The sequence below is a fragment of the Rhipicephalus microplus genome, chromosome X (genome assembly GCF_043290135.1).
Source record: "Rhipicephalus microplus isolate Deutch F79 chromosome X, USDA_Rmic, whole genome shotgun sequence".
Taxonomy (NCBI): domain Eukaryota; kingdom Metazoa; phylum Arthropoda; class Arachnida; order Ixodida; family Ixodidae; genus Rhipicephalus; species Rhipicephalus microplus.
The window spans coordinates 271,518,969-271,591,057 of record NC_134710.1 but is presented as its reverse complement, the minus strand read 5'-3'; the positions used below and the strand labels follow the sequence as shown (position 1 = coordinate 271,591,057).

General features: G+C 44.9%; 2 protein-coding genes and 1 non-coding gene across 3 annotated transcripts; 1 reads left to right on the top strand and 2 right to left on the bottom strand.

Moving 5' to 3' along the window:
- Positions 1–15,902: 15,902 nt before the first annotated feature.
- Positions 15,903–33,499, bottom strand: LOC119161505 (uncharacterized). Its single transcript, XM_037414023.2, has 4 exons — positions 33,264–33,499; positions 22,253–22,441; positions 18,032–18,124; positions 15,903–16,422 (listed from the first exon to the last, which is right to left on the bottom strand). The coding sequence occupies exons 1-4, from the start codon at positions 33,337–33,339 to the stop codon at positions 16,130–16,132; spliced, it is 651 nt and encodes a 216-aa protein (XP_037269920.1). The 5' UTR covers positions 33,340–33,499; the 3' UTR covers positions 15,903–16,129.
- A 12,590-nt stretch (positions 33,500–46,089) lies between these two features.
- On the bottom strand, positions 46,090–60,921 carry LOC119161506 (uncharacterized). Its single transcript, XM_037414024.1, has 3 exons — positions 60,670–60,921; positions 56,170–56,288; positions 46,090–46,289 (listed from the first exon to the last, which is right to left on the bottom strand). Exons 1-3 carry the CDS (start codon positions 60,791–60,793, stop codon positions 46,149–46,151), a joined length of 384 nt encoding a protein of 127 aa, XP_037269921.1. The 5' UTR covers positions 60,794–60,921; the 3' UTR covers positions 46,090–46,148.
- A 194-nt stretch (positions 60,922–61,115) lies between these two features.
- TRNAK-UUU (transfer RNA lysine (anticodon UUU)) lies at positions 61,116–61,188 on the top strand. Its single transcript has one exon. It is a non-coding gene; the product is annotated as a tRNA-Lys (tRNA).
- Positions 61,189–72,089: the final 10,901 nt, after the last annotated feature.

Genomic DNA, 72,089 nt, shown 5'->3' with positions numbered 1-72,089 from the left:
TTTGGTCCATGAAACTCTTCAGTGGGTTTTTTAATGACCTAAGCGCCCCAACCTTTTTGCGTAATTTATCGACCTCATCAGCCTGCTTATCTTTCTCCTGGAAAACCCTACTGCGAATGCTTACACTGTTTTGATCCTTGCTTTGGCTCCACTTCCTTGACCATGTTTGCGCCGTGTCTCTGGAGCTTGATCTCGCACTGGGTCGGGAACCATAGCGGCTCCGCGTGCGGGAGCTCGAGTGGCCATGCTGCTGCTGCCTTTCAGTGGTCTCCTCTAGCGTCGGGAAAGAGTCCGTTGTAGCGCAAAAGTCTTCGTGACCACGCCTCTCCTTGGAACGATCCCGGGGAGTGCCCTCAGCGATCATCCCAGCTGGCTGCTGTTTCTGCAGTTGCTGCTGTTGTCGCATGTTGATCTAGCGTTCCCACTGCTTCTTCTTCACCTCGTACGGAACCCGATAAAGTTCTCTGCATTTTCTGTCATCGAGCGGATGTGCTTTCCCGCACAGTTGGCACTTGGGGTCACATGAATGGCCTTGTGGCGGTTGCTCTATGCCACAGTCACGACATTGCACTTTCGCGGGGTCCGGGCAAGCGGCATCGCAGTATTCGAGGCGCCCCCAGGTGATGTACTTCTTGTGGGAGATTACGTAGCGTTGCGTCATGGGTTTGAGTCACACCCACCGCAGCTCCTTGCGGTCTTCAAACAATATCAAAACTGTTCTAGATGCTTTTCAGAGCCGTCTTACTGCGAGGGCCGGAGGATTCCCGTAGGTTCACAGCCGCCGCAAGATATCAGCGTCGGAGTAGGTCAAAGGGACTTCATGCGTGACGCCTTTTCCGCAGTCCTGCGGCATAGCGATGTACGTGGTCACTTCGATCTTTTCCCCCGCAAACATGAGGAGCTTCAAGTCGGCATATTTTTTATTCTTTTGTGCTGATGGTGGCGACGAGAATAGTATGCTGTTTAAAATTAATCAAGAAGACGTCCTCTCCAGCCACGTCTGGGCTGCCGCCGACCACGCAGAGTAATTGCGTCAGCCAGGTGCCCACTTCCACATTTCAGCAGACGTACTATAGACTACCGCGAGGTATCATGTTTTTTTCGGCATCAGCTGGAATTCGGGTAGTTTGCCTTTCGACCGACTTCGCCGCTTTCTTGCTTTGCGTTTACAGCTGAGCACTGCCGTTCTATGTGGCGTTCTACCTGGGGTTCCGCATGGCGTTCCATTTGGCGTGCCTCGCTGTTTGCTAGGGGGAAGGGGGGGGGGCTGTTTCTCGCTACGTACCACTGCCCCGGCTCGTTAAATTCTTCCGAATTTATATCCCTACGTTCCATGGTCTCCATCATGGCCAACTCGGTCTCTGCACATAGTAGACGACGGTGGCTGCTCTGTCGATAGGCCAGGCCGCAGGGTTAGGCTTAGCTCCCTATACAGCACGGCGAACACTTCAAAGACCCAAAAGACGTGAAAAACGAGGGCCCACCTCAGAATTGATTATATTCTCGGTGTGTTCGTCCAGGCCTGTTCTTTGTAGCTGGAGTACAACAAACCGGTGAAACCAACTTGCGCTGGAGCCACCATAGTCGACGGAGCCCATCAAGTGCACGTCCGCTCTACGTCGCGTCCCGCGCGAACCCCTTCTCAAGGCCTCGAAGCTCCTCGCGTGAAGTGTCACCAGTGGGTCGACGCTTGACTCGCACGATCTCGATAGTGAATAATCTTTTGTTGATTACAATTCTTGTTACATTAGTGATAAACATTCACATGCTTAAAAGAACTGCGGGTGCTTCAAAACATAAATAATCGTACACACTTCATTCTTCTTTTGTACTTTCTTTTATTCCGAGCACTCGTACACTAATTTATGGGCAAATGTGTCGAGCTTCCTTTTCTCTGAATTCGACTTCTCCCTCTTGTTCCTTGTCATTCAGGTGTTAATGCTGTGGGCATTTAGTATACCAATCCTCTTCATCTGTACATTATCATAATTATCATGCGTTGCTCATGCATCCTCATCGTTGTCACGTAGCATCATCATTTTGGTTCGTTCATCTCAGCCGTCGGCTGCCGGTTCCTCGGGCCTAATAAAGCTCTTCCAAACCAAGGCTTCATACGTGGTGGAGCGTGCTGTTAGATCCCTCGTCATCCTCTCGGCCACTCTACCCCCTGGAGCTACGTTCAGGTCGCCGCTTGGGCCAGGTGTCCGGAAATATGTCGCACCATAAAGAGGTCGGTGCTGCAACCGTTCCCACTCCGCCACCGCGTGCCGCGCCTTTTCACGTCATTAACAGCTTCCAGCGTGAGCCCCATCCCTTCGCTGGTATGCGTGGGGAAGATGTGGAGGAATGGCTGGACGATTTCGAACGTGTCGGCGCTGCTAACCGGTGGGATAACACCTACAAACTCGCTTACGTGTCATTTTACCTCACGGGTGTCGCGAAGACGTGGTTCCTCAACCACTTCATCGACATCCCCGACTGGTCAGCCTTCAAAGATCAGCTTCGCCATGTCTTTGGCACACCGACTGTTTGTTCGGCTCTCGCAAAGGAAGCTCTCGTGGCTCGGAAACAGCACATCGGGGAGTCGTACACATCCTACATCGAAGATGTCCTTTCACTTTGCCGCTGGGTTGAAACCCCAATGACAGAGTCAGACAAGGTACGCCAGCTTCTTAAGGGGATTGCACCCGTCGCATTCAATGCCCTTGCAATCCAGAATCTGGCTACCGTTGCTGACGTTGCGACAACCTGTCAGCGCCTCGAAGAACTCGAGTCTATGCGCCTACAAACGGACAGTGACGCGGCCCGTATTACGGCGGATCCAAACCTACGAGACACAATAAGGGTGATCATATGCCAAGAATTAGAATCAATGGGATTCACACTACCTTCAGTGTGTCCCATTCAGTCTTCTTCAACGTCATTGCGGGATGTCATCAGGAAAGAGCTCGCGTCCATGACCCACATGGCCCACCCGCCGCCCACTGTCGCTCGTACTCTCCCATCTTTCTCGCATGCCGTCGCCGCACCATCAGGCACCATCAGCTCGACGTCGCCGCCACCAACGTACGTGTCGGTTGCTGCCGCACCTCCCAGAAGCTTTCCCACGAGCTGTCCATCACCACCGCCTGAGCCATCATTTGTCCCTCTCACTGCTCTCTCTCCCGGTGCATCTAACACAATCTACTACCCTCCTCATCGATCGACTCGCCCTACGTGCTATTATTGCGGCTATCGTGGTCACATTTCACGCTTTTGCCGCAAGCGCCAGGAAGATGAGCGCCGAGAGTACGACATACGCGAACGAGACTATACCGCAGGAGCCTTGTACCAGGGCCGTCGTTATTCGTCACCGCCACGTCGGTCTCCATCTCCGCCAGCATCCGGTGAACTGCGCAGTAGTCATCGATCAACCAGACGCCGTTCACCATCGCCCTACCGTCGCTCCTCTTCTCCTCTTCAGCCTGCTTTCCTCGCTTCCGATCGGCGTCCGGAAAACTAAGCGATGCAGTTTTTAGAGGACAAACTGCATTCCAACACAGTACTCCAATTCCTCCAGCCCGCCCTTACAATATGATTGCAGTCTCAGTTGAGGGAGTGGACGTTGATGCTTTGGTGGGCACTGGGGCTGGGTTTTCTATTATTCGTGCTGATTTGTGTACCCGTCTTCGAAAAGTCACGACGCCTTATGATGGACCAACACTGGTTACAGCCCAGGGAACAATGATTCGCCCTTCCGCTCTCTGTACGGCCCGTGTGCTAATCGACGACATTCTTCATCATATACAATTCGCTGTGCTATCCCCGTGCTCCCACGAACTCATTTTAGGGTGGGACTTTCTTTCATCTGCTTCCGCGGATATTTGTTGTGCACAACGTGTCGTCCATCTTACTGACACAGACCGCTTGCTTAGTGACGAAACCTACAGGCCACTTCGACTCATCGCTGCTGTAGACATCGAGTTACTCCCAAATGAAGATAAATTAGTCACAGTTTTGTCCAACGACGTTGACTCTGGTGACATTTTGGTCACTCCATCGCTCCGTTGCCTTAATAAAGGCATAGCTCTCGCATCAGGTGTGGCTCGCTTCAACAATGGATCAGCTGTCCTCACTGCTACGAACACCACACCAGATAAAATTTTACTGCCGCGGGGCACTACTGTCGCCTGCATTGCCGATCTGGAGCCTGTGTGCGTCGTGCCTCTTACCCCTGCCTCCCCTAAAGGCCATCCTGGAGATCATGCTGCTTCCTCGGCCTTTACAGCAGCCATCAACAAGGACTTGACAGACTCGCAGAAGCAGCAGCTGCTTGATTTGTTGCAAAAGCATGCAAACTCTTTTGACGTTCATTCATCCAGCCTGGGTCAGACAACTGCTACAGCATATCGTATTCAGACCGACGGAACATCCATCGTGCATCGTTGTCCGTACCGCGTCCCCCTAGCCGAACGAAAAATCATTGAGGAAAACGTAGACGATATGCTGCAACGGGAGATAATCCGACCCTCAACCTGTCCTTGGTCGTCTCCAGTGGTTCTGGTGCGTAAAAAGGACGGTTCCGTATGATTTTGCGTCGATTACCGAGCACTCAATAAGATCACTAGGAAGGACGTATACCCCATGCCACGTATCGACGACGCCCTCGATTCCTTAGAAGGTGCTGAATTCTTTTCAAGCCTCGACTTGCGTTCCGGCTATTGGCAAATCCCCATGCACGAAGATGACAAAGAAAAAACTGCGTTTGCAACCCCGGACGGCCAATACGAATTCAATGTTATGCCGTTTGGTCTATGCAATGCACCCGCAACTTTTGAGCGCTTGATTGACACCGTGCTGCGTGGCCTGAAATGGAAGACTTGCCTATGTTACCTCGATGACATTGTTGTTTTTTCATCGACGTTTCCTCAACATCTGCAACGCTTGGACGAGGTCCTGACTTGCCTTGCGGGCGCTAGTCTTCAAATTAACACCAAGAAGTGCCATTTCACCAGCAAATCTATCAAGGTCCTCGGTCATGTTGTGAGCAAGGACGGAATTCGTCCAGACCCTGAGAAAACTGCTGCGGTGCTTCGCTTCCCTCGCCCTGACAAGCCGAAATATTTGCGAAGTTTCCTTGGTCTCGCCTCTTACTTTCGGCGATTCATACAAAACTTTGCCTTCATAGCCGCACCCCTCCATAAGCTACTTGCTTCTGGTACGCCCTTTCAGTGGTCTCAGGAATGTGAATCGGCTTTCGACAGGTTGAAGAGTGCCCTCACGACCGATCCTGTACTTTCTCATTTTCACGAAGGTGTACCGACCTTCCTCCATACAGACGCTAGCGGCCACGGTTTAGGAGCAGTCCTCCTCCAGCGCGACAACTCAACTCTTCGCGAGAGCGAGTCGTTGCGTACGCCAGCCGCGTCCTTTCCGCAGCCGAGAGGAACTACACGATCACCAAGAAGGAGTGCCTCGCCATCGTTTGGTCAGTGCAGAAGTTTCGTCCCTATCTTCACGGCCGCCATTTCACCATTGTGACCGACCACCACGCTTTATGTTGGCTTTCGACACTCAAGAACTTGTCGGGACGCCTCGGCTACTGGATTCTACGCCTACATGAGTATGATTTTGCCATCGTATACAAGTGTGGCAGAAAGCATAGCGACGCCGATGTTCTTTCTCGCTGCCCACTACCAGCGGCTCCTCTCAGCGTTTCCGCAGTCACATTGCACAACACACCCTCGGAGTCCACGTCTACGGCGGTTTCCTCTCTCGCCTCTATGGACCAGCTGCCTTCGGACGACCCGCACGATTTTTCTTCTCGACAGCTGGCTGACCCATACTGTGGACGTATTATAGGCTACCTCACTGGCAGTTCCCGTCCACCTAATGCGAGGCTCCGTCGCCAACTCTCGCAGTTTAAGCTGGACAACTCGGTGCTGTACCGCAAAATTTACCATCCTGACGGTCAGCGCTGGGTTCTCGTTCTACCCCGATCGCTTCGGTCCGAAGTCCTCAGAGCACTTCATGACCATCCGACTGCTGGTCACCTTGGTTACCACAAAACCTACGATCGCCTTCGAAGTCGGTTTTATGGGCAGGTATTACCACTAGTGTAGCTCGATACGTTGGGTCCTGCACTACCTGCCAATGTAGAAAACTACCCACATCTGCTCCAGCCGGTACACTACAGCCTCTTCCGTGCCCAGTCACACCATTCGAAGTTGTAGGCATTGATCTTTATGGCCCCCTTCCAGTCAGTGCTGCTGGAAACCGATGGATAGTAACAGCCGTTGACCATTTGACGCGCTACGCCGAGACGGCATCCGTCACTACCGGTTCAGCTTCTGAAATTGCCGACTTCATCCTCCGAGCCATTATACTGCGTCATGGTGCTCCACGTGTATTGCTCAGCGACCGTGGAAGGGCCTTCCTTTCACAACTAGTGAACGTACTTCTTCGCGCCTCTGGCACAACTCACAAGACTGCCTCTAGTTATCATCCCCAAACTAACGGCCTCACTGAGCGATTCCACCGCACTCTTGCTGACATGATCGCCGCCTACATTCAACCAGACCACAAGAACTGGGATGTAGTTCTACCATTCGTCACTTTCGGCTACAATACGGCTATTCAGTGGACAGCCGGCTACTCACCATTTTACCTAGTTTATGGACGCTCCCCTACTTCTTTCCTGGACGTCTCTTTCTTTACCTGCCATGCGGATTCATCTCCATCCTCTTCAGAGGAATACGTTTCACGGCTCGCAGAGAGCCGCCAACGTGCTCGTATGAACACGGAAGCCCGACAGCAAGACAGAAAGCTGGTTTATGATGAATCGCATCGTGCTGTATCCTTTCAACCTGGAGACGAAGTGCTCCTTTTGACGCATATTCGCACACCTGGTTTGTGCGACAAATTCCAGCCACAATTTATCGGGCCGTACACAGTTCTTGAAGAAACTTCACCAGTGAATTATCGCGTGACGCCACTTGTAGCCCCAGCAGATCGCCGTTATCGAACAACTGAGGTCGTCCATGTCTCCCGTATGAAGCCCTTCATGCGACGTTCTTTGTCCCCTTGACTTGCCGCGGCCAGGCTGGCCGCTTTCACGTGGGGGGATTCAGTGTGGGCATTTAGTATACCAATCCTCTTCATCTGTACATTATCATCATTGTCATGTGTTGCTCATGCATCCTCATCGTTGTCACGTAGCATCATCATCTTGGTTCGTTCATCTCAGCTGTCGGCTGCCGGTTCCTCAGCAGGCCTGATAAAGGTATTCCAAAGCAAGACTTCATAATACGAATTACTTAGCAAATAATCTTGCTGTCACAGTGAATGTTTTTTTACTTCGCTATCATGCCCATTGTCACAGCAATCAAACTTTGTGATCCAGGAATAATTCTGCGACTATCTGCCACTGACCATGCATTGGTCTCTAAAAACTCTGGCTTTGTTGCAAGTTGTTCTACAAGAAAAAAAAAGTTGTGCGGAAGTGAATTCAGAGCTGACATTGCAATGTAAACAATACCTCCTCTATTTTATTTACGAGGCCGTACAGTGGAAGTGCCGGTGAAATATTTATTGTCCCATTCTCGATTAGTATACGTCTTTGCGATTGTCACATTTTTGCTTCTTGATGGTAACATGCACTGCGTACGCTGTCATGCCAAAACTGGCAAAATTACCTTTAATTTTGATATAGCTCGTGCAGCCATAACGACGTTCCAGACTGCTCACTGTTCTTTTGCTTCCTGTTGAATGTCCTCCCAGTCTTGCTGATTGTCAACTGGGTTTCCAGTGGACGTGCCAGTCGGTGGCAACGTGCTTTGGCGAAGCTTGTTTTCGCGTTCGTGCGCATGCCTGCTAGATACGACACACTGGAACCCAGCCATGCGCCTGACCCTCCCAAAGTGATCGTCAAAAATATTTAGTGAGGAAAGCAAAGTGCATATAGAATTCATCAAAACAACACCTGACAATCTTCATGGCTCCTTGGGTGGCCTGATGAAGATTACGACGGATCTCTTCACTGAGTCAGCAATCGCTAGCAATACACACAGAAGTGTCCGTAAATAGTTGCCACAGCAGAGTCGTAGTGCCCACAACTATGGGGCACACATCCCTTCTTTGGTCGCAACTCACAGGCTGGTCTCACTGTCGAAGCCGCGCACAAACAAAAAGCAGCGCACATCACAAAGCACCAAGGGAGAAATGCAGCATTAGCATTTCTCGTGCAGATTACAACCGCGAAATTACCATGAAATGTCTGCCAGCTTATTAAGAATTCGACACACGTCTAGCGTCGATGACCAGTAATGCTGAATTGACTAAAGTGCCGACGCGAACGCGCCGCTGAGTGCAGGCGTCGGTGAGGAATCGCCAACGAGTACAGCATGCAACTCAACCAGCGTCGCCGCCCATGCAGCAGTGACCACTCTGTGTGCCAGCGTCCGCAGAGTGAAAGCGGCCCACTGAAAAAAATATGGCCTATTACCAATTACGTTACGTGACGTATATATGCAGTAGAGATTCCAGGCCTTGGAAGTTTCTTGACGTAAAACCGTAAATATGAAATCACACCACCATCTTTGGCATGCGGGTGGTAGATTAATAGTGCACACTACAATGGAACATGCACTCGACCCCGAAAACATTGGTCAAGGTTTTCATATGTCTATATCTGGGGTTTTACATCCCAACAACACTATGTCATTGAAAGATGTCGTAGTGGAGGGTTCCGGAAATTCAGGCCATGTGGTGTTCGTTAACGCGCGCTGGCGTCGCACAGTCGGCCAAGCTTTTCGTGCTCTTGTTGTGATGCCAGTGCACGTGAACTGGCTGTGAAGTGAGGCTGATTGAAGTGGGAAACTCTAAGGACGTGCTTGGGCCACCGGCTTCCCTCTGTTAGAGCAAGGTTCCGCGAAGGAATTAACGTGGCATCACGCCATCGAAATGAGAACGTCACTACGGTTGCTGCGCAGCGCCCGTGTCTCCACTGGAGGGCCTCGTGCATAAGACTAAAGAGATACAGAAAGTAGAACTGTAATGACAAGTGATCGTATTGCGATCACATTCATGTGTCATTCTTACTGTAAGCTGAGCTTATCAAGCGAGAAAATATATAGCGAAATAAAACTGCCTCATATCACCACTACAACTTCATCATAGTGGTCCCAAACGCAGCTCAGCTACGATTCGTCGATAGCTACCCATCGTGATATCCGCCTCATTCGATTATGTTCTGCTTCTGCCGATGAACGCGGTGGTAATAACGGCAGCCAGGTGTAGTTTGAACCCAGTGATGTTGACTTCGTAACGAGCGAGCTTCGCACCTATTCTGCGTCGGGTTTCACACGTGTTCAGCCGCTGTGCTGCAGAGAGCATTTCGATGGTTTTGATAACATGGCCCATTTCTCCTCACTTACACCTCCCGCCCGCTCTCCGACGGGCGGATTGCGTGGTCGTGGTCTCACTGCTCTGCTTCGCTTCTCCACACTGCACGGAACCTCCCCTCCAGCCAAAGGAAATCGTTATTAATAAAAACACCACGTGAAATAAGTGCGTATACATAAACAGTATTCGGCGAAGTGAAGCCGATCGCAAGTTTTTTACAAAAACGAGGCCTCGCTTTCCATCGGTTGCTGCCAGACACGCAGAAAGAGCTGCCACGAAAGCACGGGGGATCATTTCAGACTCGTTGAAATGCAACCCTGCTTCTGTAGCAAGATCTCCACTGCGAGGTTCTAAAGTGTACAACCACATTCATCGCGGCAATCTGGAAAACCGTGGCTATGCAGCGGCCTTTTGTACACGTGCATCATGACGCATTTTAATTGGCTGAGAGCAAAGAGATTGGTGGTGACATCGCTTCAGCACCAAGTCTGGGGCGAGAGAAATTGAGTAAGAGTGAGAAGTTGAGTAAAGCGCCTTAAGATTTCGCGTTTAATGTCATTCGTAAACGTGTTATGGTGGCTTAATGAGATGACATCAGCGCCATCTGTTCAGTGTGGCCCAAAATACAAAAAAAAGGGGCCGAGGGTGCTGTGAGCGAACTTGATAAGGATCGAGTGTCTATATATTTTCCCAGCAGCTGAAAAGAACTATAGATTTCACCAGGCAGTCACGTCATATTAGTAATCGGACACCTTCATTCGTGATGAATTTCCCCACAAAGCATGGGTCGCTTCTTAAAGTTGCACACACACACACACACACACACACACACACACCGGCCTTATATATATATATATATATATATATATATATATATATATATATATATATATATATATATATATATATATATACAAACACGCCCAGAGAGGTCGCCGCAGTGTTGTAGTGTATTGGTGTACTGAGGTACTCGGCTGCTGACCTGCAGGTCGCGGGATTGAAAGGCTGCGGCGGCTGCACTTTCGATGGAGGCGAAAATGCTGTAGACCCGTGTGCTCAGATTTGGGTGCGCGGTAAAGAAACCCAGGTGGCCGAAATTTACGGAGTCCTCCACTACGACGTCTCTCATAATCATGTGGTGGTTTTGGGACGTTAAACCGCCATATCAATCGACATGAGCGCAGAGACGTCGCCCCCTTCCACATTAGATATACTTCAGCAGCCCTGGCCATGACAACATATGCATGGCTGTCATCAGATTTTTTAGAGAAATCTGCATCGCCCCTCCCTAAAAACATCCCCCACAATTCATATTATACGTCATTGTTACGTTTTCATGTTGAATGTCTAGCATGAACGATTTACGTTTCATGCTTGCTGTTCGTCGTATACGTGTAACCGTAAGTGTTTTTCTGTCTACAGAAAATTTTTATGAAGAAGCTATTTTTTGTAATTTGTGTGATCATTATTGTTTCCAACCTGAAGTGTAGGCAAGAGCATTAAAAAGGTCTACATTTATTTCGTTAACAATTAAGTGGACCCTCTCGGCTGGGTTTTGCCGCCGGCGTCGCTCACCGTATTCACCTAAACTCTTTTTGGCATTATTGTCTGTTAGATATCATTAATAATGTGTCAAATAATGGAAAACCGAGCCCTTAAGTACACACTTATTTCCCGTATTCATCAACGAGGGTCTCGTACTGGCAGACTTGGTGCCTTTGGTTGCATACGAGAGACTATTGGTCAGCTGCCAGCTCGTAATAAGTTCACGTGCTATATGACGCCATACAGGCTCATAAAGAGTGTGCCACACTCGCCGCCATGGCTACAGATGGCGCTGACTGACACTCCCGCGCTTAAGTTCACGTAAACCCAATAAAGTGGCTTGGAGGATAGCCGCCGTGGTAGCTCAGTGGTAGAGCATCGAACGCGTTATTCGAAGTTCGCAGGTTCAGTTCCTGCTCACGGCAAGTTATCTTCTCACCCACTTTTTTTCTTCATATTTACACTACAATTCGGTCTAATAACTTCCCCTACACTTCTGTTAGATCGCAATAATATTCTGTCAAACCACGGAAAAATGAGCCCTGAAGCATGCACTTATTTTCCGCACACACACACACACACACACACACACACACACACATATATATATATATATATATATATATATATATATATATATATATATGTGTGTGTGTGTGTGTGTGTGTATATATATATATATATATATATATATATATATATATGTGTGTGTGTGTGTGTGTGTGTGTGTGTGTGTGTGTGTGTGTGAGTGTGTGAAAACGAAAGAAAGAAAAATAATTCAGAAAAAGACTCCGGCGCGCAGAATCGACCTTGGAATCTCTCCATTGTGAGTGCGAGGCGTTAACCTGTGAGCCACAGCGGAGCACGTTCTTCAACGCTCTTACGGCAAGCTATTTATATCTACCACTAACCGCTGGTGACAGACATTTCGGGGGGGGGGGGGGGCTATCGTGTTTTCATCATTACCAGCAAAATGGCTCAATCAGCAGCCACATCGTCACGACGCGGTGGAGCGCGCTTTCATCTTCCATGCGCACTTTGCCCCGCGGAGAACAGGGGTCGACGCTCACTCGCGCGCCCTTATCTAGCGGTGGGGAGGATCGTACGTCTTGGCTGGCATTCGGCTTTCACCGGAATGATTCTGTTGTAGTTACCGGGCGCACAAAGGTCACCGCAATCGTTGCACAGACACCGTTTGCGAAAAGAGCGCGCTTTTGAAACACAGCGACGTAAATGAGACGCTTATTCGCGTTCATCTCTACCTGAGAGTACGTTTCATGTGTCATTTGTGCATGAAAAACACGGGGCGCGTTTCGATCTGCTTGCCCTTCTGCGCATGACCTTCCAATTTGTTGCTATCGCGTTCATTGCTTCGCCTTTGCGGCAAAGCTGTGCTGTTGTACATTTTGTTTCGAAAACATCCTGTTTTGTAGACCTCTCCTTGTTTGTAAACAGTGTGACGTCACTGCGGGCACCCCGCCCCCTCCACCCTCTCTCGGAGCAGTTGCTGGTTGGTAAGAAAGTTCCTCCGGCGGCATCGTTATGCATAGCAGAGCTACGTGTCTGCATTCTTTCGACAGAAATTCCTACATTGCTATGTTCTAAAGCCACAGCTTTCGAAAGAAGGGGGTCGCGGAAGGGTCACTGCTCATAGTGTGGGAATTCGCTCGTCGTAGTTGGATGGATGGAGAAACTGTTTAAGATTACTGAGAGACGCGACTAGCACGCAGTGGGCTTCACCCACGTACATGGCAACCATTAACAAAATCTGATCTTTTTCGAAAGCGAACGTTTTACGATTACTGGCGCTTTGAGAAATATTAGCATGGCATTGATGCAAACTTACTCAATTTCCATCGTGGCATGTGCAATGCAGTTTTAAACGAGGTAAAACATTGGCGGCAGCATGGTTTTGAGCTGCTGTGAGTGAGGTCACGGATAAGATCCTTACTCATTGCCCAAAAGCCTCATCGGTGATGAATGAAAAAAGAAAAAAAAACACTTCTTGCCGTGAGTTATTATTGGGTGAGGTTAACATATCGTCGTGAAAATCAAAGTTCTGCCGCTGCGCTTCTTAATCACCCAGTGAAAATTTATGTGATGTAAAACCCGACATCTTAATAATATATAATATTATATGGTACATTCACCTTGCTGCATTTCATACCCATCACTCTTTTAGGCCTGATGCACAAACTTCTAACGCGCATTGCCACTTCATAAGGATCGAGCCGTAAACATGCAAAGTAGATGAGAAACCAAAGTCTCCGCTGTTTCCATTGACACGTATCAGGTATCTGATATTAACGAGTTATAGCCGTGGTGAAGCATATATGCAGATTCGGCAACGCTACAACATGCTTATAGCTCATGCGTAGTCGTATATATCGCCCGGAGATCATGCACTTTTATTTTTCTGCAAGCCGCGCGTACGTTGAGATCTGCCCACTCGCAGATAATCGCGTCAAATGCATTTTTACCTTGACTAAAATGTCAGATCGTAAAGTTCCATCGACAATCGGTTACTGAAAACGGCCCACAACGAATACCAGTGTTTTCGCAAACAGGACGCATCGTATTATTCACACTGCACACACCACGCACAATATTCCCGATTTCACCGTCCGTAAAGATGAACCAATATTGTCGATGCCTTTTAACGCACACTACACGCCACCGTCAACACTGCACATTTTTAAAGAAGATGCCGCTGTTCCTCGCACAGGTTGCCACGTGTGTTCACTTCTCGTAGATAAACAACCAGCCAGCGTGGCGAACATTTCATCACGCACTTTATCACACACCTATAGATGTTCTCTGACACATGCCACAGCTAATGTCGTCACTGTGAGATGAATATTACGCTTTCAAAAAGAAAAAAAAATTGCCCCAAGCACCGAGTGACTGCACCCCACTCAGGCACCGGCGGGAGTATTTTGCCAACCACCGCTTTGCACGTGCACCGGTGACGTCACGCTGTGACGTACCCCGGTAGAGGTCTATTGCATCAACCTTTTTTTTCTCATGACATTTCAAGTGTGGCATGAGTAAATTGTCGCTACTATTTTCACGTTCTGCGATATTACATGGAGCTGCGGGGTACTAGCAACGAGAATAATTTCAGCCACCTGGAGTTCTTTGGCGCGCACGTAACATCAGTCTTTTTAGATGCGAAGCAGCTTTTGCTCTAGGCTGTATGCGTCCCTCGGCGACCATCCGCTCCCCTACTGCACCTGCACCAACTCCCTTTCTTCTCCTCGCGAGAAAGTGGGAGGAACATCTTCTCGCGTGAGCCAAGCGGTGGCAGAGCACTGCCTCCGCTTCATTTCTCCTCTCCTGTTTTTCTTTGCCGCCGCTGTGCGCTCGTAATTAAGGCGTGCGCGCAGGCTCCGTGGCACTCTCCTAGCAGCACTGGGTGTTCACTTTGCGGCCCCCACACGGTAATGCACACAAAAGGGAGGGTGGGGGTGGGAGTGGGGGGTAACGTAAGCGGTACACAAGATATACACAATTTCACACACAAATGAAACATACACGGAAACATACAATGGCCACCCAAATGAACACCAGCACTGCTTCGCATCTGCACATGGTTCCCTTTAGTGGGAGGTGATGTAACATTTTTTTTCTTTTTTTTCGTAGATTAAGTTATAGGTAGGCATTTAAAAAGCTGTCTATTGCTAAACAATTTCAGATCATAAACAAATTCGTTTACATATCAAGGCACTGCCCATTTCATGGCCGATTTCCCATGAATGGTTGCGCCAGTTTAGTGAGGGTCAACCAATTAAGCAAGTAAACGGATATTTATGCAATTCCCCTATATAGAAGTACGGCCGCCGTGTTCAAAATTCAAACTTAGAAGTTGGTTTTGGCTAGTTGGTATGACATGACGATATATAGTTATGGCGCGAGAACAGAACGACGACAAAGAGACAAGAAGGACACGAGCGGAGAGTTGGAAATTATCGCTCGTGTCCCTCTTGTCTCTTTATCGTCGTTCTGTTCTCGCGCTATAACAATCGTCGAAATTGAAGCCTGCGTCCGAGAGCATAGCAGCGTAGCAGCTTCACTGTTCAAGTTACTACGGCGGATGAAGCAACAGTTCAGTGCATGCACACATAGGCATGCTCAGGGTTCCCTATCAGGGGTGCCTGCGTAATTGTTTTATGAAAAGGCTTCTTTTTATTTGTGTCATCTTTAATGTTCCAGGATGTAGGGGAGACAAGTGAGATAAAGAAGTTTACTTATGTCTTCTTTTTCATGTTAGTTGTACATTTTGTTTAAAAACAACTTTCTTGCAATGTTTTATCTCAGTACGCACTGATTGTATAGATTTTTCATGTGTTGCATAAGTAAACTTACACTAGTATTTTGGTCTTTAGTAGCCGTATTATTGCAAGCCTCGAGGCAGTGTGGACGAGATAACTCTCAGCCACCAGTAGTTCTTTGGCGTGCACTTAACGCAAGTAAACGGATGCTTCTGCATTTTGTCCGCATCGAAATACGGCGTCCGTGGCTGGAAATGAAACTCACATCCAAGAGCAGCTTCACCGTAAGGTTACTAACGCGGATGAAGCAACATTAGTGCATGCGCACATAGGCGTGCACACGGTTTCCTATAAGTGGGGAAGACAAGCCCCCGTGAGCACGTGCTTGTCTTGTGGACACTACTGCTGTCATCGGGTCAGATCGAGGGCGAGTGAGTTAGGCAACCACTCGGCTTCTGAGCACGATGTCTCAGCCTCTGGAACTCATCACCCCCAACGTTTTCATTGTTTATTTCTTTACGAGGTGGACCGTGTTACACGTTGCGGACAATTGAATGGCTGAAAGATATGAATGAGTCGTCGAAGAATGAACACATTAAAGAACTTTTCCTCCCCTGTCTGAAAGGTGTATTAGTTACTTATCAGCCAAAATGAAAGCTATGTTCGATGAGTACAGTCGAACGAAGAAAAAAAAAACACACCAAGTTGTCTTTGAGTAACAACGGGCGTTTATGACACTTCTAGAGTCGTGTTTCGGTGTGGCAATGCACTGTGTAGCCGCTTTTTTTTTCTGCGTTATCCCTGTAATGAAGAGAGATTTCAGGCGGCATGCATTTACATGGTGTACCGGCCAATGTGACAGGTATGCATATGCAGTTCGTGCGGACGAGTGTAAACGTTAGAGAAGTGGATGTATGATAACCAGGAGCACATCATCTCTCTCTCCTGCCGTCAACGTCGTTGACGCCCTCTGGCCAGAGATCCGGGCGCGCACGGCGACGGATTGCGTCGACGAGCAGTCGACGGAGTCCCGAGATGCGCGTTTTGACGGCGTCGTCATCGAGAACGTAGCAGCCGACGTCGTAGCTGACGATCACCTCGTGTGCGACGACGCCCTCGAGCCTCACGCAGCCGTCCACCTCCGCCCGATGATAGGTCATGTTGTAGAAGCGGACGCAGAGCTGCGCCAGCTGCTCGGGCCAGCATATGGGCGGTGGATCGCGGCCTGCATGCATGGCGTCATTTTCGCGTGCGTGAGTGAAGAACACTCGAAACGAAAACTCGAAGAGTGTTTGATTTTCTATTGTTATCTATGCTTCTGATCTCGTTCATGAAAGGACCAATGAAAAAAAGGTCCCGATTCGCTCATTTGGCCGGGCACCACAATTTGAACACTTTTTCTCAGGTCTTCCACTTGCGATCGCTGCAATGTGAGTTTGATGTTGTAAATACGACGTGATTAAATAATACACTGTGCCGCGAATGTGAGAGAATTGTAACCATCTGAACAACACGTTGCGGGTGACAAGGTCTGTGGCATTGGAGAAATCTGGAAATAACTGCCCAACACAACTTTCTGAACTTATTCAGACTTTTTTGAAATTTATAGATATGAAACAACATGGGAAGGTAGGCGAATTGTATATTATCAACTACGAGCAGGAAGAGGCATACGTAATTGATGGCGATTTGCGAAGCTGTGTTGGGTGAGATGGATCAAAATATAAAGGTCTGCAAGTCTTAAGTGACACTTTGCCTTCATTGCTATCACCACGGTAAAAAAAAGTAGGGCAAGCATCCTCCCCACTCCCGCCCATCTGTAAATGTGTGTTCCTGTCAGTCTGAGCTGGTGTGAACGTTAGAGAGAAAATACAGAAACTGTAAACATTTCTCGCGGCCCAATGAAAGGCACATGCAAAGCCAGTAACAGCTTCACGCTCTTTATACAAGTTTACGAATCCCAACACGAGTTCAGGAATAATGAATGATCTTGTGTTCGATGTGACCCGTGTGTTGACTTCGGCATACAGGTTCAAAGTGGGAAGTTCAGCTTACTCACCGGGCTATGCCGTTGATATAGATGTATAAGGTCCATGTGTAATACGTTTTCGTTTATTCTGATAACTTTGTGCAAAAACGCGCAGGTGAGTGTGCGGGTGTGACAAGCGCGCTGCGCACCCAACTACAACGACCAAATTTTGTTTTTAACTTTTTGTCGCAATTTTTTGGTTCTAAAAAAAAAACGTTTTCAAGCAATCATACACTTTGCGCAAATCTTTACTGCACTGTGCGTGCCATTTTTGTCTGGAGAGCTGTAATGGCGTGTTGTGGAGCAAGCAAAGCTTTTGAGTCCTACTTGTTACGCCCCCAACGAGGAAGAACAAAGTGCCAGACGTTGTGGCTGTGCGGTTTTGTTCAAGTCTCGATGCTCAACGCTGTGCACTCTCTGTCAAGCATTCAATTCCAAACGTAACAGCTGCGCTAATATATAATGCAACTCAAATATGTTACTTCCTCTTCGAAGCACTGATCAACTTTTTTTCATGTATGTGATCGATTCGTAGCAGTCAGCGCTAGCCAGCTCTAGATTTCAAAATTTATGCGCAAGTACAGGTTAGCAAACATGCATTACTGAAATATCAAGATGTCATATGCACTCGAGGAACATTGCAAAGTGGGCGCCTAATATTTCCTTCAGCAGGCGCCATAGTTTTCACCCACCTATAGGCTGCGCTCAGGCGAAAAACTGCCTCGACTGAACTCGCATATTTTTGAACAGACAATATGTTGGCCCTTACAGTGTATAGTGCCTACAGGCAACTTTTACTGCTCACCTGATACGGTTCGATTCAGGACAACGTTGTCATCGATTGAGATGGTGAAGCTCAGCGCGTACTGGTCGGGGTAGTAAGTCAGGTTGGAGCAGGCTGCAAAACAGTAGCATGAGTTCACTAAATAGGCCTCCGCAGAGTTTCAACTGCAAACAAAATTTATGTACAAACAGGAAAGCGGCTGACGAAACGCGAGAATACTAACAATGGACCCAAATTTCATTGTTCATTTGAACTTAAAATAATCCAAAGGAGAATTTTCTTGAGCATCATTGGTAGAGAGACAACTTTTATAGCGCAGAATAATAACCAAAAGGCACAACATGGACCCTTTTCTTTTTCTTCTGGGTTCACTGCCTGAATCTGTAATAGTTTTCTTTTTCTTGTGAGGGGAAATTTTCTTTAATAGAAACGGATGAAGATGGGCACTGTAGCTGCGCTGCTCGCGCTATTCGACCTATTGTCACGCATAACAGCCATAAATTCATCAACTACAAGTATACAAGGTGTAGTCTCGTGTTCCTCAGTTATGTATGTTCGTAAGTACGGTACAGCTGTATTGCCTGTATATTATTTTCGCAATGTTCGGCATGAGTGTCGGAGTTATAAACGTTGGCAATCCTACGCAACCGTATCAACAACAACAAAAAACATTCAAGACATACGTTATTTGAGATACAAATCCTCGAAATTCGAGACCCCGATCTCGGTGATACCAAAACTGGGTGCACCGGGCGCGCAGGCGATGTGGCAACTGTGTTACGTCAGACCAAAAGTTCACGTGACGAACTTTGAAATAAGGCGCTTTGCAACATAATCTGGTCAGCGAAACCGGCAAGTTGTCTCAGATATTGACATTGGACCACTTAATCTTTCCGTTTAGTATGCGTTGCTTACCGAGAAAACCACAGTTTACACATTTTTTTTTTCATTGTACAGCGTAAAACTGTGGGCTGCAGCAACTGCGGCGCTATTTCGCACAGAAAAGCGAAAGAGTGCTTTCATTTTTTTTTAAGTGTAAGAAAAGACTGATAAGCACTGCACAACAAACGCTACGAACAAGCGGTGCTATTGTGTATTTGGGACGATTTGCTATTTTTCTTTTCACGACTGCTGCGGCGTGTCTTTTTTCGGAGTTGATCACGTGAGCTTCCGGTCTGACTCAGAGCGGAATCTCAGGACAGTTAAGTTACGGCGTAACATAACTGCCGCATTTTCTGCGTGCCCAGTGCACTCATTTTTGATATCATTGAAATGGGGGTCTTGAATTTCGATTATTAATATACCTACAATCACGTGTGTTGTCGTGGATATTTCTTTTAAAAAATGAGTGTGTCATGAATTGTTGCGTCCTGTAACTTTTCCATGTGAACAACTTCCCTCAAGTTAATCATAAAAATGGCGTCTCTCATAATCATATAGTGTTTTGGGACGTTAAACCACACAAATCAATCATTAATCATGAAAATGTTAATTAATGAGCGTTCGTTTATTACTCATATCAGTGTGACTTTAGGCGCGGCAAAGTTTTTCCGCCTTGGTTTAAACGTTCGTTTGCAAAGATTACAAATGCCTCACTGCCATAAAATGTTTACTGAAAATATATTCTTTGAAAAAAAAAACACCCTGAATAAAAGCGACAAGAATGCATACAAGTGCACTTGTACTAGTTTAATTCATTTGAAACAGAAATCACGTGTGTGTGTGTGCGTGTGTGTGTGTGTGTGCGTGTGTGTGTGTGTGCGTGTGTGTGTGTTTGTGTGTGCGTGCATGTGTGTGTGTGCGCGCGTGTGTGTGTGCGTGTGTGTGTTTGTGTGTGTGTGTGTGTGTGTGTGTGTGTGCGTGCGTGTGTTAGGCCTTTCTGGAATGTAATTTCTATCATTCTTAACGTTTTTATGGTAAGTAAAATAATAATTGAAAATAAATTTATACCAAACAGTTGTTTCATGCACGTGCTACGTAGAATTAACGCGTTAAACGTATGTGTAAGGTGACGTGCTTGATAACAATGCAGATAAGCTATACGTATCTTTCACTTATTATTGTCACGGGGTCGTGACGTGGCCGAAGACAGGATACTTTGTGTTGGGATTTAACAGTTTCTTTGGGCGAACCTGTGCCCGGCAAACGGAAAGACCGATTACAGTAGCAGTCTTGCACAGATAGCAGTGAACGGAGCATCGGCCGTCGATCAACTACGAAAGTCCGGAAGCTTCTCGAAAACTGCACGCGCGTTTTGCGCTGAGAAATGTGTAGTGTTTTGGGCGATAACAAAACTTGAGAAATGGAACGTGGCATTATTGTATTTATGTATATCTAAAAGCATGATCAATTACTAATATTTGTACATAGTTAACGATAGTGCGCTTTCAATGGGAACTGGAGATAATTTCAGAAACTCCCTGATTGGATAGTGAACGATCGCTATGCACTAAAGACCGGTCCTTAACGGTGCTTAAGCCACCTCGATTTAGAAAATTTCTTGTGTAGCGGCAGATGAATACGAGTTAAATAATAATTTGCGTGGTCTTACGAGCCAGAACAATGATATGACTTCGAGACATGCGGTAGTGGATGACTGAAAATGCCTACCATTTGACGCTTGAAGTGCACTGACATCACACACTACACGGACCTCTTGAGTATATGAGTCAAAACAAACATCAAGGCTGCAAGTGTTTCTCAAAACGATGCTGTATGAGTTACAGCCGCTTCATTATTGTCAATGCGACGCTAGCAAGGTGCCATGCGACCAATGCACAGAGACTTTCTACCATAGTAACTGGAAAGATACATGAATGGATGCTATGAGGCACCCTTTTCAGATTAGGCCAGGTTCAAAAAAGTTTATGAGCAACGGGAAGGTGGCCTGTGCGCCACCAAGCTCAATTTGTTTTAATTCGTTCCTGTGTCTTGTCTACCTAAATTATTCTTTCTTCACATAAAAATCATAAATTCACGGCTTGACTTCCTAATTTGACGGTAGAATAACCTTCATTTTAAGGCCTCATTTAACGGCGATATTGAACAGGGACAAAAACGAATGATACACAGCACGCAGACAGACTCACAACTAAACGTTTAATGGTTGAAAGATGATATATATACAGTAAACATGTGATGAATCAAGCTCATTGTACACTGATACGCTTACGTCACAAAGAAGCATAAAACTATTCCAGCTCACAATCTGCAACCGAAAGCGAAGGTTCGCTAATGAACGCACTTGTAGTATTAATTTTGAATGCTTCGAACTGTTCTCGGGTGCAACGATCCTTGTGGCGATACATAATCTTGGTTTCGTCGATAATTGGTTGACACGTGTTATTGATACCTACTTTACACTTCCTACAGCGCTTTGACACGTGTGAATAGCCACCGGTAGAGCAATTCTTCGGATGCTATTTTAGGTAAATATTTATACACCTCGTACACTCAACCAAAAAGCAAAGGAACTCCATAAACCACTGCGCAGGCTCCGGGGACAAACCTTGAGCTATAGGTTCAACATGACAAACAAAGGTACTGAAATTAGGTGTTTTGTCAAAAACATTCATTACAATAGCACACAATCGCGAAATTTTCTGAGGTGCCAAACACACGAAGTTCACATGTTTACATCGTAGCGCTGCGTTACGTTCTTCAAGTTATGCTACGCATTCTGCTAGTACGTGCCAGCAAAAAGTGTCGTGGGGTGGGGGGGGGGAGAGAAGTATTATGCGCTTTTTAGTAATCAGTCTTTTGTAAGATGTATGCATGCATGTTGTGACAAAAGTTTCTATGCCACGTTCGCATGCGAGAAGACTTAGTTTTTCTCCTTGGCTGTATGTCACGGATAACAGTCTATTGTATCACCAGCAGCTATGCGCATCAAGAATGAGCATTCTAACTGTGTGGCAGCATTTGTGTGTTCGTTATTCAATACAAGGCCCACATCACCAGCTTGATTCGAGCTACGAATTGCGTTCAATGGCTCGGGAATATTTGAGGAGTGTACCTGTACTAGATAACGAATTGTGTTGCATGTGAATGAAGAGCCCAAACCAACAGACATAAGGTTAACATTCAAGCCAGACAAATGTCTAGAAATGATACTACGTAAGCCGGCAACATGTCCGGTATTTCACGGACTACTGCTGTTTTGCATTCCCAAATTTCGCGCTACTAACCACAATTGACTCTCTTGGCATTCTGTCCATCAGACAGCCGAAAGGGCGTCACTACCTTTCTCCTTGATGCCGAAGCGTGGAGCAGACATGTTGAAGCAGCAACCACACTCGCTGCCGACGCATTGACACCAGCGGGTGTTGCTGGGCCATATCACCGTCTTGTTAGCCGGCTCCTCTTCACCCAGTTCGGGAACCTCTTCTTCTAACTGCGAGTCTCCACCGGCGAGCGGATCAGCTCCCCAAGCTGTCCGCACGTGTTACATAAAAAAAAAAGAATACCGTGAGGACGTTATTAATTGTTCCGATATTTTCTTACGAGAAACACAGAGTCCGATTTAAATGTAAATGTCATGGCACTCAGCATATAGGCTGGTGGTGTGCTCTATCTAGTTACACTGAATTTCAAAATGGCGGAGAAAAGAAGTAAAGTATGATCCCGAGACAGAAACTAGAAAATAATAGGCGTGCACACGGGGGGGGGGGGGGTTGAGGCAAAGTCAGCCCCTACATACATTGACATAATAGAAAGGGGGGCGCTGCATGCGCACGTTTATGTAGAGAAGGGTCATGAACATCATCAGCAGAGAAGTGATGCGCTGCCCATAAGTTGTCAAAGAGATGTTTAGAAGGTCATTGCTATGACGCGCTTCTTTTCCTTTGCTGTTGGTTCACACGTGCGCGATGTTGTAAAGTGGGGGCCCCGTGCTCGCTGTGGGCGGCCGCGGTACTAGTACGCTGTAGCGGTGTCCACAAGACGCGGTACGTAATCTCCCGAGGCTGTTCATCGGCGCGCCGCTCATGGAATAAGCCAGCAGCTACCGCGCGTGCTTGTTACGCGGTTAGGACGACATTGCGAAGAAGAGAGCAAACAATTTTTGGCAGTTTTTTTTTATTCGGAATTGTAACTTGCTTCCTGCACGTAGTGGTGCAGGGAAGTTACAACGTTTACAGGAATCTCGACTACGGCTTTTCTCTTACTTCGTTAAAAAATGTTGATCTAAGTCTGTTTCACTGACAAATTAAAAAAAAATATGGGACCTCACATGCTAAAATCACGATATGATATGAGACACGTTTTGGTGTGAACCCTGGATCATTTTCACCACGGATTTTACGTGAAACTTACTTAAATCTAAGTGTACGAATAGTGTTGCGCTTAACACCTATTGAAGTGCTGTCACAGTGGCCAAAAATTGAGCCCACGTCATTGGGCTCAGCACCTTAGCCGCTAAGCTGCTACGGCGAGTAACTTCTCCTCGAGCACTTTTGTTGACCTCCGATTTTTTTTGCCTAAGTTATCACCAACAGAATGTAATTATTGTACAGTTTCCTTTTCTTAGATAGCCGTGAGCAGCTTTTCATTATTTTGTAACGCCTGCCATATGTTACACAGTCAATGTTTATTCTTTTGTAATATTTTTGTTATGATCATGGTTTTTTCTTACTAAATGACACAAATAAATTACCTTTTGGACAGATTCTAGAGGCTGACTGTAAATAATAGGTTCTCATTTTTTTGCCAGACACAAGTACCATCATACTAAAGTCACTCGTCTTGTACCGTGATATGCAGGAACGAGTTGGAAAACTCTTGTGAACAGTAGCAGACTAGACAGTCTTCGTCAAGGCGACCAACAGTCTTCAGCATACGATTACGAACTATCTTTAATGACACTATATTTAAGGCTAGCTTCTCCACGCTACGAGACACAGTGCCAAGAAGCCCACTTCTTTGGTCGATTGCGCCAACAGAGTATACCAATTTCTGTTGCAGGTACACTTCCGATTTTGATCATAGCACTGACCGATTCATTTTTTTTGCTGCATGTTTGCGAACCTCCCTCATTGCAGGGTTCATATTCCACACGGACCTCCTCATTCGTTCAATACATTCTACCGCCACAGGGTAAATGGGAAAACTACCATCGGTATATAGCGCAGAAGGGAAGGATACAACTTTAAAACCAAAATAAAGCGACTGGAGCATTTCACGCTAGAATGTAAAGCCCATAATTTAAAAAAAATGAAAAGTAAAGAAAGAAATAAAAAAACATAAGACAGAATGGAATAAACAGAGGGGCGAAGGAGTGGTGGGTGAGAAAGAAAAGGGGCAGCGTCCTTTACTCGTGCGTGAAAGCGTTTTTTTTTCGTCAAGGAGCTTGAGGTTGTAGATAGTTCACGTCGTTTTTCGTAACGCTTTGCATTGCTGTATTGCAGCTGCCCTTTTGCGAATGAGTAAGCCAAGTAATTACCGGCTGTACGTCTTTAATCATCCCACCAGCAATGCATAACGCATGTCAATCGTTTGCGCAAACTCAATGAAGTTAACTCGAGTATAAAAAAAGGGCGTTCAAAAAAAAAAAGAGGGGGGGGGGCAGGTGGGGCATTTCGTGCTCACTTGCTCTGGAATCCGATCGTCGGGCAGATGTAAACGCAGTTCAGTACGCTGTTTCCTGATATACGTGTGCTCGACAGCTTCCCAGCACTCGTTTGCACGCGAAACGAACATGTTATAGCTGCAGTCAGGGGTGCGCCCTTTCCGGACAGCGCTAAGCATTTGTTCCGACGCCGTTAACGCACTGACTACGCTCGACTGACGCCCACATGACACTAGTACGTTACTCGGTTTATGGGGAAACAGACGCGCTTTGAACAAATTACCTATTGCTCCTTCGATCCGCATATACGCACGAGTCGTCAACCTTACGATTTCGTCGTGCCGCCATTATACGTCGATGCAGCTTCATTGCAAAGAAAGCCAAGTACTTTTTCAAGTATAACACTGCTGCGGAGGCTACAATGCCGTGCTTAGGTATAAAGTATTGGGTGTTTTGGAAAACTACAATTACGTTGAAGGTGCAGAACATCTACAACAATACGCAGCGCAATACAACGTAGCGTATCGAACGATTGTCAGTGGTGCTTCACTTTCGGCGGCGTGCGAGCAAGCTGCGCATCACCGCCTGTCTGAAGTCTCGCTTTGTGTGTAGCGTGATTGTCGTGTATGAGCGTACTTTCGTAGAAGACAGTCCAGAGCCCAAAGCGAAGCATGTAGTCTTGCCGAACTTACTTGGTCTGCACGTGATCCGGACGCGGCTCACGTGAGAGCTCTGCTGCTTCTATTGTATCCAAAATCTCAGCAGCAGTTGTGTGCCAAGGAACTACACCGCTTTTATTCCGCACATCTAGCTTCATGGCTTTTAACTTCCATGATTATACATGTGCACGCGTTATTTTACAATCCCGATCACCTAATGACATTGTAACACGTCTGTAACTTGCGCTATTTGGTCATGATACGTCGTCAACACTCTTTAAAAGAAAGGTTGTAGTACTTACTAAGTTCGGTTTACTAAGTACTTGTACTTGTCACATATGTTACTAACCGGTTAGTAAGTGAAGTTAGTAACGAGGAGGCTAGTGACTGTTACTACCTCCACCGTTACTAACGCAGTTAGTGATGGTTACTAACGTAGGTAGGAACTGTTGCTAGCAAAAAAAAAATACCAGATGCTATCATTTTGCCTCATGAATCACCTGTTTTATAACGGTCGTATTCGAGAGCATCAACATTTTGATATATCACTGAGTAATTGCGCACATAATCTCAAAGGAGAACACACCTACACAAGTCCACGCGAGAAGTACAGTTTCTAAGCGGTTCCAGGAGTATCTATAGCCCTAACTTTGGGGAATGCAGCTGGTGCCGGTGGACGGCTATGTTGTAGGATGTATAATTTAAGTTAGGCGCCTTTATTTGTAAAACGTACACTTTTTTTTAGATGAGCGAGGTAACGTAGTGTAACTACTTTTATTCAAGCATATAATAGAAATAATTAGTTATGTCTATTTTGCATAATACCCTTTCAAACACGGCCTGATATTCAAGACGTAAGCATGCCTAGTAAGCTTGCATATATTGCCTCAATGAACTTGAATGTATCCTCATGCTACTAAATAGGTTGTTAGACGCTCGTTGTAATAACCTCTAAGGTTTGTTCAATTAGTTCATTAAATACGCACATTATGAAAAGTTACTAACAGTGCGCAAAACGTATAGTAGCCATTGCAAGCTTCAAGCGTTTGCTAACGTGGTTAGTAAAATGGCCGCAAAATTGAATAGTAGTGGCCTAAGAAGGTTAGTAACAGCTTCTGTTACTAAAATTTTGCTCGTGGTTACAAGCTTTTTACAACTTTATCAAGAGTGAAGGACTTGAGAGCAAGGAAAGAGTAACAAGACGTTGAATAAGCACTCAATGTCTTGTGTGTGCCTGCATGTGTAATAAATCTTCCTGCCGTCTTTAGCGGGATGGTTCTAAAGGAAACGCTCGAATGCGTGCACGTTACTGAAAATGCGTGCATTATATTCTAAAACTTACTTTCTCCTATCTATTCAGCAGTATGAAATTAGTCACATGTATTGGCACAATATGCCGAGACATCTTCATTGTTGTCTGTTTCATTATTTATAAAGCGAGAAATCCGTCTAAATTAACGTTATCGCTTGTACCGCCGTCCTTTGTGTAGCTTTTGCCCCGCCGCGGTGGTCTAGTGGCTAAGGTACTCGGCTGCTGACCCGCAGGGCGCGGGTTCGAATCCCGGCTGCGGCGGCTGCATTTCCGATGGAGGCGGAAATGTTGTAGGCCCGTGTGCTCAGATTTGGGTGCACGTTAAAGAACCCCAGGTGGTCTAAATTTCCGGAGCCCTCCACTACGGCGTCTCTCATAATCATATAGTGGTTTTGGGACGTTAAACCCCACATATCAATCAATTTGTGTAGCTTTTATTATCATTGAATGATGCGTTTTCTTCGTTCGTCCTTCAGTTTCGAGCCGTCGTCGCTTGTTGGCAGCGACCGAGATCGTTTGATATTTGATGACAGCGCCGGCTGGCGTACACCACTTAGCGAACAATACTGCATGCGCGCCTGGCTCTGCCAGTGTATGCTTATATTAGCAAGCTGGCCAGCACTCGAGCATCAGAGAGGAGCATCTGAACGTGAAAGAATGTAAGATACCCTTTATTCTAGATTGCAATTGAAGAAGAAGAGCCTTGAGCCCTCGCAAGAGTTCGGCGAGCTCGAGATCGGGAACAGCCCGCACTACACATCGCGTTACCCGTTATTAACTTTCTTGCTTTCTACATTTGCGAGAAAGAAATGCTCTATGTTGGCCTCAAAAAGAACACGCCATCAAAATCAAGTTTATATCGATAGATCCCCGCAATTAACACTGGTCAGAAAAGTTGCGCGTCAGCGCACATTAAGTTTGTCGGAAGTTGGCCACGGAGCTATAGCAGTATACACAGCGCTCTCTATAGAACAAGGGCGCTGACGTTCTGAAGAAGGTTTACGAAATGTCGACGAGAAATACGAACATCCGACTCTGGGGCAGCAGTTATTATCCACGCTTAAAATTTGACCAGTTCATATTTATTTATTTATTTATTTATCTATTTATTTATTTATTTATTTATTGCTCTCTCCATTTCACCGGGCGCAAACATCAGAGCTAATTTCGTTTAATGTCTCAAATTACAACCATTACGACGACATACACGCATTCACAAGCAGTGCTTTTGTACCGTATCTGTCACACTTGTTCATACAGAACCCGAGCGGTGCTGCGCGGAGGATTTGAAGCAAAATTATGCAGCAGATACTCAATTTTCCTGGAAATTTTCGCATTAGTGCACAGCCGAACAGACTTGCGAACCACACAGGCCCAGGCGCATTGCCCCTGTCAGAACAAGTGTGATAAGATTTCACTTGATTCGATCCCCAGCACACCACCCTTGGTGCTATCTATAGACAACTGTGATACACTCAGTACATATCCGCAGTGCTTGACGGCAGGTTTGCACGCATTTGTTTTTCGACCTTTTAACCTCTCAAATTCACAAGTTTACTTAAATGCATGGGGACATAAACAAAATGGAATCGAGTAGCTTTTTCGACAGGATAAAAAGAGGTCGACAGACATGGTGCTGGTTATTGATCAAGAACCACTGTTTATTACAATTCATCTGAATATATATATATATATATATATATATATATATATATATATATATATATATATATATATATATATATATATATATATATATTAATGAGATCTAACAAACAGTAATGCCAAGGAATGTACAGGGGAAGTTATTAGAACCAATGGAATGTAAATAAGAAGAAAGAAAAAAACATCCACTTTTCTTTCTTCTTATTTACATTCCATTGGTTCTAATAACTTCCCCTGTACATTCCTTGGCATTACTGTCTGTTAGATCTCGTTAATATTGTGTTAAAACACGGAAAAACGAGCCCTTAGGTATACACTTCTTTCCCTTATTTCATTGAACGAGGGTCTCGTACTGGCAGACTTGGTGTGTTTAGGTTGTACAGGAGGGACAATTAATCAGCTGCCCGCTCATAATAAGTTCACGTGCTACGTGACGCAAAACATGCGAATAAGAGTGTTTTCACACTCGTCGCTCGGCTTATAGATGGCGCTGACTGTCACTCCTACTTCTAAATTCACATATAAACCACCCAAAAAAAAAAAGTGGATGGAGGGAAGGCCGCTGTGATAGCTCAGTGGTTAGAGCATCGAACGCGTTATTCGAAGGTCGTAGGTTCGATTCCTGCTCACGGCTGGTTATTTTTTCATTCACTTTTCTTTCTTCTTATTTACATTCCATTGGTTCTAATAACTTCCCCTGTACATTCCTTGGCATTACTGTCTGTTAGATCTCATTAATATTGTGTTAAAACACGGAAAAACGAGCCCTTAGGTATACACTTCTTTCCCTTATATATATATATATATATATATATATATATATATATATATATATATATATATATATATATATATATATATATATATATATATAATCAGCCTGACTACGTCCACTGCAGTACAAAGGCCTCTCCCATGTTCCGCCAGTTAACCCGGTCCTGTGCTTGCTGCTGCCAATTTATACCCGCAAACTTCTTAATCTCATCTGCCCACCTAACCTTCTGTCTCCCCCTAACCCGCTTGCCTTCTCTGGGAATCCAGTCAGTTACCCTTAATGACCAGCGGTTATACTGTCAACGCGCTACATGCCCAGCCCATGTCCATTTTCTCTTCTTGATTTCAGCTATGATGTCCATAACCCCCGTTTGTTCCCTAATCCACTCTGCTCTCTTCTTGTCTCTTAAGGTTACACCTACCATTTTTCTTTCCATTGCTCGCTGCGTCGTTCTCAATTTAAGCTGAACCCTCTTTGTAAGTCTCCAGGTTTCTGCTCCGTAGCTAAGCACCGGCAAGATGCAGCTGTTATATACCTTCGTCTTGAGGGATAGTGGCAATCTACCTGTCATAATTCGAGAGTGCTTGCCAAGTGTGCTGCACCCCATTCTTATTCTTCTAGTTACTTCAATCTCGTGGTTTGGCTCCACGGTTATTACCTGCTTTAGGTAGACATAGTCTTTTACAACTTGAAGTGCACTATTACCTATCTCGAAACGCTGCTCTTTTCGGAGGTTGTTGTACATTACTTTCGATTTCTGCAGATTATTTTAAGACCCACCTTTCTGCTCTCGTTGTCTAACTCCGTAATCATGAGTTGCAATTCGTCTCCTGAGTTACTCAGCGATGCAATGGCATCGGCGAAGCGCAGGTCACTATGGTACTCTCCATTAACTCTTATCCCTAACTGTTCACATTCTAGGCTTCTGAAAATCTCATGTAAGCACGCGGTAAATAGCATTGGGGAGATTGTGTCCCCCTGCCTTACACCCTTCTTGATTGGTATTCTGTTGCTTTCTTTATGAAGCGCTATTGTAGCAGTTGATCCCCTGTAGACTTCTTCCAGGATGTTTATATATACTTCATTGACGCCCTGATTTCGCAGTGTCTGCATGACGGCTGATATTTCTACTGAATCAAACGCCTTCTCGTAATCTATGAAGGCTATGTATAGTGGTTGGTTATATTCTGAGCATTTCTCTATTACCTGATTGAAAGTATGAATGTGGTCGATTGTTGAGTAGCCTGTTCGAAATCCTGCTTGTTCCTTTGGTTGATTGAATTCTATTGTTTTCTTTACTCTGTTAGCAATTACCTTTGTAAATAGCTTGTATACTACAGAGAGCAAGCTGATCAGCCTGTAATTCTTCAAGTCCTTGTCATCTCCTTTCTTATGTACCAAGATATATATATATATATATATATATATATATATATATATATATATATATATATATATATATATATATATATATATATATATATATATATATATATATATATATATATATATATATATATATCCTGATGAAGGCCGGACCCACGGCCGAAACGTCAAGAAAATCACTTCGTACGTGCGTCTTCTTCCCTATACGAATAATCTTTCCCGGACCCAGCATCACTTTTGTTTATATATATATAATTGCATCAAGGAAGCAACGCTGGCCCCTGCAGAATAAAAAAATATAGAGCACGACGCACGTTGGTTTTGCACCGTATATTCTGACTCAAATATACCGAATATACCGTGCAAAACCAACGTGCGTCGTACTCTGTTTGTCCCTACCTGTATATATATATATATATATATATATATATATATATATATATATATATATATATATATATATATATATATATATATATATATATATATATATATATATATATATATATATATATATATATACAAGAATAAACAAAATGATTTCAGGCCATATCCATATCTCGACACAACATGCACACGTGCACACGTATCTTCGTATGTGCCCCGCCGCTAAGGCACTCAGCTGCTGACCCGCAGGTGGTGGGATCGAATCCCGGCTGCGGCGGCTGCATTGCCGATGGAGGCGGAAATGTTGTAGGCCCGTGTGCTCAGATTTGGGTGCACGTTAAAGAACCCCACGTGGTCTAAATTTCCGGAGCCCTCCACTACGGCGTCTCTCCTAATCATATGGTGGTTTTGGGACGTTAAACCCCACAAATCAAACCCCACAAATCAGTCATATCTTCGTATCTACACAATAATAGTTATAATAATAATAATAATAATAATAATAATAATAATAATAATAATAATAATAATAATAATAATAATAATAATAATAATAATAATAATAATAATAATAATGTTAATAATAATAATAATAATAATGATGATGATGATGATGATGATGATGATGATGATAATAATAATAAATTATTCCCACCAATAAAGTCTTGATGAAGGGCGTGAGAAAAAATCCGACAAGCCGCTCGACTAAGTTCCCACCCGTCGGTTACATAAGGCAGAGGTAGTGGTGGCAACTGAACACATAAATTGGTAGCAATAACTGGCCTTTCTTTTACAAAATATAATAATATGCTTAAACTTGAGTAATTTTAAATGGAGGCAGTACAGATTATATACATTTTTGACATTGCAACATGCATAGACAGGCAAGTTTACAAACGCTGTGTACAAGTATAACAAAGACAAAACACCAACAGCGAAAAATAGAGAGAACCAGAACACAGGAACACTTTAGATGATCCACATAGGGGTAAGGCTAATGTACTTTTGACTGTTTGTGAAGAGCTAACGCGAAATTCGCGGAGCTGCGCAAATTTAATTTTTATCTCAATGTCCGCAAAATGGAGTTTATGTAATTGTGATGGTAACTGATAAGATAGTTGTGGCAGTCTATAGTTAGTTCCTGTGTGAGGAAGTACCCAACGTGGCTGATTACGATATTGGTAATGTGACTTATAAGTTTGCATACCGGCTAACTCTGATAATGTAGACAAACGTCTTTTTTGTTCTTTGTTATACTACTGTAGCAGTGTATAATCATATAAAGTGAAAGCGTTGATGATGCTGTGCTCAGAAAAGAAGTCATGCATTTTAAGTCATTTAGGAAGGTCATAAGTTAAGCTAATGATTTTGTTCTGTAATAGAGAAATCTTTCTTAGTGTCGTCACTGTGTCGTCATGGCTCACACTAGTGCACGGTAATTTAAATGTGAAATAAATAAAGTATAGTATATTGCAAGCGTTGCTTTTAATGGTAGCAGTGATCTATGACGCGAAAATACGCCTACAGCTCTAGAGGCCTTAAGTAAAACATTATTGACATGGTCATTTCATTGCATGCTTTGTGTGAAATAAACTCCAAGCGGTTTTGTAGATCTCAAGAGTTCAATCCACTGTGATTGATATTGTCGGTTTATTGGAGTGTCCGATTTCTTATTCTTGCAATTAAAGATAACCGCTTTAGTTTTAGTTAAATCGATCAACAACGCCTTTTCATAAGTCCATAGCTCTTAATTTCTCAAACCACCGTTACCATGCAAGGATTACTCCTGATGAGTAAGCTGACAAAAGATTCGTGGTATCATCCGCGTAAGTTATAAATCTAGAATCACCATCAATATGCGTAATGTCGTTGATGTGAATGTTAGAAAGAAGGGGCCCCCCAGTATGCTACCTTGAGGTACTCCGGTTCGGTAGTCGCGCGTTTTTTATTGAAAACTGCCAATCCAAACGTGCTGTTTTCGATGCGATTAATACGACATCATTAACTCTAAAGCATGACCCCTTGTACGACAAAAATCAAATTTATTGTATAAAATGCAACGCACTATGCCTTCGTGAAATCTATAAAAATACTTAGCATAAATTTGTTTTGCTCGAATTTATCTGGTATGCATTCTTTTTGATGAATTAAAGCGATTTCTGTCGACCCATTCTTCCTAAATCCGTACTGCAAGTCAATAAGTATGTTGTCAGTATGTGGAAACCTATCTATCTGTTTATATATAAGTTTTCCCAGACATGTAGAAAATATGTAAGTAAAAAGTATATTCTCACAAAAAACTCGGATAACCCAAAGCTTTTCGAAGGGTGCCTATGTATACGTCGAAAAAAAAAAAAACTCTACTGACGTTTTAGACAGGACACTTAGAATTACATCCCTGACCTGAATATTTGTTTCTACTGCACGCATATTTCGAAGCAATCTGCGAGTGTCCCGCGGATCGATGCAGGTAAAGGAGCTGCTGAGCAGCTGCAAGTACTGACCGTGCTCTTTGGCGTGCGCCGAACCCGTGAGAGCGGCCGACGCGAGTGCCAGACCGAGTAGCAGCAGCGGCGACATGATGGGCGCACCCGAGTCCGCTGCAGGGACTAGGATATCTGAATGTCCGGATGCTGCCAAGCGTGCGGCGCGCCTATCTATATACGCGTTCAACCACCACAAATTGGACGCTCTCCTCGTCGCCGTGTATCGGATGTCGTTTCGAGCCTTGGCCCTCACGCTCGAGTGCTGATATGGGGCCGCCTTTGCCGCTGCCCCGTGTGCGTGCCACGGTGGCGGCCGACGCGCGCGGAGTGCTTATCCTTCCGTGCCACTGATCTGATTTCTTTATGGCGACTGTTCGAAGTGGACGGAGCAAAAGTTCAGTCGCGTGTATACTGCCAGTCATCTACGGTATACACAAGTACAGCCGTCAGCACCTTTAACGCGAACGCTCCGCCGCGTGTCCTGCAGCAGTTTGACGCTGAGACCACGTACGTTTGGGTTCTCTTACCAAGATGCTAGCCATACGTGCCGACATACTATCCAAGCCTAACGAGACATTATCTCGGCAAAAGCGCCCAGCACTTCGCGGCTGGCACCAATCAAACTAGCCCAGACCACGCATCTAAGTGTTCGTGTTAAAGGTGCTGGCGGCTGTACAGCCAAGAAAGAAGATAAGATTTAAGGTAGCTTCCCGCTGGTGCTGCCAAGCCTGAAAGAAGTGCTGAGCTGGGCGGCCATTCGTGTTTCGTTTTCTTTTTGTCTCTTCTCTCTGTTTTTGTCTTTCTTTATCTCTGTTCATTTCGACTTCTTTCTTCACCACTCTATGCATTTCTTCGTATTTCTCGCTCCTCCAGTCTCTGACTCTTTCTTCCTTTTCTTTGTCGTTTTCTCGGTTGCTCTTTCTACTTACACTTCCATTTGTAACTATACTTTTTTCCTGTTTTTTTTTAAATATATTTCTTCTTTCCTCTCGATTTCTTTCTTTCATATGCAACGCCTCCTCTCCTCCGTATGCACCCTCACATCTCGCTTCCTGACACTAACTTCCCTTTCTCACACTATACAAGGCTATATTTTATGCTCTGTTAGCGTGTATGCATAGTCGAGTAAAATAAAACAATAAATAAATAAAAGTGTGCAGAGTCGAGTGGTTACCATAATCGCCTTCGGATCGTGGATGCGCGGGCTCGAATCCTGCTTCGTCAAGAAACTTTTCCGTCAAGAATTTCTTTCTTTCTCTCTTTCCTTCGTACTTTTTCTATATGTGTCTGTTCTCTCACCAATTCAGGTTACTGCAGGCCACGCCGCACAAATCGACGCTCGAGTTCTGGTAGCGAAAACAGAAGAGGAAGAAAAGACCGCGTGCCGGTTGATAGTGAACATTTCTGAAGTTGACCCGTCGCGGACCAATGCTCGGCTCCAACAGCGCCGCGGCTAAAAGCCAGAGGATAGGACGAATGTCACACTGCCTCCGAAATTTTACAGATGGCTGAGCCGTTTTCGTGCATAGACCGAGTTTATATAAATAACAACACCGTCTCGCCATTGGCCGCTCGGCGGCATGCACGCCTGTCGCGGCTGCTTCCCAGGGCCCGCTGTTACACGGAGGTGCAATGGTGGAATAATGAAAGCCCTCTTCACGACAACATGTAACGCCGACATTGTGAATCGGGGAAGTTCGAAAAATTCCAGCTTTGCCAAAATTTTATGCCACGCACAAGCCTATCCATGTCCTTTTTAGGGGACCACTCTAGCTCACGGCTCAATGTGCTGTTGAATGCTAAGACGCAAAACCACGTCCTAGAGAAGGCCGTAGTTGACAATAAAGCTCTATGCTTACGCTTCCCTTAGACAACTCCCAAAGGAGATTTCGCGGCCGCCAGCTCCACTGGCCGCCAATTTCACCGAGTGGGATGGTCTCCAGCTTTGTTGTTTGATTTTAAGTTAAGGAAGGTTACTGGGGGCGAGGGGGGGGGGGGCTTAAGTACAAAATACTGCTCTTCATAAGCGTGCGCGTACACACGCGCATACAAACAGTATTATTGGTGTCAATATGTCAATATAGGAAAGTCGCTTATTTCTGCAACCCATTAGGTGACATGGCTCAGCGTCATTACGAGTGAAAGAGAGCGGAAAAGAGAGGTCACCTTCTGATGACGCGTATATAGTACCACAAGACCGAGCGAAAGACAAGGATCCCTCTTCCCATTTGAAAAAAAAAAAAACGGTGGGTGGCTGGCGGCACCAGGAGCCGAACCAAATTCCCCCAGCATCGCAGGCGGAAGCTATAACCACTTGACCACCGCTTCGGTTTGCCAACGCACATATAAAATGGGGTAGGACCGCTCCTCTCTCTAAAAAAGCAAAAAAGTAATATATTCCTGCTTTAGCGCAAGTTTGAACAAATGTAGTGACACGTGAAAGATGATATCGCCCGTTAATTATGAAGTTATGCAAGTTAGGCCATGGTTCACACCAAGTTAGGCCTAAGCGCGAGGGCTGAGCAGGCAAGAGGTTCGGGCAAGTGGTTCAGACCCAAGATGACACGAGACGCGTGACGCTGCCTTCTGACGCAGCTCATATAGGGACTCGAAAGCGCATGCCGTGGTATCATGAACTCGACCAGGCGCTGACTCGAAGCTTGCTAGCAAGGAAACGCCACACTTTCTCGGTGAAAGTTGATGCAAACCCTCAAAATTGACGTGTTGAAGCGACCAAAAGCGAACGTTATGAGCATCGGCAACAATGACTTACTGTTAGGGGCGTAGGCAGGATTTTGTTTTTTTCGGGGGAAGGCTACCTTACTTATCTGAAGGGGCCCGGGGGGGGGGGGGGGGGTCCGGTTCGCCCCTTCTGGCTACGCCATTGCCTATTGTCTCTTACTTTACGTCAAATATGCAGGCATACGAAATTCCTAAAGATTTTATTTTATTTGATCACTAGAAGGAAAGAGATTCTAAATGATTTAGTAGGTGTACTTTTAAATAATTAATTTTGTGTGCTAGAAACGTCACTGGTATGATTTACCACCAGAGAGCTGGGGAATGCCCGAGTTGCGCACATGACACTCGTCTTCCAAGGAACCTCTAGGAAACTGCCCACTGGCCCAAAAGTCGTCCTACACCAAAAAGTTAGAATACTGCCAAACAGCCAAAAGAAACATAGAGTTTCATATAATTAACTAGGGGGGACTCAGGTGCTCCGATCATTCAGCAACTATGGGAATGATGGGTAGCAGTAGCACACGAATTTGCCAAGTGTTAGTGCTTGCGGTCTTCAAACGTACTTTCGGATTTGTTTATTGTTGTGTTTCGGTTTTGTTTTGAATAAAAGAATGACCAATGTGAACTTCATGACCCGATTTGAATCGGTGAGCTATAAATGTTGAGGCAGTCAAGCCCATGGTGCTGAACATTTGCTGATTGTTGTTTCGTGACAAAGCAGCTTCAAGCCACGCGAAGCGAAGCGGGGCCCAAAGTACGAAGACAAATTTTTGTAATTCTAGTAGGCTGTAGTACTACCCATCATTTTCATGCTCGCTGTAGCGCCATGTGTTGAAGCTCCGGCCCGTAGACACTAGCGCCATAATTCCCTCTCGTGTTTTTACAAAAAACTTTAGGAAAAGAAAGAACTGGGCAAGGAAAACAGCACCATCAACATTTTATTAATTCATAATTTTGTCACGTAACCTGAAAAAAGTGGAGAAAAAAATCGGAATAAGAACAGTTTTCAGCATCTGCCACAAGCACTCTGACCTGCCACAAACCACAAGCAATGGTGAAACTTAACCACTTTGCAAGAAGAAGCGCGCACGACCATTCATTGGCTGCCCCGCCGTGGTGGTATGGCTAAAGTACTCGGCTGCCTATCCGCAGGTCGCGGGATCGAATCCCGGCTGCGGCAGCTGCATTTTCGATGGAGGCTAAAATGCTGCAGGCCCGTGTGCTCAGATTTGGGTGCACATTAAAGAACCCCAGGAGGTCAAAATTTCCGGAACCCTCATCGACGGCGCCTCTCATGGTGGTTTTGGGTTTTGGGACGTTAAACCGGACACATCAATGATTAAATCAATTCATTGGCTGTCAGAGCGACATGTGTACAAAATTCGCCCCTGTGAAAGAGGCCCTAATTGAATAACACAATTTAAGTTTCAGGATAAGTTGACATATTAAAGTATGTGGAAAGTATGAGTCTGAGTCAAGTATGGGGAAGTTTCAAAAACTACATTTAAGCTGCAAAATCCGAAGATTTTGTTCTGCACCGGATTTAAACGCATGAAAAGGTAGAGCCGCGTCTCAACGCTGCCGTTTATACCAACAGAAAAAAAAAGCGATCCATCGTTTTTCTCTTCCAGTGCGCGCTATATGTTCACTGTTCTTAAATAAGACTCCTCAACTCGCCCAAACACGCACATTAATCTTTTCATACACTTTTATTTCTTCACATTTACATTTCACTGACGTCTAATAACATCTGATATACTTTCCTTGGCAGTGTTGTCTGTTAGTTCTTGTTAATATTGCGCCTCCCTATTTACACCTTTCAGACGCTACTAATAAAGAACTGCCTGTAGATGAGCCAAATTGTCACAGCATGATTTTAAGACCCTCAATACTCTATTGCAAAACAATAATTTTATTATAGATTAATTTCTGCCTTTTATAGCTGTTAATCAAAATTAATCTTTTTTTAACTATTTAGCTATCCTGAAGACATTCATGTTTGGTTCTTGCATCATTATCATCATCATCATCATCATCATCAGCCTGACTACGTCCACTGCAGGACAAAGGCCTCTCCCATGTTCCGCCAGTTAACCCGGTCCTGTGCTTGCTGCTGCCAATTTATACCCGCAAACTTCTTAATCTCATCTGCCCACCTAACCTTCGGTCTCCCCCTAACCCGCTTGCCTTCTCTGGGAATCCAGTTAGTTACCCTTAACGACCAGTGGTTATTCTATCTACGCGCGCCCCGCCGCGGTGGTCTAGTGGCTAAGGTACTCGGCTGCTGACCCGCAGGTCGCGGGTTCGATTCCCGGCTGCGGCGGCTGCATTTCCGATGGAGGCGGAAATGCTGTAGGCCCGTGTGCTCAGATTTGGGTGCACGTTAAAGAACCCCAGGTGGTCGAAATTTCCGGAGCCCTCCACTACGGCGTCTCTCATAATCATATGGTGGTTTTGGGACGTTAAACCGCACATATCAATCAATCAATCTATCTACGCGCTACATGCCCGGCCCATGTCCATTTCTTCTTCTTGATTTCAGCTATGATATCCTTAACTCCCCTTTGTTCCCTAATCCACTCTGCTCTTTTCTTGTCTCTTAAGGTTACACCTACCATATTTCTTTCCATTGCTCGCTGCGTCGTCCTCAATTTAAGCTGAACCCTCTTTGTAAGTCTCCAGGTTTCTGCTCCGTAGCTAAGTACCGGCAAGATACAGCTGTTATATACCTTCCTCTTGAGGGATAGTGGCAATCTACCTGTCATAATTTGAGAGTGCTTGCCAAATGTGCTCCACCCCATTCTTATTCTTCTAGTTACTTCAATCTCGTGGTTCGGCACCGCAGTTATTACCTGCCCTAAGTAGACATAGTCTTTTACATCTTGAAGTGCACTATTACCTATCTCGAAGCGCTGCTCTTTTCCGAGGTTGTTGTACATTACTTTTGTTTTCTGCAGATTCAATTTAAGACCCACCTTTCTGCTCTGCTTGTCTAACTCCGTAATCATGAGTTGCAATTCGTCCCCTGAGTTACTCCGCAATGCAATGTCATCGGCGAAGCGCAGGTTACTAAGGTACTCTCCATTAACTCTTATCCCTAACTGTTCCCATTCTAGGCTTCTGAAAATCTCATGTAAGCACGCGGTAAATAGCATTGGGGAGATTGTGTTCCCCTGCCTTACACCCTTCTTGATTGGTATTCTGTTGCTTTCTTTATGAAGCACTATGGCAGCAGTTGATCCCCTGTAGATTTCTTCCAGGATGTTTATATATACTTCATCGACGCCCTGATTCAGCAGTGTCTGCATGACGGCTTATATTTCTACTGTATCAAACGCCTTCTCGCATATATATAATCAAATCTCAGGGTAGAAATATAGTGCAAATTGGTTTCTGGTTTTGTTAATACTGAGAACAGAAAAAATGTACATATTTCTACATGCCGTACGGGGAAAATTGAAGTTAAATGAAGAAAAGTTTATTACGCATAGCGTTCGTTTCATCTAAACCTCATTGCATGTTGCACTTTTATACCCCCTAGTTGACAACTAGCAACAACAAGTGATGTACGCAATTGTGCACAAAGCGTCTGAAAGGGTTACGCGGCAATTTTGTAGAATATTGTACTCGATAAGAAAGACTGGAGATACAGACTAGAAAACAAAGTGAAGGTCATCAAAAAGTGCTGGAATCATGGAGCGTAGCAAAATGACAAGTTCAAGGTTCTACCCTACTCTTTTGCTCGTGCCTACATTTTCAATGGAGGCAAAAATGCTGTAGGCCCGTGTGCTCAGATTTGGGTGCACGTTAAAGAACCCCAGGTGGTCTGAATTTCCGGAGCCCTCTACTACGGCGTCTTTCATAATCATACAGTGGTTTCGGGACGTTAAACCCCACGTATCAATCAATCTATTGCTCGTGAAATACTGCTCTCTTGCGATGCAAAGAGTATATTTTCCCCAAAAAGTAGACAATTGTGTTACAAATTTTACTAGCACGATAATAACTTGCGATAAAGGTTGCGTCTCTATCTCGTGTCAAGCCACGCAAATGCAAAAGAGAGGGAGAGAGAGAAAGCGAGCTTGCACAAGGACGCGCAAGGCTGAGTCACAGGTTGGTGACTATAGAAGCAGAAGAGTACGAAGATGAAGAAGATAACAAAAAGCGAGAGCATGTCGGTTCATTAATACAAGTTTTTCCACGCCCCACGGCCAACTTGACTTGCTATGCTGTAATGTACTATCGTAAGCAATAGCCCCGCCGCGGTGGTCTAGTGGCTAAGGTACTCGGCTGCTGACCCGCAGGGCACGGGTTCGAATCCCGGCTGCGGCGGCTGCATTCCGGATGGAGGCGGAAATGTTGTAGGCCCGTGTTCTCAGATTTGGGTGCACGTTAAAGAACCCCAGGTGGTCTAAATTTCCGGAGCCCTCCACTACGGCGTCTCTCAAAATCATATGGTGGTTTTGGGACGTTAAACCCCACATATCAATCAATCACTATCGTGAGCAATATGAGTTGGAACGCGCGAGTGCGTCGCCACGAGCCTCCAAATACAGATAACGTGATACGAGGATGGTGCTGCCGAAACTGGAGGGGAAAGGAGGGCGTTCTTCCACTGACTCCCGCATCACCATATACCTGCATGATCGTTGCTGTGAAACGGCAGTTTACCGCGTACCTTCCTTCGGCCGCTAGCAATGATTACGCGAAAATGAAAAATTCACCGAAAACAGGGATTCGTATCAAAATGCTCAGCGAACACCACCTAAATGCAATAAAAGCATGGCCTGTTGTGCATCGCGGCCGGCCACGTCACAGCCGCTGTTTTTGTACCTTCATAGCCTGCTATAGTCCAACTGGTTGTGGATGTGCGCGTTGATGTAAATTCACATCACCGACAGCAGCCACTAGCAGCTGACACGCTATAACCCGCGTTTGGCAGCAACAATATCGAGGAGGGAGTGTCAACAGCTAGCGTAAGCGCACCGCCCTTTCCACTGTGTTTCCCACAGCGGCCTCTGCAAATGAGCCGATGTAGGGTTCGAGGCTATTCGACACGTGTTCGCGTGTTTGAGGTCATATTGCTCACGATAGTACATGGTTATGTTTGCTCTTTTTTTTACTGTACTTGCGCATATGATGTCTTATATCGCTTTCTTCTTTTCTTCATACCTTTGATTCACTATCCCTCTCGCTGTGTCGTCGCTCTCTCGCCTTCATTTCTTTATCTGTTTACTCTTGTTTTCTAGCTCTCTCTCCTCCCTTCTTTTATCTTCTTTTTTCATTCGTTTCTATGAATCTGTTTCTCTCTCTCTATGTGCGCAGTCTCGCCACCAATCTTTGTTTCTTTCCTTTATTATTTTTCCGAGTTTCAGTCAATTTTTATCTACTCATCTATCTCCCTCACTTCGCCCTCCTTACCCTTACCATGACCTTGCTGTACTGTACTATAAAAGGCTACGACCTGCCCTATGCGTGCCTAGATAGCCGAGGGCAATAAGAAAAAAAATTACACCATCTCCCGCTGAAGGGAACCATGAGTAGGTGCGAAGCAGCGGCTGCTAAACGCTTACACTGGCGGCGGCGTTGACACTGGCGCTCATCGCGACGTTGCGCTGGAGAAAAACCTTGGAAAGCGCAAAGCACGCAGTGGTGGACCGGTGTTTCCTACTGGAACATGCCAATCGCTGCTAATGGGCAATGGGATTGATTTGATTGATTGATATGTGGGGTTTAACGTCCCGAAATCACCATATGATTATGAGTGGAGGTCTCCTGAAATTTCGACCACCTGAGTACAGTGGCTAGAATAGAGAAGTGTGATGAATGCGCCGGCTAGAGCGTAACGCCTTGGGAGGAAACCGCCAGATGGCGCTGGCACACACTTGCACCTAGCAGCTGATACATCCTAGCACCTGGCAGCTGAGCATCCTAGCAGTAGGATGATGGCGCAGAGTTTTTCAAAGCACTGGGGTTTAGGGACCGGGAGGGCAAGATAGACTTTAAGCAAGTAGACTTAACTAGAAGGAGGTTATCTGATTGGTGGCTAAAGTCAAGGCACGAGTGAAAATTAAACTCTTCACTGCAAAGTACGAATCCTCAAACTCACTTTTTAAGGAAAAAAAATAAATATAGTTTTAAGTTCATTAAGTATTACGGCTTGGTGGCGCTAGCCACCGCCCGATCTAAAGGGTACAGCCATATCCATCCATCCATCCACCTACCGAGAGAACAGTAGGGAACCGGCAACCAGAACGGTGGAGAAGGAAAAGCAAGCAAGTTTGGAAAAAACAGGTTTAGCCGGTTCAACTGTCGCAAGGCCCAGCTTCAGCGAGGTAGTGGTGGGGCAGGGAGGGAACAAAGCAGCCGGCGTCACAGGTGCAAGTAGCCGCCAGGTGCAGAACGCTCCAGCTGAAAAGTCACAGCATGTGATAATCGCCGGGGACTCGAATTTAAATCGATGCACAGAAGCCATCAAAGAGAGGGTAAGAGGTGACAAGAGGGTTGCAGTAGGGGCGTTCCCAGGACGCAAGCTGGAAGTAGTCATGAGGCAAGCGAGCGCAAAGCTCAAAACGACAGCTGATAGACGAAACCTCGTGATAATTTCAGGTGGTTTAAACGATGTCCTAAATGAAGATGCAGCAGGACTAGCAGCCACACTGGCGAAAGGCGTCGATGACATGCGCGCCACTTCTCCTAAGGTACAGGTAGTGATATGCACGATACCGGAGGTACCGGTGCGTGATAGCAACCTGCAAAGAGCGGTGGTCAACGCAAACCAAGAGATATGGCGGATGAGTCGAGAGAAAGGCTTTGAGGTGGTGGAAATAAACAGAGAGGTGCATAGGTGGGGGGGTTTTCAACGAGACAGAATTCACTTCGATGGGCGGCTAGGTCATGAGGTGGGTTGGCGACTTGCAGGACGCGCAGTAGCTTTTTTGGGGGGCAAGCGAGCCCTTCGGGGTGCAGGATAGCTAGTAACGAAGAAAACAACCAGGGAGACTCTTCGACGGGTGTTATGGTCAGATACCATTCCAAAGTGGCACCAATGTCTAAGATAGGTAGAGTCCGGGGCATAAATAGACGTAGCCACGAGCGCCGAGCCCATTCAGACATAGGGTATATCAACATGCAGGGTGGTAGGAACAGGCTGAAGTAAGAAGAGATAGAAGAACAGCTAAGGGAAGAGATGCCGATGGTATACGGTTTTGTAGAAACACATCTCAGGGACATGGAACAACCTCCAAACAATCCGGACTACGCGTGGGAAAATTGTAATAGAACAGAAAGCAGCAGAAAGGGGGGTTATTGGGGCATTCATTCATAAAAGTACAGACTGGCAAAGGGTCAAGCAGGAGTGCAAGGAACATTTATGGCTAAAAGGGAAAGTGGCAGGTCAAATGACACTCCTTGGTTTCGTGTACTTGTGGACAGGAGCAAAGGCCAGAGAGGAAAACCAGGCAATGGTAGAGTGTATATCAAAGGACATTCAGGAGTTAGGAAGAGAGTGCGAGATAATTATACTAGGAGACATGAATGCACACATAGATGATATAGATGGGTATACCGACCCGACAGGCAAAATGATCATGGATATGTGTGAAAGGCTTGATTTGATCATTTGCAACAGTACCGAGAAGTGTGAAGGGCAAATAACATGGGAGGAAGGAAGGCTTCAGTCGACGATAGATTATGCACTGATGTCACATAGGATGTATGATAAGCTCAGGGGAATGCACATAGATGAAGGAGGCTCCATAAGTCTGGGTAGCGATCACAAACGTATCAAGCTAAGTTTTGGAAGAGCAGTGAAAGTGGGAAGGAGACAAGATGAGCAACTACAGGAAAATTTTTATCCAGAAAGGCAAATTGAAGTAGCCACTAAACAAATGGAGAAAGTAATCACGGAGGATAATAAGACAGTGTAGACATACACGAATCTAATTAGACTCTTTGAGCTAGAGCTTGCTAAGACGCGTGACAAGTCACCCCAGAAAAGAAGACACAAACCCAAAAGTTGGTGGGATGAGGAAGTTAAGAGAGCCATAGCAAAACGTCAGGAAGCCTCTAGGGAACACAGACATGCTAAGCAGCGGGGTGAACCGACAGATGATGTTGAAAGAAAATGGGCAACCTTTCTAAGCTGTAGAAGGGACGCATCCCTTCTGATCAATGAAAAGATTCGAAGGAAGGGAGCTCAGTGGCTGGCAGAAGTACATAAAAAAGATAGGCAGCTGCGAAATTTCGGAACCATCTAAACTCCCTAAGAAATGAGACGAGCCTAGAGCAGAGTTTTATAACTACAGCTTAAGGTGCTAGGCTAGAAGGGGACGAAGCTATTGAATATATAAGAACAAGGGTGACAGAAAAATTTCAACAAAGAAGTACTTTATGCACCACAATAGACAAGGACGAATCAAGTGGTGCAATGGCTCCATTTTCACAACAAGAGTGGGAAAGGGCTGAGAAAAGGGTTCCTAGTAGTACATCAACTGGCCCAGATGGCATTCCAATTAGGCTGATAAAGACATTAGGTCCAAAGTCTAAGCAGGCTTTGAGAGAAGCAGTGAGCACAATAATAATCGATGGTGAAGTTCCCGATGAATGGAAACTTAGCAGGATGAGCATGATCTATAAAGGAAAGGGGGACAAAGCTGACATAAACAACTACCGTCCTATAACAGTGACATCAGTGGTCTACAGGCTGGCGATGCAGATTATAAAGGAAAGACTGCAGGCGTGGATAGAGGATGAGGGGGTGCTGGGGGAACTGCAGAATGGGTTTCGGAAACACAGGAGGTTGGAAGACAATCTGTTCTCACTGACGCAGTGCATCGAAATAGCAGAAAAAGAACACAGGCCTCTGTAGCTAGCATTTCTGGATATCAAGGGAGCGTACGATAGCGTGGTTCAAGAGGAATTGTGGGGAATACTGGACACACTAGGCGTGGAACACGTAGTCACTAATCTTTTAAAGGATATCTATAAAGGTAACAAGGTAGTTATAAAGTGGCCGGGATCAAACCCGCAACCGTCACGACCGGGATCAAACCCGCAATTTTCGGGTCTGCAGCAGAACCCTTAACCGCTGCTCCACCGTAGCGGACAGGGTACTAGGGCAGTCGTACCTTCCACTTGAAACATGTCATCAACAGTCAACAACGTGGGCATCGAAAAATTTCAATCAATGCTATCTTCATTAAAATGTCCTGCTGCTGCAGCGGTCTGGATGAAATGGTAAAAAGAAAACAAAAACCTCTTTTATTTCCGTGGCGAGGATAGCACTCAGGCTCCCCAAACAACTGAAAAAACTAGCACTATTCTTTGTGCAAGCCAGTACCAGTTTTTACATGCGATGATACTCAGTGCTAGTCAGTTCTCAAAAGCATTGTTGGTTGGTCATCCTCTGAATTGCAGATCCGGAGTATCACAGATTTCGTCTGATGCCAGGAAACTGGCTATAACAACGGTACACACTAATCTCCCTCTACAGCATTACATGCACAAACAATAAGATATGAAGAAGCCAGGCTAGTGTTCTCATGACCTATGCAGCTACCAGTAGTGCAACCACGAACTTTTTTGGGGGGTAAGGAGGTGGTTCAACCACACATATGTACACACACACACACACACACACACACACACACACACACACAACACACACGTACACAGATGAAAATAAAATATTATGGGGGAGGGGCACCCTCCCCACCCCTGGATATGCCACTGGCAGGGACACTGTCACAGCGATGTAGTCATCCAACACCAACTCAGCGCGATACCCGCCCAACTGTAAACTTCAGCAGCCTACTAAAGCATACAGAACATACTTTCAAAAAGCACTGTCACACTGTGCAGTTATTAAATTTTTTACATTTAGGAACATTTGAAGTCATTTTACTGCATGTACAGTTCCAACATTATCACATTCAGCATATCAGACTGTACAATTTCTGTGCATATATAAAATGAATTCATGAAGCATTTTTGTGGCTTACTCAACTTAATTAGACAATTAATGTGAAATTTGTTTTGACACATTAATGTGAAATTTGTTTTGACATACTATATGTCCACCAATTAGACACTGAGCAGAGGATGCAAGAATACATCAGATCTGACATTTTATTCCCAACTACAGTTACAAGCATTTATATACTACCGAACTTTCTTTAACAAATTTACAATGGGATACTTTTTGAGAAGTGCATTAGCCTGCTGTGAAGTCATCTGTGATGCCTTTAGTCCTGGAGTAAGAATTCCCAGTGAGCCAGTAGCCTTGTACTGTGCATTTTGTTTCTGCAAGGTAAGAAGTGCATACAGCTTACATCAAACACTGCATGTAATTAGGACAAAGGCACACCATCGTAATGTCGATGCACAGTTTAAAATAACGCATAATGTGTCTCGCTTTTCACATGCTTTAGAGAAAGACCTACAAACAATTTGCTAATGCATCTCACTAATGTGGGAAAAGACACATTGTAATGCAGAAATGACATCACACTTATGCGGAAGGTGCAGACTCTTAGTGAGTCACCAGACTAGGTTTAAAGTCAAACGGTTCACATATTGCTTGACTTTACTTTAAATAAAACCATTTCCTACAGCTGCTGCTGTAGCGTGCAAAAGAAGCAGAATCAAATGAATGACACAGTAAAATCCATTCAGAAGGTACCAAAATAGCTGTATGTTAAGCAAGAATCGTGGTGTCTTCCTTCACCTCTTCTCCTGTTCGCATGTAGTAACATAGTATTGCTAAGCTCCAACTTTTCGAACTGTCACTTATGAAGACAACACGGAAGATATGGCAAGTCCAGCATGACTACCATTCCACAGAAAACTAGCAATTTATTCTGAAGCTCGAACAATGTGTATTCAGCACAGGGTAATGGGGCAGGTCCTCTCCACGCACTCTCCTTGGGATCAGGCCCCAAAGCCACAATAATAGTAAGACACATGCTGTAGTATGAAATTCTGAAATACCTTTTAACAACCTGGGGTTCTTTAAAGGAGCACTGACATCAAATTTCGAGATCGAGATGTGCCCATCATTTGACTGCTTGGTATGCATAGGTCTTCTTGGCCGAATTTGAATGGCACTTGTTACGTGGAAGTTACTTTAGTTCGATGTCAAACAGCGTAGAAAAGCTACGGAGAAAAAATGTAAGACAGTCTGCCTTGCGACATCAACACTAGTGCTACGTGTTCAGTGTGATACATTCCACAAGTACCATCCTGAGTAACGACATGCTATTAACAATGATGTCAACGATCTGAGTGTGTTTGGAGCCGACTCCCGGCCATGCTCTCACTAATGGCTCTCCTTGTTGAGTTGAAGCGTGCGTGCGATTCATCATGTCACATCAACTGATTTGACGTGTGCTCCACGAAGTGAGAATGATCATTCAGAGTGACAATACGTGCCAGAATGTTGGGTAACCGCCCTGCACGCCGAGGCGCGAAGAAAGCGGAAAGTGCGAGGCATTTCATGCCTTTCCAAGCATGAACCTCAACACAACCAGTGGGTTGACTTTGTACGTGCCAATGAATAGTGAGACTGGACGCCTGTGAAGAACAGCAGCATTTGTTCGCTTCACTTTGCGCCGTGCTGCTACAGGGTAAATCCTGTGTTGGTGAACCAGTTGGGTTTCACTGGCAGTATACCAGCTACCTCTTCTCACGACTGGGGCTAAAGGGAGAAGGGAACGAGTTGGCGCTACTTAACCTAGCCGGCAGACAATACATGGAGCGGCTCTAGTCTACATCATCAGAGACACAGCTGTACTGACTGCACGTGCACTCCTAGCAGACGAAATGCTAGTGTGCATGATGTCACCATTTTTTGTGGGAGCAGCATAAGCTGTGCAGCGGCCTCGACGTGGCCGCAAGGTAGCGCTGGCAGAACTACAATTTGGCCGCCTTTCGACCCATTTTTAACCACGTTAAATAGCGGATATATTAATCAATATTACAGATATTCATTCGTCACTCAGATGCGTTTTAGGTCGCGAATTGCTACTAGGGGGTCAATAGCTACTAGTTGACGCAAAAATCTTGACATGAGTAAATTTGATGTCAGTGCTCCTTTAATGTACACCTACATAAAAGTGCATCTATAGCTTTGCATTTTACCCATATAAATATGTCTGTTGCATTTGGGAATCTAACCCACGATGTTGCACCAAACACCACAGTCATTAAGCCACTATGGCAGACAAAACTTCTTTCTTGTGTGTGAATTACTAGTGCAGACCAGGGGCATTAAAAAGAAAAAATTAAGTTCACTTGATTCCAGTGCTACAAGGTGATAACAATGGGAGGGTTACCTGTAGGCTAGTGACGAATAACGAAGTTTTGAAAGAGAATTACAGTAATGGTATTGGGCTACTGACCCCCCTTTTTTCATTATGTAAAAAAAAAGGCAACTATCGCAGTACTTTAAATTAAAGGAGCCATGCAACACTATTTGAGCATGAACAGAAAATGCTGCCGATCGGTAGTAGGGGCTCCCGAAAACACCAGATTAAATATTATTGTGCAGCACATGGCCCGGAGTTCACAATAACTTATCAAAGTCAGCTAGAAATTTCTTTTTTTCTCTCGTCAAATAATGGAAGACGCTCAAAAATCACTAATACAAGGATATCTAGCAGCCATTGGCTGATTTGAACATGGCTCGCTCGGTTGTTACAAAGATCGCAGCAGGAGGCTGCGACTTGTCTATGCGTGCATGCACGATCGAAGTGAAATAGCCGCTTATTCGAAAAAAAAAAAAAAGCAACTGTGTTCAAGATCACAAGATGCATGTGAGATATTTTTTTTTTCCCTGCCATCCCTCCTTGCTCGGCTTCCATTGCTTTCGTCGAGACAAAAGATGAGAGAATGCATTTGCAGCGTGCGACAAATCTTTGTAACTCCACTCATACTGGACCGATTCTTAAAATTTTTGCCGCGTTGAATTCGTGAGGCAATAAGTTCTTGTAGAGAGTCCATTCCATGGTTACTTGAAAAAGTGTTTCAGGGGCCCTTTAAAGTGACATTCACAGCACTGCTTTTGCTTTCTGTGAATGGAAGATTACTGTCATAAACTATAGAAAAAATCGAATGCCATCATAAAGATTTCCAATTTTGTAAATGCTCTTAACATATGGCAACAAATGGTACGAATTCTTGCACTAAGTTGTTACATTCGATGTGTGAAAAATTTTGACATGCTAATGTAAAAAACCGTTCCTAATATCTTGCTCATACTTGTGACCACAATAGAGAATGCATGGTTTTGATGAGCATAAATCTAGCTTTCAGAGTAAGAAAATAAAAAGGAATATTATTATTTTTTTACTTTCATGTGCTATGTTGACCATTATATTCAGCTTCTTAGTTAAACAGAATTTTTAAAAACATATATGTAATATATTTATTATTTGATGGATGAACCTAAAAGAACGGTCATGTAAGTGCAACAATATTCCCCCCCCCCCCCCCCCCCAATACAAGGTATATCACTATTTCAGCATTGCTGTCACATCAACATTCTGACATTGCCATTATTAAGCAGTTCCTGCCCTGCTGAAAACAATTTCCTTTGTGAATCATTGGCTCCAGTAACAATCCCTGTTCAACGACCTATCATCACTTTAAGCCCCCAACTTGCCCTGAAATTTTGTCTAGATTAAATCACTGTACACATGTGCTACCCATCTTCCTTGCAGTTTTTATAGTGAAAGTTGTTACGAAATCACAACAACGGCCGATTTTGGTGGTGTAGTTGTTAACTATCGCCAGTGTCCCCAACCACTACCACGCCATTAAGAAACCACTACCAATAAGAAAAAAGAATCCAGTACCAAGTGGGACTTGAACCCAGGCCCTCTCTATAGCAGTCGATACTCTACTACAGAGAAACGTTGCCGCTTGAAACTCAGTCTGAAACCAACCCGATATAGGCTTCAGTCAGGCATGAAAACACATTAACATATGTGATACAGTGTGGTAATAAAGTAAAATGACAGCAGGCGTCACAATGCAAAGTGTGTAATGAGTGGGTGGTCTAAAACTGTTCACCCATTACAAAAAAAAAAAAAAGCAGAAACAGGAAGACAGAAGCTTGAGATGAAAATTTCGTAAACAGGGGTGAATTCGTAAGTTTGTTCCAAGCAGCAGAGGGCATGCTCACTGGCTTGTGCTGGCTTTTTCAATGAATTGCAAATATGTGATCTCTCATATTAATTCACATTATAGCAAATCAACTGGAGTGCCCAGCAATGTTCAACTCTTCAACATCGATGATGATGATGAGTAGTTTTTAATGGCGTAAGGGCCAATTGATGGCCAAAGATAGCCATTTTAATTGACTACAGATATGAACAATGATATGATGAGTGGTTGTAAAGGGGCCTTAAAATTCCTCGCGCTAACGCCAGTTAAAACATGGAAGTAATAAAATCATGACAGTGACGCGAAATATGTGTAGTGATAGGGAATGGCAAAATGTCATGATGATAAAACCATGATGAAGATGCAGCCAAGACCACGGTACAGAGGTCGTGCTACGGATGACCTCGAAATATCGGGTTAAATCTATGCACATCTTTTAGAAACGTAAAAAGTGTTTGCAGTTTAAAAAGCGGATCCCTACCGATGAGCATCCCAGGATGTAGAGGGAGCTACTGTCGGTAGGGCAGCAAAAAATGCTTTTTTCTTAGAGCATCTAGCTCATTGCACTGGACGACAATGTGGAGAACCGTAAAGGGTTCTCCACATCTCTCACAATATGGTGGATTGCCGGTAGATAGAATAAATGAATGTGTAGAATGTGTATGTCCAGTTCTAAGCCTTGTTAGTATTACTTCTGTGTGTCATGATTTTGATAGTGGCGGCCAATAACCTAGTTGAGGCTTAATATCATGGAGGTTATTATCTGTGTGTTTATCCCACGTGCTCTGCCAATACCCCCTGAGTTTTCGTTTAAGAAAAAAGCTTTAAGTCAAGTGCAGGGATTGGTATTGATGCATTGGAAGTAGTGTGGTTGGTGGAAGCAGCCAGATTGTCGGCCAAAACGTTCCCTTGTATCTCACGGTGCCCTGGAGCCCAGCAGACAACAACATGCTGTTTTGATGTGTACATTGTGCACAGAAGTGAGTAAAGTGACACCAGCACGGGGTTCTTGTGTTTTTTAGGAGTTTTCAGGGCTTTGACTACGCTTAGGGAACCTGTGTATATTACCGGCTTTTGTAATTTTATCTGTTTGATGTGTTTTACGACTGCCACTATTGCGTAAGCTTCTCCTGTGAAAATGCTTGCATCAGGATGAAGAACGCCGGCCTCGGAAAAGGATTGGCCTACCACTGCATATGACACAGAAGTGTTTGACTTTGACGCATCGGTAAAGAACTCAGGGCATGTGTATTTATGTTGTACTTCTAGGAAGTATGTATGTATGTGCGCAAGTGGTGCGTGCTTTGTAACTTCAACAAAAGAGACATCACAGTCTATATATAAGCTGCCACTGCCACGGTGGGAGATATGTTGCAGGAGCCATCAAACTGTGTTCAAGAAGAGGCACACCCGTTTCTTCGGCCAGGCCCCTTACACGAAGCGCGTAGGGCTGCCTAAACGAAGGACGGTTTTCGAACAAGCCAGAACAAGATAAATCAATAATTGTGAAATGGGAAGGGTGTTTCTTGTCCCCCTTTGAAAAGTACAAAAAGGACAGGAAACATCTTTGTAGGTGGAGCGACCATTCATTCGAAACCACGTACAGGCTCTCCACAGGGCTAGTTCGGAAAGCACCGGTAGAGAGGCGAATGCCTAGATGATGGACAAGGTCGACAATTTTCAAGGCTGATGGTGTTGCCGACTGATAGATTATAGCACCGTAATCTAAGTGTGTGCGTACGAGGCTTCTATATAAATTCATTAGACATTTCGTGTCACTACCCCATGTAGTGCGTGACAACATGTTCAAAATGTTCATTGTTTTTAAGCACCTGTCCCTTAAATACTTGGTGTGTGGGATGAAGGTTAGTTTAGTGTCTAATATGAGACCAACAAACATGTGCTCGGCCTTCACTGACAGAGGTTGACCATGCAGGTCAATGTCGAGGTCAGGATGGAGGCCCCTCTTTCGGCTGAACAAGACACAAGTGCTCTTTTGCACGTTAAGTATAAAACCATTCTCGTTTGCCCAATGAGATACCTTGTTCAACCCTAGTTGAACTTGACGTTGGCACATTGAGATGTTGCACGATTTGTAACCAATCTGTATATCATCAACATATATGCAGTAAAAAATATTTCGTGGGAGAGACGGGTGCAAAGAATTCATTTTAACTATGAAAAGTGTGCAGCTCAATACACCTCCTTGTGGCACTCCTGTTTCTTAGACAAATACTCGAGATAAGACAGTGCCAACTTGGACACGGAATGTACAGTTGGACAGGTAGCTTTCGATTATTGTCAGCATTCTACCCCGCACACCTAAATGCGACAGGTCTCGCAATATGCAAAAGCGCCATGTAGTGTCATATGCCCTTTCCATATCGAGGAACACAGAAAGAAAAAATTGCTTATGAACAAAAGCGTCGCGAATTTTTGCCTCGATACGGACAAGGTGGTCAGTGGTGGACCTAGCCTCTCGAAACCCACACTGGTATGGGTCAAGTAGGCCATTAATTTCAAGGAAGTGCATCAGGCGCCTGTTAATCATTTTTTCAAAGACCTTGCAGAGACAGCTGGTTAATGCTATTGGCCTGTAGTTGGAAACTGAGGCCAGGTCCTTGCCTTGTTTTAGAATTGGGATAACGATAGCTTCCTTCAAGGCTGAGGGTAGCTCACCGGATGACCGTATCGCATTATACAGAGAAAGGAGAGCTTTCAGGGTTTCAGTGGGCAGGTGTTTTTAACATTTCATATGCCACACGGTCTGGGCCTGGGGTAGATTTATTGCAGCAGGAAAGTGAAGCTTGTAGTTCAGTCAAACAGAAAGGTTCATTGTATGCCTCATGTGTTGTGGGCTTGCGCTCTAATCTCTGTTTTTCTATTGTGGTTTTGTATCGTCGGAACGCTTTGCTATAGTGTGTTGAGCTGGAGACCTGTTCGAAGTGCACCCCAAGAGTGTTTGCCTGGTCTTCCAAACTCTCCCCTTGTGTGTTCACTAGAGGAAGTGAATCTGCTTTTCGTCCTGCCACGTTACCAACCATGCTCCAGACTCTCGACTCATCTGTGTATGAGTTAATGCCTGATAAAAATTTGTGCCAACTTTCCCTTCTCGCCTGTCGGCGCGTCCTTCTTGCTTGCGACTTGACGTTCTTAAAGTTTACAAGATTCTCGGCTGTGGGCGAGTCTCTAAGCAACTTCCATGCCTTATTTTGTTTTTTTCGAGCATCACGGCACTCATTATTCCCCCACGAGACTCGTCGTTTGCTTGACGGTCTACATGTTTGGGGAATACATTTTGTTGCTGCATCAACCAAGAAAGCTAGCTGCAAAGTAGCATACAGCATCTTCTATGCTCAATGCCGCCATGTCAGTCCAAGATAATAAAGTCATTTTTTGAAACTTTTCCCAATCGGCTTTGTCGGTGAGCCATTTGGGAACTTGTGCAGGACATGTATTTGTTATTGATGTGCTGACGATAGGAAAATGGTCACTACCATATGGATTATTAATGAATTTCTATTTAAGTAGAGGCAGCAGTGATGGGGATGTTATGCTGAGGTCTATTGTTGAGTACGTATTGTTAGCGATGTTGTAATATGTTGGCTCTTTCCGATTCAGCAGGCACGCACCGGAAGAAAAAAGGAACTGTTCAATCAGGCGACCTCGAGCATCGCAGCGAGAGTCACCCCATAGATTGCTATGTGCATTGAAATCTACAAGGAGAATATAAGGTTCTGGAAGTTCGTCTATGAGGGACTCGAATTCATGCTTTTCAAAATGGTGTTGTGGAGGTATGTAGAGAGAGCAGATGGTGACGAGCTTATTCAAAAGAACTGCTTGAACAGCCACCGCCTCAAGGGATGTTTGTAGTGGTAGGTGTTTGCACGCAATCCCTTGATTGACTATAATGGCAACACCACCTGATGGCACAATTGCAATATTCCGGTCCTTCCGAAAGATAACGTAATGATGTAAAAAGTTGGTGTGTTTAGGTTTCAGGTGTGTCTCTTGTACGCACAGCACCTTAGGTGTATGTTTGCGTAAAAGTTCCTGCATATCGTCGAGGTTTCTCAACAGTCCTCTGACGTTCCACTGTAGTATTTGTGTCATTTTAATGTAGTGCGGTGCTATGTGTACAAAGTGTTGCGTTAGGTTACAGGGCCTTTTGGCGGCCCTGTGATTCCAGGTTTTTCTTTTTTGGCGCGCTCCAAGGAGTTGCACTTATCCTTCGGTGTCTCAGGCGCCGGAGGAGTGGGACTTGTATCCATCACCTCTTGTGAGGTGGTAGATGGTGCCTGCTGGGCAGGCACTATCACAGAACTTTTGGACCTAGCTGCGCTTGCAGTGGTCCGAGGTTCAGCAGACATGGGGGTCTGCCGGCCCTGTTTGTCATGTGGTGGAGCAGTACAGGCTACTCCAGCCGGGGGTGCCCATGGCACGACCGCGGCCACACTCTGTGTGACAATCGCGGGTGCAGAAAGATGTGGCGCGGCGCCCCGGCGCGTCACATCTGCGTAGGAGGGATAAGAGGGGTTGTGAAGTGCGAAACGCTTATGTGCCTCTTGGAATGACAGATTGAATTTGAGTTCTACTATTTGTTTTTCTTTTTTCCATGTGGGGCATGATCGTGTATAGAGGGTGATCTCATTCGCAGTTCGAACAATGAGTTGCTTCTGAAGTGCAGTCGTCGGATATGTGTTGCATGGATGCACACTTGGCGCAAGTGGCGCGCCCTCTGCAACTTTGCGATCCAGGCCCGAAACGTTAACACATGAAACATCGACGAGGACTGGGGATGTAGGGTCTTACACGCAACTTTCAATAGCCGGTTTCTATTGATTCTGGTAGGTCGCTTGTTCCAAAGGTGATTATTATGTTTTTTGTAGGAGTCTGTTTCTTGTCACGCCTGATCATTATTCTCTGTACCTTCACAACGTTTTCATTTTGCCATCTTTCTAACAATTCGCTTTCGCTCAGATCAATAAGGTCATCATCAGAAATTACTCCACGGACAGTGTTCATAGACCTGTGTGGGCCCACTGAAACAGGAGTGTCCCCAAATGATACAATTCTGGATAGTTTGTCATGTTGAGTTTTGTCTCGAACCTCCAATAGGAGGTCACCACTTCCCATCTTTGTGATTTTGTACCCTGGGCCAATTTGTTCCGTAAGAGTTTTGGACACTAGGAACGGTGAAATCGCTCTGACTTTCTTGTTTTCGTTTTGACTATGGATGGCATGATACTTTGGAAAGCTCTGCTTTGGTTTGGTTAGGGTGATTGCTTCTTCGGTGCGCCACCTTTTGAGGGAGCGATCAGGAAAAGGGGGAAAAGCATTTGCCATACAGAGAGTATTTATTTCAGCAGCAATGGTGGCCACCCACCACCGAGCCCAACAAGGGGACGCTGCAAGGTTAATTCACAAACAGTTGGAGACGTCAGCCATGCATCGCCGCTATAACCTAATGTATTTACCCATGGTTGGATACCTACACAAGGTTAACCCTCGCCGGCAAGAAAGTTGGAAGTAATAGAAGAAAGATGATGACAGGACAGATAAAAAGTAAGAGATAAAGGCGAAGATGTAGGGAGACAGAGATAGGAAAAGGCAACTGCCGATTTCTCCTGAGTGGGTCAGCCCAGGGGTGCCGTCTACGTGAAGCTGGGGCCAAATGGGTGTGTTGCCTCTGCCAGGGGGCCTTAAAGGTCCAATCACCCGGCGTCGGCTCAAACCCCAGGATCCCCTTTCCCCCGAACCGGGCAGAGCCACCCACGGCTAGGCGTGGGAGGGAGTTGGAACTCCCCCGTTAGCTCGGGTCCATGATGTCGCTACACACCAAACGCCTGCTTGCACAGACGCCCCTGCGGGGCTCTTCCACATGGATACTTGAGAAAATTGGTGAAGCAATGCACAATGAACAGGACCACAACAAAGAAACGTTTACATTAGCTCAATGGCTGACAACTAAATATAGGAGTAAGCCGCTACTACTGCACAGGTAGACACATTTACATACCAAAAATTTGTTGAAGCATCCTTGAAAAGCGGTGGCTTCCTTAGAACAATTCTTGGAATCATAGTTTTTTTCAGCCAAGCAAGAGAACAAGGTCATCATCTCCGGTAAACAGGCAACATCTGTAAGTGTAGAAAGATTGAAGCATGAATGCTATGCGCATTCCTCTCTAGTGACAAGGTCTAGCTATAGACTATTTTGCCTAAGACATGTGGGCGCCACCATCTTGGGCTGTTGATGTTTTCTCGTTTATGTAGATTGAGACGTGAATTTACTAATTCACGTCCATGAAATTCTAGGCCATGAAACATCGTATGCACTAACTCAACCAATTTTATGTGTATGCGTCTACCGAAACACTATTAGTTTATTTGTCAAAGATGCAAAACACAAAAGTTAATAGCCCAACATAGCAGCACAGAAACCCCTCCGTGAAATAGTCTATAGAACCTAGCCATATAATGAAAAAAGTAGAGTTTCTATTGCAGTTTCTGTTCCATCATTTTTCTTTTCTCAGGTAGCCATAATATGAGAAGTTTTATGCATGAAATAAATAGATAAAAAGGTGAGGAAAGAATGAAATCTAGGCATTATGCACCATATTTTATAATGGCCACATAGTGTATTTGCATCGCAACTGAATGTGCACAATATGTCCAGGAAGTTTCTAGGTGTTTGCCTATTAATCTTAATTTTAAGAAAAATCTCTCCAGTATCAAGATGGCATCTTGAACAGGTATCTCACAGAGATCACTTAAGCAGGTTATATATGCAATAAGACGGATGGTTATGTGGGGTTCAATGTCCGGAAACCACCATATGACTATGGGAGACGCCGTAATGAAGGGCTCCGGAAATTTCGACCACCTGGGGTTCTTTAACGTGCACCCAAATTTGAGCACATGGGCCTACAGCATTTCCCTTCATTGAAAATGGAGCCGCCACTGCTGCGATTTGATCCCGTGATCTGCGGGTCAGCAGCCGAGTTACCTTAGCCACTAGACCATCGCGGCAGGGTGCTACATACAATAACAACAATTAGTGAACAGGCACTAGTGTTCATCTGCGGGGCTCTACTGTGGCTTTAGCATTACTCGTCTCGTTTAGATCATGACAAACAAACATGATACAAATCTGCAGCCAAAAGGCTTTGCAGACAGTTCAGGCACATCCATTAGACATAAGTACTAGCTCGCTTGCTTAGAGGTGCTGAATAAACAAAACAATGGCTTTTCATTCGATTGGGAAGTGCTAGTGAGCCAGAAACAGGACAAGTGCCAATATAAAGTTGACCATAAGGTAAAAGCTTCACACGAAATATAAGGCTAACGACAACGGAGTGTAAGAATGGACGAGTTAGTTAAGGTTCATATTTAAAATGGTACGAAAAATGAAAGTGCAAGATGCTGGTATTGTCCACATTTCTTCTTGTGTCCTGTGTGTAGGCATAGTTTCATGTTTTTTATGTCTTACCAACTAGACCCCCCCTGTACGCTTCTTGAAGACAAAGAAGACTGCAGAATTTGTGGTATTTACTTTGTGCTTTGTGCTGCTTTAAATATGACTGATGCCATACAGATGCTAGTCACCCTAAATAGTACAGTAGCTGGCAATATGAAAAGATGGGATATATAATTAGGGCATAAAAAAAAAGACTTTACAAGCAGTGGAAAGACAAACTCGGTTCAAGTTCAACACTCCACTTGGTTTCGTCCTGGTTTAGAAAAATGAAAATCTATGGCTGTTTGAAAACTGTTCGGAACACAAAAAGCATGTTTGGCACACAAAACTTTACCTTCAACATGTTCTACAATGCTATTACATTAAATGTGCATTGAAACACTCGAGGTCTTACTCTGCAAGTGACAGCACTCATAAGTTAACCTGGTTTTGTATATGGTAATTTTTCATTTAATGTCCTTTTCGCTTCAAGTTGTGCAGTATGCCAAGCACATGGCAAATCTGTAACTTTTCTCAGGAGCTGAAAGAAATTAGCCAATTGACAGAACGGAAACAGTGATCGGTGTTTTCACATAATGAGCATTTAAACTAAGTAAACATAGCAGCATGAGTCATACGCACATGGACGGTCATCTTATTGGCACTGTGTTGCATGACTGGCAAGCAAGTGCGGCCCTTCAATGTTCTCTGTTTCTTACATTTCTTTCAATTGGTTATCATACTGAGAATAGGTAAAATAAAAATTTATATGGATGTCTGAACAGCCGAATTTTTAGCCGAATTTTTAAGCCAGGTCTAATAGGAATAATAGGAATTTGCAAGAAATGTCCGTCACACATACTTCGAAACAAAATAACGTGCAGAGTGTCTTAGGGTTTGTTAAGCAACAAAAGAATTCACGTAATCTGATGCATTTGCTTTACATGGGACATGACAGCATTGAATCTGGTGCCCAATCACACAGAACTTAAATATATTAAGGAGTGCCATACATCACAGAGTAACATAGTGTGGAGTGCCACGATAGACGAGTTAAAAACCACAGCATGGTGAATAACTTTGAAGGAACAAAAAAACATGAAGAATGGAGACACAATTAAGTGCTTACTATAAATTGAAATGGCAAGTACATCGTTATCATCATTCTCAACCTGTTTTGGTCCACTCCAGGACGAAGGCCGACTCCAATGATTGCCAGTTTACCCAATCTTGTGCCAGCTGATTTCATTATAACCCTGCTAACTTCTTAATTTCATTACTCCAGCCAACTCTTGGCCTTCATTGACTGTAATTCTCATCCCTTGATAACCATTCCATTGCTCTTACAGCCCATTGGTTATCAGTTCTACACATTACATGGCCAGTCCAGGGTTTCTTTTGCTTGATCTTAACAAAGATATCTGTAACTGCTGTTTGTTCCCCAACTCATTTCGCCGTCCTATGATCTTTTAGGATTTCTATTATTTTATATTCCATTGCACACTTTTTGGTCCTCAATTTTTTTTTCTCTGGTATTGTTATGCTGCATGTTTCAGCCCCATACGTTTATTAACTGGCACTGTGCAGTGGTTATATACTTTTCGCTTTAATGGAGTGCATAAAGGTGAGACATGTGAGACGAGACAGTGTGATGTGGTGATGTGAGGCGCTATGAGGAGGACAATGACTACGACACTGGGGCATGTGCAACAATTTGCGAATGTGGTGAGGTCTGAGAAAGAAAGAAAAGGGAGGAGGTTGAGGGCAGACAGTGTTGGGCATTCAAGGAATTCGGGTTAACGGACCCTAGGGTTGATGCTCTGGCATGCAGTCCATGAGCTGTTGCGATGGGTTCAACGTGGCTGCTGACATCCCCCGCTTCGCCTTTGCAAGTGTTTCGTCAGCCTCACAAGCTAGCGCCGGGCTCTTTGAAGCCATTTTTTGTTGGTCATCAACTCGTCGCCCTGTGCGTTCGACTCACCGACGGGCGAGCCTTCGCCCACTGACTTTTCAAGAAGACGCCAGGCTAATGAGATACTCATTTGTTTGTATGTGGTTTGTTTAGTTTTGCGGGTGTGTGCTTGTTGTTGCCATGTTTCCATAAAGTGTTGTTCTAACCTGCAAGCAGCCTTGCCACTGTCTTGAAAAACGCTGCTCTTGTCAGCACAACATACTTTTTTATCGAAACTTATTTCAAATAATCCCATCACAGATAGGTAACTATTCTAGGATATGTAGCTCTGTGTATTAGTTACGGAAAGTTGTGTTGCTGTGCCACAGCAACACACCAGAATTGCTGAGATGAGTTTACATGCAAATCATTCTCATCACAAAGATTGTAACACGTGTTGTTGCCTAAAATACTCTAGATTCGAATTCCATTACTTTCTGACACAAGCTGAAAAAAGAAAGCATAAAAAGACACCAATTGAACCAAAAAATTTTCGCATGAAACAATTCCATGTTTAAAACAAGAACAGTGAATTATCTGTGGCATGATATTCAGGAAGAACGTGAAACATCTTTAATAAATAGACGGGAATTAGGTACAGTACACAAACTTCACAAACCATCGGGGCCATTAGAGATGTCAGTTGGAAGAACTTTTAGTTGATAACTTGATGTTATTTTCTGAAATCGTGCCTACTCCATGATGGGCAACGCAAAGCATTGGTGTTCCTGTTAACTTTTGTTTATCAGATTATTGCTAGTTCAAACTAATTGAGGTACAATAAAGAAAAAAGGTCGGAAGACAGGCGGGTATTGATCGCAGCAAAGAGCTAGGAGAAGAAGATGGTACTGTATGTCGTCATGCACAAAGCTGTTTGAACCTCTTTGTTTCGAAGCGATGCTATTTTTTTACCGTGAAGGCTCGGTTCGATAACAGGCCCATACCGGACGAAAAACTTTCGGCGCTAACTAAACAAGGACAGACAAGCGCAATGAACAGAGGTCAGGCGGAATGGGAGCGATTGCACTTGAATTCAGGGCACAAAACGCGAATGTAAAATGGTTTGACGCTATCATGCTTTCGCACTTGAGTTAGGAAACGGGGAAACGCACCCTTCTGGCGACCGCTCTTCCCAGAGACCTTGTCTCTCAGTTGCATGGGCAAAAGCTGTCGAAACGGGACCGGTGGCTCGGCAGGTCGCCGGCCGTTTCCCTGTAACGGCTCTGTTGTTCGCATTCTATTTACACGGGTACACGGTAACACGTTTTAACAATCGGACAGTATGAGAAGCAAATTAACGCATCAAGCTCGCTCACATGGAGCGCACATGCCGGTCCTGTGGCTACGGTTTAAGTTCAGTGTTGCTTGACAATCCATCATATCTAGTGAAACAACACTAAATGCCCATTTTAATGCAATAATCTCGTAAAAAACCAATGTTTTCATAATTATCTGAGATCTCAGCTGAAACACCGCTATTTAAAAAAAAATTCTTTAAAAATGCATTAGTTCATGGCCGTATGCTTTTAAAACTGTTTATTGGGAGACCCTACTCGTCGCCCGGATAGCTCAGTCGGTAGAGCGTTAGGCTTTTAACCTAACGGTCCAGGGTTCGAGTCCCTGTTCGGGCGTATATTTTTTGTTAATTCAAAATAATAATTCAATTAATAGGTTTCATTAAAATAATGATTCAAATAATAAGTTCAATCAAAATAACGATTTAGATTGAACATGAAGATTTAGTAACGTGGGGTCCGATCAGTCTTCGCCTCAGCGTGACTGCACAGAAAGCATGAGATAATAAGGACGAAGCGGATCGTAATGCACGGATGCCATTTGTGTAGTAAAAAAAACAATAGTTCTTGTGTTTTGATTATTGTTGTAAACGTCTGTTTATACGCACGTGCACCTGACTTGCATTAGCATTCGTATGGGAACGCACTTCCAAATGCGCATTTGAATCATCATCATCATCATCATCATCATCATCATCATCAGCCTGACTACGTCCACTGCAGGACAAAGGCCTCTCCCATGTTCCGCCAGTTAACCCGGTCCTGTGCTTGCTGCTGCCAATTTATACCCGCAAACTTCTTAATCTCATCTGCCCACCTAACCTTCTGTCTCCCCCTAACCCGCTTGCCTTCTCTGGGAATCCAGTTAGTTAACCTTAACGACCAGCGGTTATCCTGTCTACGCGCTACATGCCCGGCCCATGTCCATTTCTTCTTCTTGATTTAACTATGATATCCTTAACCCCTGTTTGTCGCCTAATCCACTCTGCTCTCTTCTTGTCTCTTAATGTTACACCTACCATTTTTCTTTCCATTGCTCGCTGCGTCGTCCTCAATTTAAGCTGAACCCTCTTTGTAAGTCTCCAGGTTTCTGCTCCGTAGCTAAGTACCGGCAAGATACAGCTGTTATATACCTTCCTCTTGAGGGATGGTGGCAATCTACCTGTCATAATTTGAGAGTGCTTGCCGAATGTGCTCCACCCCATTCTTATTCTTCTAGTTACTTCAATCTCGTGGTTCGGCTCCGCAGTTATCACCTGCCCTAAGTAGACATAGTCTTTTACATCTTGAAGTGCACTATTACCTATCTCGAAGCGCTGCTCTCTTCCGAGGTTGTTGTACATCACTTTAGTTTTCTGCAGATTAACTTAAGACCCACGTACCTTTCTGCTTTCTTTGTCTAACTCCGTAATCATGAGTTGCAATTCGTCCCCTGAGTTAATCAGCAATGCAATGTCATCGGCGAAGAGCAGGTTACTAAGGTACTCTCCATTAACTCTTATCCCTAACTGTTCCCATTCTAGGCATCTGAAAACCTCCTGTAAGCACGCGGTCAATAGCATTGGGGAGATTGTGTCCCCCTGCCTTACACCCTTCTTGATTGCTATTCTGTTGCTTTCTTTATGAAGCACTATGGTAGCAGTTGATCCCCCGTAGATTTCTTCCAGGATGTTTATATATACTTCATCGACGCCCTGATTCCGCAGTGTCTGCATGACGGCTGATATTTCTACTGAATCAAACGCCTTCTCGTAATCTATAAAGGCTATGTATAGTGGTTGGTTATATTCTGAGCATTTCTCTATTACCTGATTGATAGTATGAATGTGGTCGATTGTTGAGTAGCCTGTTCGAAATCCTGCTTGTTCCTTTGGTTGATTGAATTCTAATGTTTTCTTTACTCTGTTAACAATCACTTTTGTAAATAGCTTGTATACTACAGAGAGCAAGCTAATCGGCCTGTAATTCTTCAAGTCCTTGTCATCTCCTTTCTTATGTATTAGGATGGTGTTAGCGTTCTTCCAAGACTCTGGTACTCTTCCCGTCAGGAGACACCTCGTAAACAGGGTGGCTAGTTTTTCTAACACAATCTGTCTCCATCTTTCAGCAGATCTGATGTTACTTGATCCTCACCAGCAGCTTTGCCTCTTTGCATGCTCTCCAAAGCTTTTCTGACTTCTTCTATTATTACTGGTGGGGTGTCATCTGGGTTACTGCTAGTTCTTATAGTATTAAGGTCGTGGTTGTCTCGGCTACTGTACAGATCTCTGTAAAACTCCTCCGATATTTTAACTATCCTATCCATATTGGTAGTTATTTTGCCTTCTTTGTCCCTTAGTGCATACATCCGATTTTTGCCTATTCAAAGTTTCCTCTTCACTGCTTTGACGCTTCCTCCGTTTTTCAGAGCGTGTGCAATTCTCTCCATGTTGTACCTTCTTACATGGGATACCTTACGCCTATTAATCAACTTCGAAAGCTCTGCCAGTTCTATTTTGTCTGTTGCACTTGAGACTTTCATGATTTGACGCTTCTTAATGAGATTCTTCATTTCCTGGGTAAGCTTGCCAGTGTCTTGTCTAACTACCCTGCCTCCAACTTCCACTGCACACTCCGTAATGATACTCGTCAGATTCTCATTCATTGTATCTATGCTAAGGTTGGTTTCCTCATTAAGAGCCGAGTACCTGTTCTGAAGCGAGACTCTGAATTCCTGTACTTTCCCTCTCAGTGCTAGCTCATTGATTGAATTCTTGCGTATCAGTTTCTGTCGTTCCTTTCTCAAGTCTAGGCGAATTCGAGACCCTACATTCTATGGTCACTGCATCGTACCTTGCCGACCACTTCCACATCCTGCACGATGCCTGGGTGTGCACTCATTATAAAGTCTATTTCGTTCTTATTTTCGCCATTAGGGCTCCTCCATGTCCACTTGCGGTTTCCTCGTTTTCGGTAGAAGGTATTCAAAATCCGTAAATTATTGTGTTCTGCGAATTCTACTAGTAGCTCTCCTCTGGCGTTTCTAGTACCGGTGCCATAATCTCCTACTGCCTGGTCTCCAGCCTGCTTCTTCCCTACCTTTGCATTCAAGTCTCCCATCACAATAGTATAGTGTGTTTTACCTTACTCATTGCCAATTCGATGTCTTCAATGAAGCTTTCAGCTGAAGCGTTATCATGGCTGGATGTAGGCGCGTAAGCCCGTACCGCCTTCATCTTGTATCTCTTATTCAGTTTAATTACGATACCTATCACCCTTTCATTAATTCTATATTATTCCTCTATGTTGCCAGCTATGTTTCTGTGAATTAGGAACCCCACTCCCAGTTCTCTTCTGTCAGCCAAGCCCCGATAGCAAAAGACGTGCGCATTCTTTAGCACCGTATAGGCCTCATCTGTCCTCTTAGCCTCACTGAGCCCTATTATATTCCATTTAACACCCTCTAGCTCCTCGAATAGTACAGCTAGACTTCCCTCGCTAAATAAGGTTCTAGCGTTAAACATTGCCAAGTTCAGGTTCCAATGGCGGCCTGTTTGGATCCAGAGATTCTTAGCACCCTCTGCTGCGTTGCAGGTCTGACCGCCGCCGTGGTCAGTTGCTTCGCAGCTGCTGGGGACTGAGGGCCGTGAGTTATTTGACGTATGCATGTGGGAGGTAGTGGCCAGATACTGCACCAGGGTGGCCAATCCTTCTCTGGTGAGGGAGCGCGTTCCCGGCGGTGGTTACCGGTGAGGCCGCATCCCAGGCCTCGTAATGCAGTTCCATCACCACGCGGATTTTTCTTTTTATCTGGTTGGGAACTGCGCGGCACCGGGATTTGAGCCACGGACCTTTTGCATGCGAGGCGGATACTCTAATCACTACGCCATCGCTGCTTCTCACTTCACACTTCATTCACAATGCCCAAATCCGTGCATGGTTCCGCAGTGTCGGCATTATCATCGGCCGTAATTAAACCGTCGCAACAGATGTCCTACCAGCTCTCCCAGGTCGGAGTCGACGCGCTGTCCCAAATCGCCGCCACAGTTATGTAGCTTCAGGCTTGGCATCGGGCCCGACTTCGACAAAGTCGGCCTCGCGAAAACAGTTTCGCGCGCATGTAGTCGTCACCCTCGCCCACGAAATATTCACCATCTCCACAGCTGAATTCCGGGACGCCCGAAGCGGCAAGTTGGCTGCCAGGTGGTCAACAGCTATGAGCAAGCGCTCCGCAACGAGGGACCTAACGCGTGGATTACGCTCAAGCCAAGCCGTCACACTTTTGACGTTTTCTTGAGCGGCAGGAAAAAGCGTGCTAGTCCTCCTTTCAGCCATCACGACCACACGCGCACACCAAGAGCAAGCAAGACGCACACACACGACACACATGCCAGAACGCGTGGAACAGCTCTGGACCAGTTTCCAGTCAGAAAACAAAATTAATTCGTGCCAGCGTGGTGGGCGTCGCGGAGCGGTGTAGACGGGCGAAGGGGTTGTTATCAAGAAAGGAGAGCAGACGTGCGAGAGAAGGGCAAGAAGTTGCGATAAAGAGAGGGGGGGGGATGCTGCGGGAGGGCCACCCCGAAAACCAAAACACACGGGAAGGAAGCAGTTTGGGGAGCTTGTTTGAAAGGTCCGCGAAACTCGCACGCAGAAAAACTTGGAAAGGGTGCCTGCGCGCGCAGAAGTCAATGGCCGCCTGGAATGGTGCGCCCGGCGATGTTCGAAGAATCGGTGGCCGTGGTCAAAAAATCGTTTTGTTGCGCCGGCGGGTTTGCGTGGCCTCCCGAACTTCGATATTTCGCGACTCGTTCCACGCAAATTAACAGCCGTTCTCGCGGTTCCGCACGGGCGCAGAAGGCATGCAGAGTTGAATGCAAAGTGAGCGAGAACAAGTCCTAAACACGAAATCAATCACAAATTATCAGAGTCAGTGGGGTAGCGTACGCGCGTGCACTAGTCGCAGACTATCGGACACAGTCGGTGGCCGACGATGTGGGCAAATGGTCTGGTCACTCTAGGCCGGCGACGACAACGACAGTACCAGCGATCAAAAACAGGGTAGATGGCCGACCGGTCTTCGAACGATCGGTGGCAGTGCGAAAACACGGGCATCTTCTGGCGATGCGGGGTGCTCAGAGTAGCGGGGGGACAAAGGACAGAGGGTCGCGTAACAAAAAGCAGTCGGGGCATAGAGGAAGGAAACAACTATCCTTCCTCCACGAGTTGAGGAGAGCGGCAACTAGAGGGTCGCGGAGGCAGGGTCGGCATTTCACAATAAGAATGTATGGGAACCTCGCCGATGCCTGATCAGTGGTCGAAATTAGTTTCCCGGGAAGTCGGCAGACCACTAACTCCGTTCGCTGTAACCGATCAGCGCCGCTCAGAGACGTTTGTTATAAGTACGATTTTGTGCCGTTGAACCAATGTATAGTTTCACGGTCACACGGATATTGTTTTTTAAGCGAAAGTTCGTTTTTTAAGTGGGGCCGTTATATGTGGGCTCGACTGTATTAGCACAAGCCTATATAGAAGCGATTCAAACTGCGGTACAAAATCCCAAAGCAGCAGCTCCCCGATGACAAATGGGCAGTTATGTTGCAATGTCCCGCAAGCTTTGTAATGTGATCAGTCTAGAAAGTGTCAGATTTCAGTGACATGACCACTGCACTACTAGCTGAAGCAATTAAATTCCTAACGACTTAGGAGTCATGTTGCTAGCCTATCACACATACACCAGCACATCACACACAACACACAAATCCACGTAAACCTGCCATTATCCGGATTACCAAAACGCCTTTGCACATACTTCACACAGAGACGTGTAAGACAATCCTGGGCTCTGCCACTCAGCACAGCCCTCATATGCGAATCGTTAGATGAGCATTCTTACTATTTTTAGACTTGGCACTCTAAAATTACCATGGACTACAGATTCAGACTTGGCACTCATTAAAATTATCATGAACTACAACTCTGCGGCAGTCGATTAAAGTGCCCCCTAACTGCCTATTTTTCCCTCTACCTTCGTGAACTCCCCTGACATACACTTACTTGTCTCATGTGTGCCACATCTGAAACAGAAACACAAGAAAAGCTGAGCTAGTCAATTTACGCACAAAATTGTGCAAGTGCTATCAGTGACCACAGCCAAGAGTTACTCCAAGGAAATGCAAGAGCAATATAAAGAGTGCTTCAAAATGCCGCCGCTGATGCCCAAACAACCCAAACCTTTTGTGTAACTCCGTGTCATTAATATCACTCTATGTAAATTAATTGAACTGCACAACAGCTACTGCGCTGCAAAATCTGGATTTCACAAATTTACTGTTGACTGAACTCAACATAAGCAGGTTCAGCTGCGTCGCATCCAATGCAGCCCTACAGATGGACGAGATTTCTTACCGTGGCAGGAAGACAGGCTTTTTTGCCAGCTGGTCTCTCAACTCGTCCGAGATTGAATCTTCACCCACCACATACTTGTCGACGTACTCTGACCATTTCTCTATCGCAGCGGGATCTTCAGACATGTCGCTTTCTGTATCAATCAACTCTATCGTAAGCTTGGTCTCCTTCTGGTACTGAAATGCAAAGGCAAACCATTTTATCATCAAACAGTCAGAAATTTTCGGGAATAAAATAAACCGGGGGGGGGGGGGGGAAGGGGGAAGACAAAGCGTATAACCAAGCAATAGCCTAAGAAAACCAGTACAATGTGCCCCCTTGGGTGTCAGCTTGAACCCAAGCGTGAATGCAATGAAATTAACCTTTGCCTAAATTCAATAGAAGGACAATACAACATAAAAAACAACCTCAGATAAGCTCTAAAGCTGGTGATTATCTGAAGACCTTGACAGCAGCTCATCAAACAACATAAACCACTGGTGCTATGCAAATGTGCAATGTTCAGGACAAGACTGAAGATTTTCAGTTCACTGCTGAGATCTGCACTGATTTTGAATGTTCCAGGCTTTGCACGAATTTCGGCCAGCACACATATTATTCTATTCCTACACACTGCATTGTTACTTAAATAGAACGATAAATACAGACTTGACGCTTTGCGGTCCATTGTCCGGCAGCGCCCAACAAAGCAACACCGTTGTAGCGGTTCTCTGTTTCTCATTTCGCAGTTTTCTCATTGCAAGTCACACGCATTTTTAAAATACATGAAGCATGATCCCTTGAGGAAGGAGTGATATTAGTTTGATGAGGCTTAGTTTTTTTTACACTAGGGTGCAGCACCATGTTCAGCATGGAGCCTAGAGCATACCCACATAGGCACCGTTCACCAAGAAGCATGGCCACGTTTTCACCGGGTGCGTTTTACGGTAGTGCTTTTAGACAAACCGATGACGACTTCTGTGAGGAAGAGAATTATGTGCCCCCACGAGACAGTGATGACAGTGATTCGACAGAAGTGAGTGACAAAGATGCCGACGTCAGTGCAGCACCACCTCAGTTTTTCTACAAAACCTTCAGTAACAACCCTAGCCAGGAGAATGCTTTGAGTGGTATCATACGCTGCCCGAATATCGCTGAACAAGTTGCGTGCAGAATGCAGGAACAAAAATGAGTACCCTGTGAGCTTTTCTTCAACAGCTCGTGTTTTTCTCCAAGATGTCAGAAACAGGTAAAATAGTTTCGGAAAGTGGGTAAAAGTTTTGGACTGCAAAGGGCATGGCCAAAAGTATTGTTGCAGGACTAAGAAGGGATTTGTTTACTATCATTACGTGCACTATTGAACAAACATGCCAGTAACATGTTCCCAGTTCAATTCAATCCACTGCCAAAATAATCAATTAAAACAGGTCTCACACTTCTGCGTTCAGATTCATAAATAACAGGCAATACCATAAAGGCTCTTAACAGGTTAGAGTTCTTAACCACATGTCACATGTGAAGAAGATAAAGGCCTTCATCAGACAATTGAAAACATCATTATAGGTCTTGTACATAAATGTCACAAAATATGATATGGTAAAATGTGTCCTAGGTCACAGCATAGTAAGTGCTGAGTGAGTACAGTGGTGAGCTTCTGTGAGCAATAGTAACAATTAACCACTTGGGCTTGCAATCGCAACGCTTTATTATGGATGCACAAAAAATTAGTGGGAAGGGGTCTGCAATCATATTTGAAGCCATCTTACTTTGACTAGTGGTACATGCCGTATACAAATTACTGCATTTAAAGTGCAGAAGATCCAAATCATATGATGCACGAAGAAGCACACTAGGAGAGACTTATCGTAAGGCAGCACTATTCCCAAACTTGTCGAACATCACCAAGCAATCATAAAACTAAGCATAGTAAACTCTCACTAAACGGAACCTGAAGGAACCAGGAAATATTGCATTTAATATGACAGAACTTAAGTATGGAATCAATCTATCAAAGGCACATGTTTCATTAAAGCAGTTATGTTAAAGAGGCTTTCTTTTCCTGAGAGTCTAGTATAGCAACAAAGCATTCAAGTTTTTCAGACTACAGACGCATTTGAATACGAACTCGCAATGGCACTTCGCTACTGCGGTTGCACTATCGACCATCCTTTATCCTGCTTTGGTTCCTGGCATAAACTCTATGGTTTCTAATGTGGAAATATATGAGCGCACAAGGTAGAAGGAAAAAGCACTTGACAGGAAAGACGTATGAACGCACAAGGTAGAAGGAAAAAGCACTTGACAGGAAAGACGCTGAGCGTCTTTCCTGTCAAGTGCTTTTTCCTTCTGCCTTGTGCGCTCATATATTTCCAGATTATGTTGTACTAGCTGGCCCAGCATTCCACTTTATTGAACATCTATGGTTCCTTCGGACATCATTTACGAAACCTACTTACTGCACCTTCATCATGATCTCGTGGTCATGCTGATTGATTGATTTGTGGGGTTTAACGTCCCAAAACCACCATATGATTATGAGAGACGCCGTAGTGGAGGGCTCCGGAAATTTTGACCACCTGGGGTTCTTTAACGTGCACCCAAATATCAGTACACGGGCCTACGACATTTCCGCCTCCATCGGAAATGCAGCCGCCGCAGCCGGGATTTGAACCCGCGACCTGCGGGTCAGCAGCCGAGTACCTTAGCCACTAGACCACCGCGGCGGGGGGCCCGTGGTCATGCTCATGGAACAAAATAATGTTGGCCTCCACCCCTCACCAAAAGAAATGATCACTGGTTGGGAGGTGTGGGCGAAATTGTAAATTTATTTATGGGTTGGGGAAGTGGTGGAGGTGTATGTTCGTGTGCTTGCTTATATCTGTGTGTATATAAGTATGCCCACGCAGAATTATGCAAAAAAAAAGAAAAAAAAGTTGTGAGCATCGAGTGGGGAGCAGAACCCCCAAACTGGACCTTACCCAAACTACTTCCTTGGGTGCCACTGATAGTTTATTCATTCGAAGCCCACAAAACACACACACAAAAAAAGCCATTTCACGTCTAAGAAATATCTCGAATTGCAAGTTGGAAAGTCTAATAGTTGTCCTGGTCATTAAATGGAAGCTGGAAGCAATGCAAAATCATGGATACCCGGAAGCAAAGACCACTTGTCAAAACATTGGATTCGACGGCATCCGGTGTGGAACGATTTTACATTTCGCCCTGGTCAAGAAGTTTTAAGGCCGTTGACGTCTGCTGATACGTTAGTTGTACCAGTTAATGTTGGTTTATAACTTGGACAAAAGATGTGTTGACAAGATCAAGCAAAGTGAGAGGTGTTAGGCTAGTTGGTTCTGCACGTTCCTAACGAGCCGGTCCTGCAATACTGTTCCATGGTAATCGTCGGGTCTCAAACACGCGGCCCACGACCTGCACACGGCACATCCCATATTTTTATTTTCATAAGAGGTACGTTCGTAAGCCAAATAAGCGTGATTGGTACGAATCATTGTTTTCGTAAGGCACCACACGTGGGAACTATGGGTTGAAGCTTAACCGTGAAACAATAAACAGTGTTTTAAAATCGGCGTCCAGATTTTACTAATTTTGGAGATGGGTATTGAGAGTTTATTGTTGCATGGATTTGGGGCCTCAAATCTTCTTCGGAAATGACCCGTATATGAGATAAGGGAAAGGTTTTGTTTTTAATGGTAGTGTTTGCTGACATTGTGTACGAACTAATCGCATGGCTCCGCCTCGCCCCCCCCTCCCCTCTAACATTCTTATTCAACCCGGCTCTCGCGGAAATAAATTCTGTTACTGCAACCCGCTTTCTGAGCTAAGTTTGAGACCCCTGGTCTAAAGGCTCCATTAAGAAACTTCATCACGGATCGGGCACCGTCTAGCACGAGCGGAGTTGTCGAACCTCTTCCTACTCGGAAAAGTATTCCGGAATACAGATATCAAAATACATGGGTTGGAAGCCTGAATTACAGATACTTAGATACATTCGTCTTCGACGTAACGGGATATTTCGAAGATAACTTTGCAAACAGCCGAAAAAAAATTGCTGAGATGCAAGTATTGGAATACTTTTTTTTTTTACTTCAGGGGTGCTCATACTCCGTGAAGACATTTATTAAGTGCAGCCCAATTTTATTAACGCATATGCAGTGGATCAAAGCTTCCAGTTCACAATTTCTTACTGCACCTTTAGAGTCATTAAGAAATTGCAGGTGGTAGTGGAGTGTTAGAAACTACATAATTGGTAAATATGACATTATTACGGGTATATACTGCAATAAAAGCCCACTCTTTCACAGGAAAAGTAAGAAGCATCGAACACCGAAATCGACACACGGAATGACAAGGGAGTGAGGTATATAGAAGCAGTACAGTTGACCAATCACCAACAACTAAACACCCATGAATTGAGAAGTATACGTAAATGTTGCACATAACATCCGCTGAAAAGCTTGTCAGGGCTTTGTTCGACTCAGCGTCACTTCACCCTGAACACTTAACTCGCGAATTTAAAAAAAAGTCTCTCTACCGCTTCAGATTAGCTGAAATTTGTCTTACAATGAATAAGCACCGTCTCCACAACCAGACAGCCCTGCAGCATGGTGATATATTTTCTTGGGCCATCCAATGTCTGTGTTGGCTTGCCGGCGTCCCTAAATTAGGTGCGGAGCACTGCATGGCCTTAAAAGACGGCGGCGAAGGTCGCCGTCTGTGCTGGAGGCGAGACCATCCTGTGCTTGAGGGGAGACCATCGCCACGCTTCCCATGTCGCCAACCGGTGGGACACTTTTTCTTGACTACGAAAAAAGGAAACCTTTATTCGTCATTTAGAAACACGTCTCAGCTCA

Coding starts and splice junctions, on each gene's coding strand:
- LOC119161505 (XM_037414023.2), bottom strand. CDS start 33,339: ATGTCGCCGCTGCTGCTACTCGGTCTGGCACTCGCGTCGGCCGCTCTC. Junction 22,442..33,263: donor GGCGCACGCCAAAGAGCACG/GTCAGTACTTGC, acceptor ACGTGCGGACAG/CTTGGGGAGCTGATCCGCTC. Junction 16,423..18,031: donor CCTGAATCGAACCGTATCAG/GTGAGCAGTAAA, acceptor CCATGCATGCAG/GCCGCGATCCACCGCCCATA.
- LOC119161506 (XM_037414024.1), bottom strand. CDS start 60,793: ATGCGAACAACAGAGCCGTTACAGGGAAACGGCCGGCGACCTGCCGAG. Junction 56,289..60,669: donor GAAGAGCGGTCGCCAGAAGG/GTGCGTTTCCCC, acceptor CTACACTTACAG/ATGTTGCCTGTTTACCGGAG. Junction 46,290..56,169: donor GATGCTTCAACAAATTTTTG/GTATGTAAATGT, acceptor CTTACCTTGCAG/AAACAAAATGCACAGTACAA.